The following is a 72,089-nucleotide window of genomic DNA, read 5'->3' as shown; positions in this document are numbered from 1 at the left end:
TTTTCTCAATCCCAAGGTTTGAATATATGCCTCAACCTGGTTCGTGACATCTAGTTCCTTCAGGTACCTTCTATGATATCGTGTCACCACACCGTCCCATGTTATAACATATGGAAATCAAAAATTACATAACTGGTATTTATAATAATATATGTGGCTGTATAAAATATATATTATAACATCTTCATAAAAAAATATGAACCATAAAGTGTGACAAAGTTGTGAAAAATTTCTACGGTGCGTGAATATAACAGGGGCATCGTGTAGATATTTTTTTTAGATATTTTGATTTAGTTGAAAGATCAGAAGCTTGAATAATATGTGAAATCTATGTTTTTGAAAAATATTATGAAACTTAAATTGTAGTAATAAAGAAATACATATATGAGACTCAATAATTATATAAAAGAGTCGGAACGAAAAATCTGATCATAAATATTTCGAAATATATCAACTTACTATGCTCTTTTTATTTATGAATACACAAAATCAGTGCATAAAAATACAAACGAAGGAAACAGAGTTGTAATAAAACAAGAAGTACTGTCTAATGCAAAACAAGAAAAGAATCGACCAGTTTTTTTTAAGATAATGAATAATCTCAATTAATATGTGAAACCAACAGCTATTATAAGATTTCTTTTATCTTATATTTGATTGTTTAGAGCACAGGGTTTTTAAAAGGGAAAAATTAAATATTATCTATTATCTATTTGAGAAGGGGAAGGGCAGTGGTTTCCCACGATAAAAAATAAAGGTGAATATGATTCGATAAATTTATATTTTCATGATTGCAATTTTTTTTAAATAAAATAGCACAATTAATAAATATAATACAAAATATACATAAAAACTGATCAAACTAAAAGAAATGTTGGATTTTTCTGAGCGTATAAAATATACCGTTTATAAAGGATGTAAATTATGACAAGAACCTTCAAAAAATTTTAATCTGAAGAAAAGATATTCTATGATAATATTAAAAAATATACAGAAATGTTCGTAGTGCATTTAAGAAATGCCCCATATAAAAAACCCTAAAAATAAATTTTTATAAAGCGATCATGAAGAAGACAATATAAATTCAAGCCATCAATTATATTAGTTTCATAAAACCTATATATATGGTTATTTCAGACAAAAGAATTTAATATTCTAAAATTAATAAGTAAAAAAAGATGCAGAAATGTGTTATTGACCGAAGAAATCACAAGCTGAATATAATATGTAATGCATAAGGTTATTATATATAATATGACAGTAAAAAGAAGTTCTTAGATATATAATTTTATCAAATAATACCAGCTAATTTTTAATTTTAATATACCTGGTTTTCTTTTAGAACATGTGCATCAAACTGCTTATCTGACTATAATCATTTCATAAAATTATTCGTTGCTTATAAAAAATTTCTTTGGAGATGATTTTGGAATACTAAAAATCAATTGTATCAAGCTAAGACTATTTTTTTGATAGGAAAAGTAATTTTTATAAGACTTTAACATTAATATCGTATATTCTTTTATAGTATTATAACATTTCATATATTTCACGGTTCATCGTAATTATATTTGATTTTCTAAGTATTTTTAATATATAAATATTGTTTTTTTGAGTAAGATACAAATCATATAAGCTTTTTATATTGCGTTTTATTTTTTTAATTCATTTATCATATTTTACATGTATCTAATCTTTATTTTTTATATGTAAATTGCCGATTTTTTTGTCTAATTATTTTTCGTTTTCTGGTATTTATCTGCGTGTTGTGATTAGCATATTACCTTTTTGGATTTAACCGTGAAAATAGTGTATAAATTTTTACGACACATGATAATATACTTGGAAATATTTAATAATTTCTTATATACCTCTCTGCTATTTTCAAGTCCTTGATCCTGATTTCTAGCAACTATTTTTAAAACATGGCTCGATTATTTAGCATTTAGAATTATCTCAAATAAGATATGATATTGTTCCCTTTTATAGCCCTATATTGCAGTTTACAAATTATTTTAGATCAAAATTAGGTTTACATTAAACATAGGTCTAAGAGTATAATTAAAATATGGCGGTAGCCATTTCTGGCTCCTTTTTCAAATATAAATTATAAAATTATTTATTTAACGCTTTTAATTAATTTTAAAAAAATATATTCAAGAATAAAGCTTCTAATTTACTAAAAATTTTTTAATTTAATAAAATATCTGATTGTAATTTCTAAAAACATATAGCCGAACTGACAAAGTTGGATACTCTTCTTCGTTCTATTGCGAACAGCTATTTCCCGTTTCACATCACTCGAGTTTCCTGCAATATATTGATATAATTGTTATCTAAAGGATTTTTGTAGCCCTTTTAGCATTTGCTGTATAGTCTAAAAAAAATTCCTCGACATCCACATATGTTTTACATAAATTCATGATATCCTTAAATTCCGTCGATATTATGATTAAACTATCATTATGCGTTATTTTAAATAATTTTCAAATGATATAAGCAATATCTTTCCAATAATACGTTATCGATGTAAATTACAACCCGAACTTTTTAAATCATGTATTATTGAAAGTATTTTCTCTTTTCAAATTAAGAATATGAATTAATATTTTTCCCCAAACATTTTAATAAACAATTTTAACAATCGACAACTACTAAACTAATTTTAGTCAAAATCTTTCGTATTTTTTTTACTTAAACTGCTACATGCAATTTTTCTTTGTTTTTAAAATCCTGAAATCATAGTCTTTACATTCGCAGAATTTGTAAAGTCGATAAGTTTGTCTGTATAAATGAAATAATTAAAATACCTTTAACTTTAATTCATAAATCACAAGTATATTTCTGGGTGTATTATATGTTCTTTTAATCTTACAATTTAAGGCCCAAGCTGTACTGCTCTTGCTATTATTTTTTATTTTTACTTGTAATATTTGTTTTACCTCGTTCCATTTTTTGAATTTGTCTTTTAAAAAGCTAAAAATAATAATAAAAATCATGACTAAAAGGTATCAAGAACTTAAAATAATGCAAAATGTGTTGATAATTTATACATTTCATCAAGTTACTCTCAGTACAATCTAGTATATGCGGTTCTTCTTTTCTATTATTATAAAAGACAATAAACCTTCCACTAGACAGATGTAGGGCGCATTTATTAGCTTACATATATGGATATAAATACTTATGGTAATATATTAATGTGCTATATCTGCAGATTTTCTTTGATTTTTTGGTATTTATATTTTCTTCTACATGTAAAAAACGCACTTTATTCATAATTTTGTGGATTTTTTTTAATGTGAATTCAATATTTATGCGTATTCTCATCTCTTAATTTGACTTTTATGTGTGATGCATACAGTTTAAGGCTTTATTTATCAAAAAAAAAAATTGAGAAAAGTAACATTATAGCCTATTTTGCTTTGTTTAGAATATTGTAGTCACTTTTGAAGCACCGATATTCATTGTATTATTTTTGAAGATGTCATAATTCAGCTTCTTATAAATAATTTAGCATTTATAAATATCTACCAATACGAAGTATTGGTTTTTAGTGTGATCCTAAGTGCTAATCATGGTTCATTTTCTACGATAGAAGCGCCTTTTAACACAGTAAAATTCATTATTATAAAATTAAGAAGTTAATATGCAGTTTCTGTTATTGTAATCAATTCCAGATGTTTTATACTTTAATATTACCATTTTTTAGGTACTTTCTTTTAGATTTGTCAGTGATTTTATGAGCGACAATGGTTTTAATCTGATTCAATATTAAAATTTGGCGGTACAAAATAGTTATTTTTTGATGATACCTTAATTATTTTCTAGAGTTTTCAGTTTCATGCTAATACAAGCATTATAATCTATCGGAAACGAACGATTTATATAAACAAATGATTAAATCTTTTACAAATCTATACAACAGCTAAGTGATAATGGTGCAAAATTTGTGTAACTTCGCCACTTATGTTCTAATTTTTTCTACTTTTTTCGATTTAAATCTTATTGTTGGAGATAGCATTTCCATATATTATATTCGCTATGATAGTCAAGTATTTTATATATTTCTTCAATCAATTTCATTTAAAACTTGATTATAAATCATTAATTTAATGAAGAATTTCACTGCATCTTGCGCTATATATAAAGGCTTCCAAATAACTTATCAAAATATTATAGATCGAGGATATAAGAAAATGATTGATCTGAAAATAATGTACACTATTTGATGATTAATTCGTAAAATATCTTTTAATGTTCGATAGAAGATTCGAAAACATCATAAAAGAAATGGGAATAAACTGTTCGCTATCGTGATATCCCTTTTAAAATTTACCTATATATTATTCATTCTATCTTGTAGATAAATCTCGGTATTTATAGATTTAGTGAATAAATTTGTTTAAAATTTAATCTAAATTAATATATGTCGATGGATGTTTTTAATATTATATTTGAATTTTCATAAGTTATAATTTCTTTTTTTGGCGATTTATTAACTAGATCTCACAAACAAAATTGGTCATTATTCAAACTATATGAATGAATAAACCCTCGACTAATAGCTCTTGAAAAAATGAGAAGATTTAAAGAGGATAGAGCCAAGTGTACGATATTATGTGTTCACAGGAAATTGATCAAATAAAACTTGAGGAAGAAATTTTAAACTGCATATCAAAATTAACCCATAAATGAATGCCGTTTTTTAAATTATATGTGTCCGTTTGTAATTCATATAAATGTATAAACAAGCTTAAATTTCGGATTTATACCCCCACTCATCTCGATTCAACCCTCAGACTTCTTATAATTAGCATAATGGCATACGAAAATAATTTATATATAAATTTAAGGCATAAATTTATGTTTAATTCACGTCAAAAATGATAAAACTTCCGACTGTAATTACATAAGCATCAGGAGACAAATTTTTAATTACAGGAATTTTTATGTTAGATATATTTAGTATGAAAAACATTATAGTGTTGATTTATGTTTTTCGGTGAGAGGATAAAATGCCCACATTGTAATGAAGCAATGAAAAAAATTAATCACCTTGCAACAAGATGCAAAAAAATGTTAGGGTATGATTACACGGGAAGACACAATGAAATCGTAAGAGGTCTTCATTATCTCCTATCAAGACGATAAAACTTCAAGAAAACCATAAAGATCAGAACTCACCCAGTATAAGAGATCTGCGAAAACGAAAATGTAGAAATAAAAGTTGATACCCGAATAAAAACAGATTTTTTAATCAAACAAAATAGACCCGATATTTTTCTATACATAAAAAAGAAAATATGATTACGCTGACATAATTGGGATGACTAGCCTTGATAACTTAACTGAAGTTTAGAATGAATAATATAGGAAATATGACATCAAAGAACGAACTTGGTTTAATTTACAAATGTAAAACAAGAATAATACCATATGTGTTGACTTGGGATGTGGACGTCCCAAAATATCATAAAAATACGTTAAGGTGTTAAAAATGCCAGACGAAGTAGAAGCATACATGCAAGCTCTCACACTCCGTAAGACACTTATTATCATCTCATTTAAGAGAAGAAGAGCAGTTGATGAAGATATATCAGAGGAAGGTGTCAAAAGATGCATCAAGGAGTTGTGCAATATTCCTAACACGCTGAACACGTCTAAATAGATAAAATCGATAAAAAGAAAATTAACACATAAATATCTAATTATAGTGTTGATTTATCTGAATGGGGTAGAAATGATATATTTTATGCTGGAAAAATAGTATCTTCAATTAAGCATTTATTCTTCCTAATTATAACAAATTTATAACCTCATTTATTAAACAGAGCAGCGATTGGGTAGTTATTAGTTCAAAAATATTTTTTTTTATTAATGAGTTAAATTTAAAGTTATAATTTTAGTTTTTGTTCTCAAGCACAACTTGCTTGATCTATCGTGCGCACAGCGTATTTATACTTTCGGATATCTTCTCGTCTCCGAAGTCATCTTCAATGCTTCACATTCTTCCTTGACCTATTATTTGATGGGTATTTCTCACATCCAAGGTTTGTATGTATGCCTCGAAGTGGTTCGTGACTTCGAATTTCTTCTGGTAGCTTTTATGATACAGTGTCACCATTCTGTCTTAATGTTTACCATACTTTGTAAATCATATTTATTTTAGGGCTAAATTATACGTTATAATTTTAGTTCTTGTTCTGTAGCAGAACCTGCTTAGCTTCTCGTACGCACAGCGTATTATAATTTCTGCTATTTTCTCCTCTCCGAGTCTTTTTCAACACCTATCTTATGTTCAAGACTTATTAATTCAATGGTTTTTCTCATTAGCAAGGCTTGTATATATGCCTCAATCTTGGTAGTTAATTCGCCTTCTTTCAGATAAATTTTATGATATTGTGTTACCACACCGTCCCAAGTGATAACATATGGAATAATAATAGTTCATAAATAATTTTATCAACAATTTATAATTAATAGATCTTGAAAAGAGGAGAGATTCAAAGAATATGTAAGAGAAGAGAATTTAGCCAAGATTATAGGTATGATGTATCCACGGAAAATAAATTGTGCTAGGCTTTAAAGGAAAATCTATAATTACTATACCCAAACAAAATATAAATAAAAGACATCAACAATTTATTTTCTATTTTGTTTTTATAATTTTTATTTATTATTCTTATATATCGAATATTATATAAAAAATTGAAATCAAAAATTGTATTTTATATATATAAATTTTAATAAATTAATTAAATTTTTTTATTCGGTAATCCGAGATTTGGTTCATCAATTGTGCCAATTGCGTAAACCCGTTTTGCATCTATCTTTGTTCCAATGATTCTCACACGCAATTTATTCTCCTTTTCGATTTTATTATTTGTTTGAAGCCCTGTTGGAACGTGGAAATTGGAAATGAAGATTGTGAGTGGGCCTGCCTCGCAGAACATACCAAGGCTGTTTTTATCAGCCACGATCGCGTTTACGACTTCGCCTTTGATTGGTTTGAGGAGGAGAGCCTTGTACGAGACGTTAAATATTGCGTGACCGCTGTGTGATATTTTACCGCCTTCTATTCTAGTTATTTCGATGACGAGAATTATGAACCCCGTATCTTGGTTACAGGTTCCTTCAACAGCACGGTATAGACGTTGTTCCATAGTATGTAAAGCATCGGACGTTTGCTCAACAGGCGGTAGGAAGATTGTATGGGTGAGATCGCTTAGGAAGAACATCAGGGTTCTAAAAAAATATGACTTAAAACCAGATCAATATATATTGAATAAAATCAATTGATTAAATGTGTTCACGTAAATTTCATTTTCGTTTTCTTCAATTTTTTTTGGAGGCGAAGTATATTATTTGAATGAAAAATTAATCTTAAAAAATGAAAAAGAGTAACCTAATAGAAACTTGCGATCGTTTAAATTTTAGTTGCTATTGCAGAATGAATTTTATATTGTATTCAAAAAAGAGACACGTATAATTTTTAGACGCCACTTAAGCTTGATGCTTACCAGATCAATCTTTATTTCAAATTGTCTTATTTCTTTATGCTCTAAGCCATATAAAATGTACGAAAACGCAAAACTAGATTAAAAGAAAGAAATAATACGATAAAATCAATTTAAAAGATATAATTAGTCTACAGATAATAAAATAAATTCATTTGGATGCTGCATTAGTGATTTAAATTTTTATGAACACTTTTATTAAATAAAAATGTAAAGAAATAAAGAAACGCTGCTTTTTATATCATCAATATATACTTATCATAGCCTAAGAATTCATTATTTTTTTGAAATATGTACATGTTGGATGATATAATATCCTTCAGATAAAGATATAATCACGTAAAGCTTTTCCAGCAAACAAATTTATTCCCAAAAATAACAAAATAGGCGAGTTATTCTTCTAATTAAACTATTACAAAAATTTCTAAAGTTATTTTAAAGTCATATTTATTTTATTAGGAAATAATAGTGTCAATAATAGGTAAGAATCCACGGACATAATCAGTCAAAGAGGTAAAGACATATATAATTATAAATTAATAAGAGAATAAATAGTTGATTTTCTAAATATCGCGGTTTCTTACTTTCCTTTGCAGATTTTCTAGTTATTAAAAAAAATACATTAATTTTAGTAGTTGTACATGATACAGAGCGAATAAGAAATATTCACTTAAAAACACGAATTAAACCCATGAAACCAATATAAACAATAAATAATCATGCAAAACTTAATATTAATTTAAGTTCGCTTCCAAAATATATATCCGGTACAAAAAAAATCTGGGATTTTACTACAAGACATGAAGATAAGGCATTGAGTAATGAAGCCATAGAGAAAATAAAATACCAGATTAATGAAGAATACTCAACCTGAGTTTAAATACGTTACGCAAAACATTTTTTTTTATTTCGTGAAACACAGATTCACAAAAGTTATTAGAAAAATACGCGTTAAATTAAAACATGGGTTCACATATTCAATAAATAAAGTACCTTTTAGGATATTAAAAGTAATAAATATAAAGAATTTACTCTATTTTTTTTGTTAGTAACGTTAAAAACCACATAAAGTAGACTATATTTTCTTTTCATGATATTTAAATATATTTATGTTATTCTTTGACTCGATTGAAAGCGAAAAATGAAAATATAAATCTTTATGACTCCGCAAAATAATAAATTAAATGTTTGATGTTTAAAATATTTGTATAAGTAAGTTCCACATAAAAATGCATGTTATGATCCGAGTCGGGTCAGATTCACTGCTAATCATACATCCTTTTGTGAATGTAATTATTTCTCTAAGTACATAACATTATTATAGATGAAATAAACAGTTTGCTAATCGCAGATTTTTGAATTGGTTAATAGATGATTGTATAAAATTTTATATAAATATTTTTTTCAAACCAAATAATCATAAATTTTGCACAATATTCTCGATCGACCAAAGGTTTTTTTAAATTTTATTATGGGTTAATTTTTATTTGATTTTATATTTGCTCAAACAGATTGTGTGGCAAAATCCTAAAACCAAACTTTATAAATATCTTTTACTATCTCTTCCTCTGCTATATCCATATCGATACCCCTTCTTCGCTCAAGACTTATCAGTTCAAGGGTCTTTCTCAATCCTTTGGTTTAGACAAAAAGTAAAAGACTATTATAAATAATGATCTTAGTAAAATATTTGATCAAATCATTAAAATATTGAAAATTTTCGCTGAAAATTTATGGTCAAAATGTATGTTTAAATTACTATTAGAACCATTTACTTTTATCATTAGATAGAATTCTCAAACTATTGACGAAAGAAATTAGATACCATTAATTAAAATAACAACTATAAAATTTTAATTAATGCTTTTCGTTTAAATATACCAGAACAAAAACTGGATATATATAGATAGATTTAATAAAAAAAAGGTATATGATGCATTGACCATTTAGCATATGAAAGAAATTTGAAAGACTAAAGTTAACAGAATACACAAATATAAAATTAGATTTTTCGAAACAATATAACTGAAAATTTTAGAGGTTATATCACTGAATACTAGTTAACTCTACAAGAAAAATATAATTCAATAGTTTACAACTAATATAATTAAATATTCAAAGCAATTAAAACCTGGTAATTTGGATTTAAAATATAAAAATCAAAGAAAAATAGAGATTCGAAAATTAATTAAACAGTATGGAATAGCAAAACGAAAAAAGAAAATTTTTTACCTTAGCGTTAGAAAGTAGAAATATAGCTCATAATAAAATAAATAATTTATGTCAAATCGCTGGTCATTTATGGACATGCCAAAAATACTTTAGAAAGTATAATTTTGTATAGACCATCTCAAATATTTTAATCTATTTATGTTTAATTTGTTTTTAGGTTATTTTAAATGTTCAAGTTTAAATTTTGGATTGCTCTATACCACAGACTTTTTCATAGTTCCTAAAAATCCTCATTTATACAGTCGCCCTATACACATCGTATTCCATAAATAATCGTGAATTAAAGTTTTATATGCACTATTTTTTTGTGTATATGTTTATGCTTCAGTAATCTTCCATATTTTCTCAATATATTGCTATTGGAATTTTGTGATTATAAATTTCATGGTTATGTATATAAATTCAATTATTTAATACAAATATGCCGTGAAGCAGTGGTCTAGGCACGCTTAATAAAGTTTCCAGATTATAGGCTACAATGCACCGCGAATTCAAATAAATTTACACATACCGATAAATATCTGTAAGGGGGAGTATGTCGAAAGTGGAAATAAAACGATAAAAAGGCTAAAAAGCCGAGGATAAATTGTGTGTTTGCAGTGAAAGACACCGAAAACGTTTACGAATTGAATGAAGCCAGCTATGTTTAGCAAGGATATATGTAAGTGTAGAGTGGTGGTTGGATAAAAAAACAGCGAAGGAAAATAGATTGAAATATATCCTTCATGAAATTGTCTAAAGCATGTAAAAAAAGAATAATCACCAGTGATTTAAGTAGTTTTAGTAAATGTAAAAAAGCACACTCGGAGGTTGGGGGTGAATCAGATAAGCAAAAGTTTCTAACAGTCATAAGCATACTTTCTAAAAAGAAGATTCTTCAATTAAATCAATAAAAAATATGTAAAATTCATCTCGAATTTAAGGCTGTATAAGTCTATGGATTTCAAATTATATTTCAAGATATTTCGCTTTTATTTTTGAATAAAATGGAATATAATAATAATTGCTATATGATTTTTTATGAATCTATAAACTTTTAGATATTATGTTTCTAAAGCACAAAATCAATAAATTTGACTTTATTTTTAATTACTGAAAACCATAGAGAATAAATATCTATAAAATGAAAGAATTGGGTAAGATAAATTAAGAACTAGCCAAAAAAATGCGGGTGTGATGGTAGAAGCAAATGTGAACTGCAAATATTTTCAGTGATAAATAATTGTGAATATCAAAAAAAGAAATATGATAAAGCAAATACAAGTTTTCTCGTGTATTTATATCTACCTTGAATGATAGAAATTTTTCAAGGTTCAAAGTGTTTATCTTATATGAAAAGTTTAAAAAATCTAATGTAAGAGTTTTTTGTGACTCTGTATTTGTATATTTCTTGAAGATAAAAAATAAAAAAATATATTCTTCAAGGTTCAAAGCGGGGAACTTATATGAAAAGCTTAAAAAATATCATATAAGAGTATTTTATTAGATATAGTAGTTTTATGTTTATTTAAATGTAATATAACATTTCTTCGAACCCGAAATTTCCGAAAATAGCAAGAGTTCGGATGAAAATATATTTAAAATCACAAAAAAATATTATTGAAATCCTTGAGATCAAAACAAAACATAATATATCAAAATAATATAAATGAAACGAAACTTTTCATGCCCTAAATCCACACCGTGAGTTAAATTTTTACGATAAAATAATTTAATTTCCAATATCAATGATTGTTCAAAATGTTAGAAGATATTGGGTTGATGAATTGAAGATAAAAGTAGTTTTAGTTTCAGGTTAATTTTGAGCCCCCAAAAAAGTTATTGCCGACCCGATTTCCAAAGCATCGAATATGCAGGATGTTGTTTTTACAAAATTAAATTAAATTAAACTATAAATTTTGAGGTAAGGGATGTGAATGGTATAAATTTTCAAAGACTTTATATATTTTTTTGCACTATAAATTAATCATACGGAAGGCATTCATAGATAATTTTTATATATGATAAAATATGTATATTGTCATAGATGTAGAAAACAAGACGTTAAGAAATATGATCTAACTTGCAAATGATTTGCCTTTTTTTTAAATGTAAATCAAAAATAATTACAAATGTATAAACATGATATGAGAGTTTAAGAATTTCACAAAAAAATATTTGAAAGAGTTTGAGATATTCAAATATTTTTGAGGGATATCTCCAAGTTCTAGGACTGAATCGAATCTTGAAATGATAATTCTTGTGAGAAGAAGGGGAATTGAGGAGAATATAGAAGAGAAATAAAAAGAGACAAGCACTGATAAAGATGCAATAGCGATTTCGGCACACAATTATCTATCAAAATATTATTTTACCACACCGAAATTGACCCATAAATAAAAATCTTTTTGTCATCAAAGATGTCTTTAGGGTTGAAATCACTAAATAAAAGAGTAAAAAGCATATTTTATGATTAAAAAAGATGGCACACCATTACTTTATTTGTTTAAAATATATAATTATATAATCAAAGATTTTTTGTTTTTTCAAACGCAAAAAATCTCTTCTATTTATGATTTAAGTATATTTTATAGGTATAAATTATTTTTTAGGTCGATTTTGCACTTAACTATTGAGCATCTTTCATTTAAAGGATTATCGGATCATTAGTTCTATCTATTTCTTTAAGTAAAACGAATATGATTGTATTTTTATCACAAGATTTAAACGATTTGATATTTTTGCTGTTGATTTTTGTTATTTAATTTTAATAATTTTATATCTGTATTGATTTTAGCTGCATTATCTATAAATGAAAATAAAAAGGATTAAATTTATTATATATAATTGTTAAATCATTTTGCTGTAATAATAAATTTATAGTATTGGAGTTTAATACTTTTTTATCATCCACAGATATTTCTGTTTGTATTTAATTATAAGTAGATTGATCAATTATCTTAAGGACGCTTTTTTTATCAATATTTAAATAAACCCTTCACCAAATAAATTTGTATAGCGATGATGGCTGAAATATTGATATTATTTTATGTTATAATTCGATTTGTTTACTACAACCATATTTTAATAAATTAAGTTGTAAATTTTTATATTTTAAAGATATTTTGGTTTTGTAATTTTATACTATTTGTAACAGATTGCGGGATAAAACTACTTGGTGCGAATATAAATAATAATTTCTACTATCCCTTTCTCTACTTGATCCTCTTCACAACACTATTTACATAATTAACGATCAGTATAAGGAAAATTCAAAAATCCAGGCTAGATATTTATTATTTTTTAAATTATCGTTTTATTCATGTATTCAACTGGTATTGTAATTTTATATTATCTTTTAAAGTATAACTTGATTGACTTCTCCGCGGTAATATCGTATATATTATTTAATGTATTCTTTTCTATACTTCTCCTAATTTCAAGACCTATTTGCTTAAATTTTTTCATTCAGATCCATTTTACACTACTATAATATATTTTTTATTTAACAAACAATATTGTAAGTGAAAACTCTTATGTTAAGTGGTTGCGAAAAAAAAGGTACATCTATTTAAATTTAAAAAAAACAAATCCTAACAAGCAAACCAAAGCTTTTCAGGATAAATTTAAAACGTTAATGACTAAATCAACTCATAAATGAAATTTTAAAATTAATATATGTAGATCATGTAGATAAACCTATACTTTTAACTAAAAGACTTCTATTAATAGCACAGAAAAATATTTGATCTTTATAAAACATATTCGCGATAGATATTTCAATATATATAATATTAAAACTATTTTATTAGATAATAATGCATTATGTTTAAAATTAATATGAAAACCAAACACATTAAAAATGTAAATATATATTTTAAGATATAAATCAAGAAAGCTTCTAATCTTGTTACCATATTATTTGCTTTATTTTTATAAAAAATTGGCGTTTTTGTTATTTATACGGGCTTTAAAACCAATAAACAGTCGAAATAATCATTTTTTTAAGAATTACATTCTTGATATTCAATTTTGATGATTTCCAAAAATAATTTGAATGGACATGACTAAGTGGTTCAAATAACCGCCATCAAATTCAATAAAATGATAGAAGAATGAATTAACCTATAAAGATGCATTCTTGAATATTTAAACCGACAACAAAGCCCCTATATTATCAAGAAAACAACGAAATGAATGATTTATTCGGGATAGAAGTAAGAAAACAGATAAAATAAGGTTAATTGTCACGCATAGCAATTTAAATCGATTTTCGAAAGCAAGGGAAAATAATCACACAATTTGCGCAATTTTGTTGATGTATCCCGAAGTTGTGACTTGATAAACATGGTAAAACTAGAATCCTATATTTTTTTTTTAGAATACAAGGAAAATATTTATTGACCTTAAGAATTTCTAGTATTGATAATCTGACTAGCTTCGAAAATTTAAGGCATATAATTTAATATAAATTGATAGAAAATTACCCACACTAATTTATAAATGCACAACACAAATTTTTCCGTAGCTGTAAATTTCGATAGTGCAATTTCCTAATACTATCAGGAATATATTAAGGATATTATGTCATGAATTGGTACTTAAGCGTTACCGAAAACAATCGGAACGAGAAAAAAAAATTAACAAATCATGAAAGCAGAAAATTCATTATGAAGGGTCTCAAAGAAAATGAGACGTTTTGCATGTGCTGTTTAATAGATTAATCCAAATACTAGCTTGAATAGATTATAAGTGCTAAAAATCAAATAAACCCATAAATAAATATTGTCTAAGATCATATTTGCATTTAATAAAATTTAAAATACAAATTAGTGCCGATATTTTATATTAAATATCTTTAATTATTAATATATTGGGTCTTTATTTTATTTTATGTACGTAAAACTAATTCTCAATTTTTTACACGAATTAAAAATCCTTACTAACACCAAAAATAATGTTTTAATATTATTTTTAATCAATTTACCCATTCAAGGGTAAAAAATAGAAAAGAATATATATTTTATAATATAGAGAACCGTATAAATAACCCTTGGAACCAAAAAAATCTAAATTTTAGAATGTCGAAAATTGTATTATTTATGATTTAGTTTCGGATAATATCTTAAAAACTAACGTGATTTATTTTTGGTGGGTACATAATATCTATACTCTTAGCTTTATTCTCCTCTCCTAAGATACCACTACTATTTTCAAAATCTATTAACACAGTTTTTTTTCTAAAACCTTATAATATAGATTAATGCCTCATTTCGGTTGGGAATTCGAGTTATTTTTTGTGCATCTTTCAATATTGGTTTAAAAGTTTATCATATACTAAGAATTATGTTATATATTTGTCAGACACTTGCAGATCAATGACAATATATATACTAGTAAATCACATGTCTTTAATTTTTCTATTTAAACTATGCTTATATTTTCTATACTGGTTCTACCGACTTTATCAAAGAAATATTGTATTAGTTTTTGTCGTATACGAATTTATCATGTGTTCAAATATATTTTTATATACCCGTATTAATACTTATATACACCTTTATCTTGCATTCTCATTTTTCATTATATTTTAACTAAATGTTTGCAAAATTTCTATATTTTTTTAATATATTATTAGGGTAGCATGAGTAAAGGCAATCTACGGGTTTATTGTATATCTTGTTTACTCATGGCCTATAATTTTTTTGCATCTGGTTATCATGTGTTCAAACTTTTTAAAATATTCATTTCAGACTGTGCATATAGATTCCACCCTAAAAATATGTTCCATTCTCGAATATAACAGAGTAAGGTTGATTCCAATGCTCTTTTATTTCTGTATGTAACCGAAATGAAGAACATTCAATATCTAGCGTTTAGTTAGCGTATGCGTTCAAAAGTTTTCAGTGCAGTGTTTCTATTTTGTATTGCACAATAAACCTTCTTTTTAAACCAATACTTGATTGTCAACTTTTTTTGGCTCCATTTTGACTTAAAGAATTCATTGATCAAGACTATGTGAGCTGCGTTTTCATTTTTCATTTTTTATATTGCAGCTTTTACTGATCGATCACAAACATATATCTAATTTAAAAAAAAAATCGATATATATTGGCAATCGCATTTATTTTATAATGATTATATGTTCCAAAAAAATAATTATAAATACATCAATTTTGATGTGATGTAGTGTGTGGCTTTTAATATTACATTTATAGTATGATTCAAAATATACTAATATTATAAGAATGTTATAAAATAAACATATTCTTTTTATGTTAAATTATGGGTAAATATTTCGTTTCGATCCCCGAATTAAAAGTTCCGAGAAAAGATTACCAAGAATATAAATGAAGGTAAAAGTGAATTTTTACATAAGCACCAGGAAAGGTTGTGTTCCCCATATAGTAGATACAAAGTGTTTCCATGCTAAAATTCCATTAGTAGTCTATGTTGACGACATCTATCACAAGAATAGCTATTATTGCACAGATGGAAAATCCAAGCTAAAAGATTTTATAGCTGTGGATCGAAAAATATGCCTAATGTTTAGAAAGGGAAGTTACTTGGATACTTTTAGAGGAAAACTGAAAATATCTAGAGAAGAATACGATAAACTAGTGAGTGTCACAAAACCAGATTTATTTCAAGTATATGATGAGATACATTTGGACGATAAGACGACGATACATAAGCCCAACTCTATTGAACAATTGTTCGATCAATTAAGAAAGCTTGAGGGCCCAAATGCACAATATAATTTTTGTTCTGAATTTATGAATATTGCAACAGAGCAAAGTCTTTTCATGAAATATGAGAATGGTTCTATTGCCTTAACAAAAGATTATTCATGTAATTTTGAGTGCTGCATAAATCATTCACCTGGATATTTAAAACATCTTTGGGATATAAAGGATATTTGTGCACTTACAATTACAAATATCCATAATTATTATCAATTATTGAGAATAGTAGAGGATGTAAATAATGATAATTCCATAATTGAAAATATGTGGATAAAATAGGTCTCTTTTTTACGATATATTAAAAAAAGCTTTTTTGTTCTGAAATAAGAAACAATCTTTAAAAATATTTTATTTGAAATTATCATTATTCTATGGTTTTCTAACACAATAAATGCATCATATAAATTCTTTCCTTTTTTTGACGTCTAAATTATTAATTCAAAATTATAGTTATATTTTACATTATAAATGGGGGATAAAGAAAAAAACAGGAGAGGAGAACTACAAAGATGAACATTCAAAAACCGATCCTGTAACGATAATCTCAACCGACAACTTGCCTGAAACTCACACGACCACACGTATTCATACCACGGCTCTTCTTACTCTCATAGCCATCTGCAAGAATACACCCGCCGAGAAAGAGAACTGGATTCAAGAGGCTTATACCTCGATCCTAAAACGATTCGGAAGAATGCCGAGATCTGGCTGGCAAGAGTTCCTAAAGAGTCACAATGATATTTTCAACAGTGATATGAGCATGACTGAAATTAAAGCTAAATCATCAAACGTTCTAAAAGATAATGATGGGAAAAGAAGACAAGTCCGGAAGTTCAAAGGAATAGAAACGAAAAGAAGAAAACAAAGCGATCAAGAGGAAGACTATAAAACGCTTAACCATTGCATTAACCACGACAGATGCAAAAAAACATTTCTCAGAGTACTGACGGACTTAGAAAGTATGGACATCACAAAAATCCCTAGAACAAGAAAAATACCATGTACTAAAGTTAAAAGCGATATAATTGAAGGTCTAAATTTAGCGGTTCATGCGCATATCACTAACCACCGCCCTCAAAACATGTGCGATATAGCAAAGATCTTGCAAGCTGTCCAAAAGAGTTACGAAGAGCTAACATCAAAATCTGTCCAGGAAGGATTAAACTACGTACAAATAAAGGAGGAGAAAATAAAAAGATATGATCAAATTAACACAATCCTCAAATCCTACGAAAGAAACACAGTAAAACTCCCAGAAAGTGAGACAAAATTTCCAAGAAAAATCATGAGACAACATAACAGGATACTCGACAAAAAAAATGATGTCCTTAAAGTAATTACTAACAATAACGATAAAATAAGGATAATAAATAAACAGATAGAGCAATATGAAAAAAAAAAGAATTTACAAAAACAAACACCCAGTTCGAAGTCAACAGAAGACAATTTTATAGAACATTGACAGATACGGTAAAATCAGAAATTAAGGCAGATAAAGAAAATATTGTGAATTTCTGGTCAAATATGTGGACTAAAAATACGGAAATTTTATACTTCGATACTTACCTGCGCAAAAACGCGCTGGAAAACACACCACAAATGGTTTTTATCTCTGAAACAGAATTTTTCGAAATCATCAACTACCTGCCTAACTGGAAAGCTGCTGGATGCGATGGTATATACAACTTCTTCATCAAAAAAATCACGTAATTAATTCCAATATTATATGAAACAGTAAAATCAATATGCCTTGAGAACAAAGAGGTAAAAATCTGGTTCTACTCTGGGATCACATACCTCATACCCAAACAAGAAGTTTTAAATGGATCGGAATTTAGACCTATAACATGCATGTCAAACTTATATAAATTGACAACTAAAGCTGTCACAATGATACTACAGAAAGACGTCGAATCCCGAAATCTACTATCAGAAAACCAACTTGGTACAGTCAGAAGAGTACAGGGAGCTAAAGAACAAGCCATGATAAACGTTGCAATATGCAGTGAATATAATAATGAATTACACGTAACATGGTTCGACATAAAAAAAGCATTCGACTCAATCGACCACGAGTATCTTCTGTCCTGCTTAAAAAATCTTAACATACAAGAATAGATGATTGACTTTATATCTGTGTTAACAAAAAACTGGATGTTATCTCTAAGATTAAACAATGAAGAAATCTTAAAGCTTAAAATTGAAAAGGGGATTATACAGGGAGATAGTCTATCTCCATTACTGTTTGTTCTTTGTATGGATCCGCTAAGCCGCCGATTAAATGAAAAGTTTCCATCAATATCCATTAACCTCGATAAGAAGGCATTTACAACCAATCACTTCCTTTTCATTGATGATTTAAAGATTTTGTCGAAAGAAGAAAGTAACTTACAGCTAATGTCCAATGAAGCAACAAAATTCTTCGGATGTATCGGAATGGAAATTAACATTACCAAATCAGCCACTAACAATATAAATTGCAAAGATATTGCCACAGTAATAGAAGGAAAAGAGGGATATAAATATCTCGGCATACTGGAAGATTCGAAATCAAGAACTAAACCCGAAACGATGGAAAAAATTAGAAAAGAAATGCTAGGAAGAGTTCAAAGCATATGCAAAACAAAACTAAATGGTAAAAACATAATAAAGGCGATAAATGAATATGCGATTTCACTGATAAACTACTATGTGGGTTTATTAAAGCTAGAACCGGAAGATTTTAGAAAGCTAGATAATGAAATTCGGCGAATACTAATAGAAAATGGGATACACTTACAACCATCCAATAAAGAAAGATTATATCGAAAAATAAATGAACTAGGACGTGGATTGGAAAATATTGAGTTTAAATCCGAAAGAATACTTTACCAACTTTATAAAACCCTAAACCAAGAAAAACGATAATCACCCAGAAAAGCCGCAATATTAAAATTTGAAAATGAAAATGCAACTCACTTATCCGTAATAAATGAATTCCTCAGAAAAAAGTATAGCCTCGTTGACATAGACCTTCCTGCCCTTGAATTAAAACAAAAAGAGAGTTTATTGTGTAAAATAAAACAAAAAACACTACATCAAAAACTCTTCGATGTTCATCAAAATTCAACGCTTGAAATATTAGGATCCTCGAAGTGGCTACAATATGGAAATATCAGACCGGTAGAAGAGGCGAGATTTTGCTTTATTCAGGATAGGAACGTATTCTTTGGATGAGATCAAGGTGCCCGCATTGTAACGACTCAATTAAAACTGTCGACCACTTAGCAAGCAGATGTAAAAAAATGCTTGGTCATGACTATACAAGAAGACACAACGAGATTGTAAGATGTCTTCACTTTATGTTGGCAAGAAAATACAATTTCAAAAAAACCAAGAAAATCCGCAGACTCTCTGTACAGGAAATAATGGAAAACGAATTTGCAGAGATCAAAGTAGATACAAGAATTAAAACAGATATCAAGCGATCGAATGACAGACCTGATATTTTTGTATATGACAAAAAGAAGAACTGCATCACTCTGATAGAAATTGGCGTGACAAGTATTGACAACATAAACATAGTTGAAAACGAAAAATTGAGAAAATATGACCTGCTAGCATCTTAACTTTCATTAATATACAAATGCAAGACAAAAATTATTCCATATGTTATAACATGGGACGGCGTGGTGACACGATATCATAGAAGATACCTGAAGGAACTAGATGTCACCAACTAGGTTGAGGCATATATTCAAACATTGGGATTGAGAAAAACCCTTGAATTAATAGGTCTCGAAAGAAGGAGGGGTATTGAAGAAGACTTTGGAGAGGAGAAGATAGCCGAAAGTATAAATACGCCGTGTGTACAGAGAATCAAGCAAGCTGTGCCTGAGAACAAAAACTAAAATTACGACTATAAATATAGCCCTTAAATAAAAATCAATAAGTTGATTTAAAAAAAAATATTTTACATTAATTAGCAGTAAAATTATAGTTTAAAATTTTCAATCACTCTTAGGTTTTACCCCATTTAAATAGAATCTAATTAAAATATTCAGCGGTTTTGTAGTATTTTTGTCATCCCAAAATAATATATGCAATTTACCAAATATAGAGTGAAATCTTAGTATTTATTTGTATCGTGAAAAAGTTAAAAAATATAAAAATTTCATCGATAAAAAAGAAAAAAGATTTCACATCATTACTTTTAGAGATGAAGCACAGCGTTCATGTTTTAAATCTACAAAATTAAGGTGGTTTAAAGAGGTAAAGCGTAATAAATTCAACTAATAGATAAAAAATTGCTATGATTTATGTGATTATCCATGAAAAACAATAAAAAAATCATTAAATAAATCAATTAAAACATTTCAACTCATTGTAATCTTTAATAAATCAGTTGTAAATATAAAATATTTAACTCCGTGGGTTATGCATGGCTTATAAAATATGTAAATATAATTTATAATCACAAAATCTTCAAAAAAAATCGTGTTAGGAATCTAAAAATAACTATATAAGAAAAAACATACAAATCAGCATATAATTATGAACTGTTGATAAATTTAATAAAGTGTTTACGAAACAAAGCAAATATCAATTTCAAAACTTCGATTATGTTATAAACAAAATTTATGTCTCTGATAGCTTTATGAACTTAAACAAACATTTAAAAATACATATTTTCGAATTTTATCTTAAATAAAATAAAATATATACAAGTTTATATTTTTTTTATTTTTATCGATGTCTTGGAGAAAGAATCTTCTACAAAAACAAACAAATTTTATTGATATTTCCCAACTTTTTAATGCGCTTCCAATTTTATATGCCTGAATATTTCAAATATAAATTTAAGTATTATATATATTCGTTATGCCGGCTAAATATGACAAATTTTTTTAGATAATACTAAGAACCTATGAGTAAGCACTAATTACTCGTTAAGTAACTTCAATTGATGTCTATTGTACCATGTGAATTTATTTAAACATCCAATAAAAAATATTTCAAAAACATGTATAAATTACATTGTTTGAAGTCTAAAAAATCAATATAAATCGCAAATACATAAAAACCGAGCAGAACATCAAGAAACCATATAAAATTTTGAGTTCTCTTATCAAAACAAAAAATTAAAAATTTAAATTTACCACATAAATTATTTTTAGGCATTAAAAAATATATATTTGTAAGAAAATAGAATATATCTAAAAAAATATGACATATAGCAGCTGTATTTTACAAAATATACACAATAATTAAAGATAAACACAATGGACTATAATTTCTTCATTAAAAGTGAGTATTAAAGCATAGAAAATATATTAATGGGAAATAATACGATTTCTTTATATTAAATTCCGTAAATAAAATCATGCTGCTTCATATTCAGACATATTGTACACAACATCTAATTATTTTTTTTCTGCCAAAAAATCAAAAAACACAAGTTTATCTAATTGTAAATTATTACCTCGACAATGAACCTCGAAATACACAATATAATATAGAAACACAAGTTGCAAAAAAATATTTCTTGTGCACTGCAAATATGTTCAGAGATTGTATAATTTTATAAATCAAATGTGTTTTTCTTGTTAAATTCAGAAAAGTAGATCACTAAGAATTATGTATAAGAATGAGAATTGAATAAAGGGAATTTATAGAAACAAAAAGATTTTAGATAAGTAAAATATAAAAAACACAGATTTAATTTTTATTTGTAGGTATGGTATAATTTTTAGAAGAATATTTTTTTTAACTTTTGTTTTTACAATATTTTTTAATTTTAAGAACATATAATAGATATCATGAATGTTTTTATCATTCTTAGATAATAAAAATTAAATTTGCGCGATAAAATTATTTTAGCATAAATTTATCATAAAAACACACATTTTGTGCAACATAACTCGAGTATTTGGCCAGGAAAACTATATTCTAATACAGTATAAAAAATATATGTAAAAAACAAGGATTCTAAAATATATTAAAAGCATATTAAACATAATAAGTTAAATATAAACTTACCAGTACAATGTTTATAAAAATTACCAATACGGCAGATTTTTTTTAAACGCATATGTATTTTTCATTTACCATTATACGATTTATAATTTAAACATACGCTATCTTATTTTTTTATGTTAATAAGGTTTATAGTTTAAATAAATGAGGGTTTTAAACATGTTAATTAAAATATCATACAAAATAAGCTTTGTATATTGCATTAAATGATAAAAATAAACATCATGTTCACGTATAAAAGCTATCCTTTTTTTAAAGTCATATGTTTCCACGTATATAAATTAAAACACAATAGTCATACTGCGCAGATATGCAAACTAATCGTCATACTTGTGCCGATGAAATTGTCTTTGCTGCCCCATAACAGGTATTTAGACATACAATTTGTTTTTCCGGCATATAAACCGTTTTAAAACATAAAAATATTTAAAACAAGATACCTCTAAAATTTGTTTACTAGTATCTGTCTGTTTGTATCTGAATTGTCATCTATGCATAAATCGTTTGAAAATCCCTTAATATATTCATAAAAATGTACATAATCGCCTATTATATAAGTAAGAAATATAATAACAAATCTTGATAGATAATGCTTTTTTGGAATAAGATTATATATAAAAATAAAAAGGATTTTAGAGGTTTATACTATGCTCTAAAATTATTTTATTATTACAAAAAAGCGTATAAACGAAGCTTGTTGTAGTTATTTTTTTCTGCTTGATCTATCAATTCTAATTTTAAATTTATGGAAAATTATATTAATAGAAGGTTAATTATACACCTAGCAGCAATAATAAATTTTGATTTTCGATGTGATTTCTCTTATTATGTTAAATTGAGTAAAAATTTACAAAATGAACTAGATTAATAATTCAGTTATAACTAATTTATTTCTTAAAATCTTTACCAACTGCAATAAAAATGTTTAATATTTTTGATACGAAAAATAATCAATCTGCTAGTGTCCATTTTTATGCTTTAATAAAATCTTAAAATTTACAAAATAGTAAATTTTAAGATTTATTCAAACAGATTTAAAAATAACGATAAATTTCTTTTTATGTTATTTAGTAAAAGAATTTCTATATTCGTAACATAAATAGCTTTTATTTTGATTCGTTTTTAAACATATATTATGTTATACTAGCCATCAGTCGTCGCTCCAAGGAGTTAAAAATACCAAAAAAAAATTACGAAATAAAATATTAATAAAAGACCTGAATTATAATATTCCTAAAAATAATGTTGATAGAAAAAGTTTGTAAAGATAATGAGGGTAAAGGGTGAATTATGCAAACATTTTCTAAGAAACAATTGGATGAGTCGCTTGTTTACTTATAAATATATAAAAGGTTATTAAAATTATTATTAAATTTCTTGTAGATAGATTTGATAAGATAATAAATTTTATTGCCCGAATAGATCTTAAAAATGAAAATATAAGTTATTACTACGTTATACAGTATAACTGGAACACAAATCATCTCTATTCTAAAAGTAAATAAGAAAAATTACAACGTATGTAATTTGACAGTCAAAAAATAAGCCTTATGAATAAATAAAACAATAGAGAGCAATCTTAAAATACAGGCCAAATTATAATCATAGATTTTAATATTCTACAATATCCGCGTAAATTAGTAAAATTTATAGATTGGCTTGGTAAAAGAGTCCCCTCAAATTTTTTTATTATGAAATTATGAAGTGCGATAAGGGAATTTCACTAATTTTTCCATGATAGTTATATTCATCAACTACTGCTATAACCTAACGCAAACAAGAGGCCCATAGAAGAATATTTTAGTTCGATTGTTTTTTGATAACATAAAAAACATTTAAAGACAACATTAATAAAATGATCCAACAAAAAAGAACTTTGTTATATATCCTATCTGTTAACTTCGTATTTTTCATTTCTAATTCATTTACGATCTTAAAAATCAAGCCTTTTTATTTCTTCAATATAGATATTTTACATGATTATAAAAAAAAATTTATTAAATTGAAAAAATGATCTTTTTGCATTGCAAGTTTGATTTTAAGTTCTTTATATTTGTTTAAGTGAAACTTTAGATTTCTCTATAGAGCAGATTTGCTGATACTTCTTTCCACGCCATCATCTTTAAAATGTTTTTGAATGCATATTCTTCTCGAATGCTTATAGATTCATGTGTATTCCTAATCATTTTTGTTTGTACGTGTGATTCCGATTCAATTGGTACTCTAATTTACATAAAATTAAGATTTATTATAAATCAACTTTTAAAAAAATATTTAATCATATAAAAAGCAGATTATAAAAGCTAGATACAATAAGATATCCGATATATTATGATTGCACAATAAAAATATTGGTATTTTGTTTTTTTTTTAAATGCCATTTAAATTTGCCTTTGGTTGGGTCTTTACATTTAGTTTACAATCTTAGGCAATAATTACTACCGATGTTTCGCAGAAAAAGAATCGTAAACATAGCAATTTTGATAGAAAAAAAATATTGGTATTATCTCTTTTAATATCAAATTATATTTAATAAAAATTTTAATCAAAAATTACACATAATTATACAAAATTGTGTTTTTGCTTCTTTTTGTCTAAAGATTAATGCTAATTTACATTGTTTAACATCCCGACTAAGTTTATCCGAGTCAGTTCCACACACGCATGTGGCTACTTTACATTTGTTTTACTTATCTAAATATAGGATTGCATATAGTTTGCGGATCAGTTTTATGAAACCTGCTCATTTTGGACGATTTGTGTTTCAAAAAAATTGCTACCTTATTTCAGATTACTTAATATGATATGATGGTTTTCTGATGTGTCGTTTCGAATTTTTTTCTAAAAAAGGATAAGTGTACTAATTAGCATTTATTTTTATTGAGATAACGATAAATACAAAAAAAAGACAAGAGTAGATTTTTATATGATTCTTGTCTAATTATAATATATTTGAAAGGTTTTTAGCTTAGATTATAGTTTAATTGTTGAAATCTTTAAAGAATCCTAAAATAATATTTTTGTTTTAAGTTTTCATATAAAGATTTTAAATGATAATATAATTTATTTCGATCTGTTTTTAAGTTGTTTTTTATCAATTTATTAAACAAAAAGGTCTTCATAGTCTCCGAAATTGTTTCTGTCTACCAAGATCATCTGTATATTGATCAATAAAATAAAAATCATATGTATTGCAAAGATGAGGATAGAAACCACAAAATTTTTTGGTTTAGCTATAATATAAATCCAAGAAATAATAGAAAATAATAATACTAAAATGTTGAAACCTAAAGAAAAGAATAAGTTAACAAAATCGTTGGATTCTATGCTGCTTAGATGAATCAATTGTTTTATCTCGCAAATTATTGTAATAAAGGCCGCTGCCAGGGATGTAAACACACAAAACATATTACATTTCTCAAATTTTCCTTTTTTTTGAATAACCATTTGCATTTGCTTGGTGTAAAACATCAGGGGGTCCAGAATCGCTGTTTATTTATCTATGCATGTAAATTTAAATTAGTAAATTAAAAATATAATATTACTTTTCAAGAATTAAATTTCCAAAAAAGTTTTTTTTTACATAAAGACTATAATACACGAAAAATGTACAAAACAGCGAAGTTTTGGTCTGATAAATTGGATATATCATATAAGTGAGAAGTGATATGAGGATTTATATATATTTTACTTATGTTTTTGATTAAAACGGTATTTATATTTATACATACGCATACATAATATTTTAGAATAGGTGTCTTTTTTTACCTTTATTACACACAATACAAATCATATATTATTTTTCACCATAAACGTTTTTTTTAGCTGAAATATTAGTTTATAGAGGTTACAGATCTTGTAAATAGATTCAGTGTAATTAAAGTAGCTTTACTTTCTTTTAATTTGTATGTTATTTTATCCATAATGCGAATTACATAATCAAATTATTATTTCTTTGTCTTAAATTCTGTTTTATAATTTACTATTTTTTTAGATTTGACCTAATAGATATAATCAAAATTGATCCATAGATCAAATTCAGACGCCTAAATATTTGAGGATTGATTTAGTTTTTTTCGCTAAAAAATAAATGACTTTGGACATGATGCGTATGACTTTATATGAATCTAATATTAAATTCTACAATTTTATTTAATAAAAGCATATAATTCATGTTTAAATAGTCGTAAAGCTTTGATTGTTTATGTATCACATGTGACTGCTTTTCTAAATTTTCAAATGACGTGTTACAATAAAATTAAGAGAAATTTTTGATTAAAAAGATTATTTGAATATTCAAGAAAAGTTCTGGGTAAGAATTCTAGATTTATTAATAAAAAATGCAAAATATATTAAATACATGTAAAATTACTTTATATCAGCCCTTAAATGTAAATTATCGGACATGATCAACAGGATTTAGTAGACTATTATACCATTGATTAATTAACTAAATTTAGCTTTACAAGATTATTAGAAGTGTCAAAAGATACATATATAGGATACAGGCATTTATATATTAATATCAAAAAACACAAGATATAACATTATTTTAGGTGTAACTAATACTTTCATAGATCAATTAACATAGAAACACAAAAATCAGTATTAAACGAGCATTGAAATGGGATTCTGTCACATTTACAGAAATAAAAGCATAATATGGTCATTTATAAAAATATATTTTAGACGAGAAACGATGGCGAGAAAAGATATTTACTTTGACCTAAAACAAATTTATATTGATATTAATGCTAATATAAGTAATATTAAAACACAAATATACAACAAAATTACTAATATGGTCTTATACAAGTCAAAAGCATGGCATATATACCGTAAAAGCTTTTTTGCATTATTTTTTATTTCATTTTGAAAACTTAATATTTAAGATCGACGAAACGCGCTTGTTTAAATTTAATTCATCTTTTCTATGTCATGAATTATAAATATTATTTTTTTAGAACTATAAGCTTATCTTATAACCTACCAACAGCTACATTGTTTCCGCTACACATGTTTTATTATTTTCTAGTTTTGATATACAATTATATTCACCATCTACTGTTTTTTATAAAAACATCAGCAAAATTTTTTTCATAAATGATAAAGACATGCAATTTTTTTTGTATTTAAAAACAAATGTATTTTCTTGGATAAAAATAATTAAAAAGAACATTGGAAATAATAACTTTATATAAGCAAACAATGAATTTTATATAAAGGAAAAGTACTATAATATTCAATAAATAGCATATTAAAATACAAAATCATTTTTTATCTGATTTTACTGACTTTTATCGACTAAACTAATGACAGTATACAAAGACTGGCACAGAAAACTTGTATTTACACAAACTATCCAGCTTGTAGTAACTTTTAATACCGAAAAAGATTTTTAAGATACAAGAAAAGAATATTTGAATGGAATGTTATAATACATTAGCACAAAAAACCATGAAATTTTATAACGAAAAAAATTTTGTAAGATAAGAAGAAAATTTTCAAATTGAAATAAAATTAGCGAAGATTTTGCATATAAGTTAGAAAATAATTATGACGGAAAAAAAATACTTTCTGATAGATACGTAAATTCATAAAAAAACACAAGAAGATCCGTGCAATGTTGCAACGACAATTACCAGTAAGAACTATCAAATATATATGAATGTTGCAAATATATATAAGTATATAGTTTTCAGATATGTAATTCCAAAAAAACACATATACATAAAAATTTACAATAAGTTGAATCTGAAAAATACAAAAAACCGTTTAAGATGAAGAAGGCTATAGATACTTTTTAGAATCTTAAATTCCAGTGTACATTGATAGTTTTAGTTATCACAAGCTACAATGGTTTCACAATATAATCCTAGCTGGAAAACGCATGTTAAAAGGCTATAATTGTAAAAATCTGCAAACAAACAAATAAAAAGCAAAAAAAAAAGATATTATATACGTGTAATGACACGTTTGAAAATCAAAGCTGCAGATAATCATTCTTTAAACTATTGATTAAAAAGGATAAAAAACAAAAAGAGCATAAGAAAAGCCAAATTGTAAATCTGTGTTTAAAATACAGTATAAGCGTAATTATCTATTTGATTCTTTGCTAAATCATTCACATATATAATAAAAAAAGAACAGTGATGTTTTTTTGCTTGCGTTAGAAGTTATTACAATCTTTAAATATTCGAACTACTTGAAAGAGAACCTGCTAGGCTGCATATGTTACGTCTTCGTAGATAAATCATGATGTTTATATAAATTTTTTTATGATTAATATACCAGTAGTTACTTAAGAAAAAATATTAACATGCTTGATTTTACGAGGTACTAGATAGTCTGCAAGTAATTTGACCATTTACATGAAAATATATTTAGACTAATACTTCATATATAAAATTACGAAATCGAATTCTTTTCATTTAAGACAGTATTTCTGCAATGACATTAGAAAACACAAACTTTTGATCTTATTCACCTTTTTTCAATGCGCGGGTAAAATGTTCATAGAGCAAATTCTATAACCATAAAAAAAAATTACTAAATAGGAAAAAATGAATATGATTCAAAGAGATAGTGAAATTTTACAAATTCATAAAGAAATAAACTTCTACGGCAGTTTATGCCTAGTGTAAATATTAAACGTAGATATATAAGTATATATGGGCATATAATAGATTAGGAAAAGCAGGAACTTTATATAAACAAATACAATTTATTTTTTTATGAATTTATGTATATGGTTTATTTTAATAAATACTATCCATTGAGGCGTGCTCAACCCATAGGTAATATTGCATAACACTTTGATAGATCTTTTGACACCTTCCTTGATCTATCTTCATCGACTGCTGATTTATAAAACAAACAATGCCATATTTACATTAAAAGTAGATATCAAAGGAATAGTTTATCGCCACTTATTTTTTTTTGCGATATAACCCAATAGCATATTGATCAAAGATAAATTCTGCCCAGTAATGGTATATAACTACAAAGATCATAATATATAGAAAGTCATTCCTAACTATCGATTCCACATTTTTGCTTCTTAAGAAATAGAAAAACATATAAATATGATAGAAGAAACGTACCATCTTTAATTATATATAACTAGCAATAAAAACCTTAATCAGAAAAAATAACTTCGAGTGCAGTAAAAAAAAGAACTAATTGATAAAAAATAGTATATATTTTTGCATTTTTAATAATATTTTCTACACTTATTCTGAATAATTAGTCAAGATTTGTGATATAATAATTACTAGAATTTGTATTCGGTCCAAAACTCATAACTTCAAATTCATTTTATAATATTGTGGGATCTCATTATTTAGCTTTGAATTTTTATTTTGGTGCTTCAAAACTTAATCTGACTTACTTAACCAATAGATGATAGTATAATTATTGTTTTAATTTATAAATTTATTCAATAGCTTTCGTAAAATTATAAAAATTTCTTAAAGAAGACAATTGCGATAAAAATTGTCTAATATTTTAATTTTTTACCAAACTAAACTTTTTATATGTATAAGATAGCGAAGACAGAGACAGAAATCCCGAAAAGAAAATCTGAAATATCGAAATTAAAAAAAAGAACGATACATCTATTATAAAAAAATGATAAACTATATATAGGTTATATCATCGACTGCACATCTAATCAATTTAGCAGAAATAAAAAGACTTTAATTTATTAAAAAAAATATTATACATTACATCATAAACTCTTTACCATTGATACAATCAAATGATATATAATGCCGGATAAACCATCAAAAAATATTGAAAAATACTATTAAGTCAGAGATAGATATGGGTATTTTCTTTATGCGTAGTGGCAATATTTTTTTTTTGGTGAAATCTAAGTTCGAAAGCTATGGAGAGGGTTCAAAAAGATGATCACTTAGTAAGTATATGTAAATAAATTTCAAGGGAAGCTATAAGACGAGAAAAGGGGTTTGTAGGATCTTTAAACTATATACTCGCAAAAAAAAATACTCTAAGATCATAAAAAAATATATATGATAAATTGTTAACCAAAAAGAGTTAGAAAACTAAAAAGGATGTAGACTAAATATCATGAATCAATCAGATGAAAAATGTAAGCATATATACAAGAAAATATACATTTAAAATATAACGAAATACAATATCACACACCAATAACCGGTTTAAATAGCACTAAAAATGAGACTTATATTGAAAATGAAAAGCAATACAGCATTACTTCGAAATAACACCACATAAATTTATGATAAAAAACATTAATAATTTCATACGACAAATCATAGAGCGAGGATTGAAAGCCTAAGCCGAGTTGTGATCCAATCCATGGGGTTAGTAAAAAAATAGTCTTTTATGAAAATCATGATAAAAAGAAGATTGTAATAATTTAAAGACTCTGTATACTATTAAAAATATCGTAGATATATAAGAATCATTAGATTGACTTGAATTTTTTGTATTAGAGTAATAAATATACTAGCACAGAAAAATAAATATAATATTTTTGTAAGATGAAAGGGCGGGCTAACGCAGTTGGTTTATATGATTTTATAAAAGTTGCTAGTTTTCAAGCACAGAACACATACCGGATTTTTTATAAATTTATATTAAACGAGAAAACGAGGAAGGGTCAGTCTGTTTCCACTAAGCATAAAATCACAGCAAGACTGACAAACCGAGAATAAAAAGTTTATATTTTAGACCCGTTTAGTCACTGAGAACTATTTAATCTTGCGCGATAAAAAGGATATGGGCAAGTATATAGTGTTGGTTCTAGCATAATATACAGCGACAGCAAGTAGAAAATTTTAATCCATATTTTCGACAACCACATATATAATGAAGCATCATGAACGTCATTGAAAATGGTTACAAGAAATGTATATGGACACACATGTAAGGGCATCATATGAGAAATACATCTAATAGCTATTATCGAACTTCCTATAAGAAGATAAATACGTGAAAGTTCCTAAAAAATAAGTAAATAATCATTAAATATACATGAGGGATAAAAAAATGATCATGATTATTATTATATATTTATATATGAAAGAATGGTTAAAAATATTTACATGCTGTATCATATATTTTCAAGAAGATTTTCTTTCTAGAATTTTCTTTTGTAATTTTGTTATAGTAGAAAAAGGATCGTCTTTTTCATTTAGTAATGAGACATCGGGACCGACACAATATAATATTTTAGAGGTTGATATAGTATTAACTGGGCTAGATTGCATGAAATTACAGTAATAAAATGTACTATGCAATCAGGAGATTGATATATATTATTTCCTCGTATGTATATGAAGCACTTTTATATTTCTTACTTTTTCTTATGTATTTTAGCATTAGAGTCTGGACATTTTTTCGTTCTCTAGTCTCCTGTTAGATTGCAATATATTCACATGTCTTGTTTTAGATTTTCGATCTAAGCTTTTTAAATTCCGCACAGCATCGTCTTAGATGGTTCTTTCTTAGGAAAAACCTCTAAAATTACGTCGATTTCATTATGAAAACATTCTTAAGGAATATTTTAGCTGTGCCAAAAAACCAAATTTAACAAATATAAACAAAACATACGAAGATCAAAATTTAAAAATAATTATTGCATGAATTTCAAAACATTATATTTTTTTAATATTGAGAAATAATGAATCTAAATTTTATATGCCAATACATACCACAAAATGCAAATTTTGATGCAAAAAAAACACACGTTTGATGTAGTACTTATAAATTATATTTGGCAAATCAAAATTTTATGACAAAAAGTAATATAACTGTTAAAAAAAGCGTGTTTATTTTGATTTATAAATATACAACAGAAGGGAAAACTAAGCCAGATATTTTAAGTATTTTTTTACTTGATTATTCCATTGATTGCAAAAATCAGATGAAAAATCATTTTCTGATGATCATTTAGGATTAAAACTTCTAAATTTATAATTCTTCGAATCAGATTTATGATTTCAAGTTTAATATATATTCGACCAATTTTATTCTTATCAAATAGATAAAGCTATATGAATTGTGATATGTCTTTGTATTATTTATTATAACTAAATACAAAACAATTTATATTATTAAATCCATGTATCTATTTAAATTATCTTTCTAAAGCTCATTAACTTTTTATTCGTTGCCTTATTAGTATTTTATCTACTATATACACGATTATTAGTATTTTCACTAGCGTTTACTTTTTTTTAAGATAAAAAGCAAGCTTGAGAATAGATAACGTTTAGACTAATTTAGACTGCATTAAATCATATTAATATGGTTTCCATGCTAAAAATAGAAATGTAATAATTAGTGAATGTTAAAATTAAAATATGTTTTTTGTAGATTTACGATTTGTATGTCAATAGTTCTGTTTCGCTGCTTTTTTTAAATGTATTTACACTTTGATCCCATAATCCTACGCATGATGAATTTTTTTTTTGAACCGAATGTCAACGAATTTCTTTTATTTTGATTATATGCATCTTAAAATGATGAAGTATTTGAATATTACATCTATTATTTGAATAGTGTCGATGATTTTTATCTCGGAAGATATAAGCCAAATGTTTAATTGACTATAAACTAACGTATTTTAATAGAAAAAATAAATGGAAACATCTACATTTTACTTTGGATACGAAATTCATTATTAAAAATTTATTTAAGCCAATATCTGCATTTTTATTAAAATACAGTATGATTTACATTTTTTTTATCATAAATCCACAGAGTTTCTAGTTTTTTTTGCCTATTGAACATATAAATATGTGTATCCGCTTGTAAAATTGGATTTTTTAAATGACATCATATAGTATATTGCATAATTTTAATAGATCTATATCAATTTTATGCATCAAAAATTTTGAAACTCTATATTTGGATCTTTCATATTTATTTGTAATTTGGCTCAAATGTATATTATTAATAAAATTAAAAAATGGATGAAACAGAAAAATCAGAAGCAGAGCCCTACAAATATAAATCATGCGAAACTGCGGCTGTAACCGAGAAAAAGATGTGTTGGCGTCGGAACATGCGCAAACCTCGTTAAAAACATCAACAAGACATCTGACACTAGAATCGATCATCAATTCAACAGAATCTTCTCCGGATGAATGGATTCAAGAAGCCTATGCGGCAATCCTAATACGCTTCCATCTTATGCCACGCTTCGGATGGGAGAAACTACAAAAATATTACAACGGAAAATTCCAATGTTATTTATCCCAATAGGAACTCGAAAGAAGAGCGATGAGAAAATTAATAGACCAAAATGGAAAGAAGTCGGTTGTCAAACGATTTGATGCCGAAAACGTCAAAAACGCAAAAAGATCAAAATTATGTGATTCATCACATTTTGGAATTGAAGAGTATAGAAGAGTCGACTTATGTAGAAAGGAATTCAATGAAATATACGAAAGCTCTAAAAAGTAAATATCGTTGAATTTGAAAGGACAAGGAAAATCCCATACTACAAAGTTAACACTAGTACTCTCCAAACTATTAATATGATAATAGGGGCAATTAAATCCACCCAGAATCCCAAGAATATGTCCGATGTTGCAGTATTGCTACAAACCGCATAGCAGACTTACAAACGCCTCACAACACAACCGAAAACAGACAACAAATATATTTCAGAATAAATCGAAAACGAAGAGCATTTAGAAAGAATAAGAGATGGACTAGAATTATATAAAAATAAACGCAGTGAAGTAAAAGAAGAGGAAGTAAAAAAATTAAGAAAAATAATGCGGTCAAGAAACATAATCCTAGACATAGATGATCATCTTAAAACAGTGTTAAATATTTATACAGAAAATATTAGAATAGTGCAGAAAAAAATAGAGCATTACAAAAAAAGATGTGACTTCACCAGAGAAAATAACTGCTTTGAGCTTAATAGAAGACTTTTTTACAGAGGATTGACTCAAAACAAAAATTATACAATCGAAGCTTCAGATGAACAAATCAAAAAATTTTGGATGAAAATGTGGGAAAAAGGTACGGAAAACAGAACAAAAATAATTATTACGATTACTTATGCTCATTTCTACCTGTCTAAAAACAGGAAAAAATTTGCTTCATAACAGAAATTGAATTTGATAATATAATAAAATCTGCCAAACTGGAAAGCTGCTGGACTATATGGAATCTTTAATTTCTTCATTATAAAAATGACGAGTCTTCATAGATATATATATCAGATGAATGTTTGGAAAATAAAAACCAGGAAGAATGGTTTTATTCAGGCACTACATACCTTATACCAAAAGAAATGTCAAGATAGGAAATGAATTTAGACCAATAACATGTATGTCTGATTTATATAAATTAACGACAAAAGCGGTCTCAAAAATCATCCAGTATTTAGTGGAGAAAAGAGAATTAAATGCAGAAAATCAGTATGGAACAATAAGACGCGTTCAAGGAGCAAAATAACAAGCTCTTATTAATATTTCGATAAATAAAGAGTATGAAAACTATTTATATACAACGTGGATTGATGTAAAAAAGGCATTTGACGCAATAGAACATAACGATCTACATGCATGTATTACAAACTTTGAATCTACCAGCATGAATAGCATCTTTTATAAGAAATATTACAAGTAAATGGAGTATATCTTTAAGATTAAATTGAGAAGTGATCATGAATAAAGGAATAAATAAAAGAATACTACAGGGAGATAGTCTGTTCCCTTTTTTATTCGTTCTATGTATTGACCCCTTAAGCAGAAAATTAAATGAACGCTTTGCAGGGGTGAGTGTACTGAACGATGGAACCTCATATACAACAAATCACCTTCTCTTCATAGATGACCTCAAATAAATATCAAAAACACCTGAAACACTTAAACTCATGACGGACGAAACACTAACCTTCTTTAATGCAGTAGGCCTTGAAATAAACAAAAACAAGTCTGCCACTAACCATGAAATATGTGCGGATGTAGAAACATTTATAGAAGGCCCGGCAGCCTACAAATATCTTGGGGTAATTGAGAATAGCAAATCAGAGCTAAAGCAAGAAACTATAGATATAATTGCAGAACAAATATTAAATCGAATAAGAAATTATTGTAAGACTAAACTTAATGCCGGGAATTTATTTAAAGCCATTAATGAACATGCAACTTCACATATAAATTACCTTTTAGGCGTATTAAAATTAGAACCAGAAGAATACATCAAACTTGATGATAAGATAAGAGATATTTTAAACGAATTTTCCATTCACCTCCAGCCTAGTAATAAAAAAAGATTATATATAAAGAGAAATTAACTAGGACGTTTGCTATGTAATAATGAATTTAAAGCCGAGAAGATGATCTACCAGCTACGGAAACTGCTTTGAACATTAAAAATAGCTCACCGAGGAGGGCCGCAATTTTAAAAGTAGAAAAAGATAACAAGACACATCTCTCATTAATGTAAGAATATCTTAAAAATAAATATCATACTAATATCACCGACTCCGAAACACTGGCGAAAAAGCTGCAAGAAAGTCTTTTGTGTGAAATAAAAGAAAAATCTATACAAAAAAAACTTTTTGAAACTAAGAATAATGATATGGTTGATATTGTTGAATCATCAAGATGGATAAAAGATGGCAAGATTAAATCAAGTGAAGAAGGGAATTTCTGTTGGATTCAAGACAGAAATGTGTTTTTCGGTGAGAGAATAAAATGCCTACATTGTAACGAAGCTATGAAAACAATTGATCACCTTGCAAAAAGATGCAAGAAAATGTTAGGACATTATTACACGCGAAGACATAATGAAATCGTAAGATGTCTTCATTTCCTCCTATCAAGACGATACAACTTCAAGAAAACCAAAAAGATCAGAACTCACTCAGTACAAGAGATCAGCGCTAACTAAAATGCTGAAATAAAAGTTGAGCTCGAGTAAAAACGATTATTTATAACAAACAAAATAGACCTGATATTTTTCTATACGATAAAAAAGAAAATATGATTACGCTGATCGAAAATGGTATAACTAGCCATGATAACTTAACTGAAGTTGAGAATGAATAATATAGAAATATGACATCTTGGCAAATGAACTTGGTTTAATTTTCAAATACAAAACAAGAATAATACCATATGTGATGACTTGGGATGGGGTGGTCACAAAATTTTATAAAAAACATGTTAAGGAGTTAAAAATACCGGACGAAGTAGAAGCATACATGCAAGCTCTCACACTCCGCAAGACACTTGAACTCATCTCATTTGAGAGAAGAAGAGCGGTTGATGAAGATAGATCAGAGGAAGAAGTCAAAAGATGCATCAAGGAGTTTTGAAATATTCCCAACACGCTGAACACGTCTAAATAATTATAAAGATAAAAAAAATCTACCCATAAATAAATAAAATTATAATGTAGACATCTTTTCATACATAAATTGTTTATTATGTCAGAGGTTAGAAAAATAAATGTTTAAAAAAGGTATAATAACAATTGTATAAACAATAATCAGAAAATTATACGGTGAAAGAATGATAAAATATGGCGAAAAGGTATGCGATACTTTTAAAAGGAGTATTATCTTCATTAATAAAAATATCTCAACAAAATGTTTTTTTGATTTCCAGGATATATTGAAAAGTAAGAATGGGTCAATTGAAAAATAATGAAGGTTATGAATAGATAACATAGCATCGATATAAAAAATATGTTCTAATTTGTCTCATTTACATATGATAATGCTATTAAAACTATAAACTGGGATTTATATAATACATTGATGACCTTCCCTCCTTATTTCTTATGTAATAAATATATATTCTAGAAAAGACAGAAGAATATAGAAGGCATAAAATAGAATATTATTCGTTTTATATATACAGATTATGTTCGAAAGGAGATAGCGCTATTGCGTAAAGTTTTATAGGATTAAGAGTGTGAAAAAAATTACAGAATAACAGATTTATATTTAAGCATTGTGGGCAGTTTTCTGTTCGTAAAATGACTGTGAAATTTAAATTTGCATGATCGCCCTTAAATGATTAAAGATACAGTCGAAAATGCAATGATCAAATTTATCAAGAGTATTATAAAAAACAAATAAGAACTGTGATGCGCATATAATTTTTTCAAATTAAACAAATTCATGGTTGAAAAAACTATTTTTTGGTAGTGATGTAATAGCTTGAGCACATATGGAAAACATGTTGCCGTTTTTGATCTAAAGGAGGCATTTTTGGAATTGATTTTAATATATAAAAAACTTCATATCAGTATGAGGGAAGTTTATATAAGAGGTGTCTAAAGTTATATTTTGATTGATCAAATAATTTATGGCATGGGGAAAATGATTTCTTGCCGCACTCAGTTGTATGTTGACAATATATCTAATTTAATAACTTGATAAATTATAATTAGAACATAAAAAACAATAGACGACTTGTATTTTCAGTATTAATAAGATATTATGTAAATATTAAAATGTGAAAATAATATATAAAAATACAATCGAGAAGAAACAAATAAATCATTTCGTAGTACTCATAAATATAAAAAAAAACCACGAAAATTATCAAAATATTACACGCGAGTATTATCTAAAATTATATTACATGATTAAGAAGTTTCATAGCGTTTTGTTTTCTAATTCTGAAATTATACAACTCTTTTCGCCATTTTCCAACTAACTTTAAATCAATTTTTAGATCAGTAAATGTATTTTGCGTGAAATCTGCCTCTGGATCGTTTTTTGAATAATAAATATGTTTTAAGAAATTCACATGATAACAAATCACACAAAATGATATGAATTGTATATTGAAACTTTTACGAAAAATACATAAATAACAGCCGCATTAATTCTCTCAAATGAATTAAATCCTACTGCATTTGTAATATTGTCGAAAAATCGATAATTTGCGAATATAAATTTTTTTTTTAAGAAGAATTTTTACAAAATATTATTATCGGTAGAAATATCATCTTAAAGGTTAAGTTTTCTTTAAATCAACTTATTCAAAATCAAATATTCAAAAAAAATGCAGATCATAATTTTTCAATAAAGCTAAAATTTCTACTTGAACATTAAAAATTGATTCTAAAATTATTTATAAAAGGAAAGAAACCTATCTACAGAAATTACACTTTCTAGATTACATGAAGATGATAAAAAGGAAGAACTTAAACTTTAAAAATGTAGTTTTATAAAATAAAAATAATTAAAATTTGAATTAAAACAGGTATATATATCTTATGATGCATAAATTCATGAAAATTTTATTTATGTGATATTTAAGGGTATATGGAACTAAAAGGTATTCTTGTCATTTGAATAGCATATATTTATAGGACTAGGGTAGAAAAACTGAAGCTTCATTTTATTCTAAAGATGCCTAAAAAATTGATTTGCTTAAAAAAGCAAAAAAATTGGCAAAAGAAAATTATTTGATTTACAATATAAAAACCTAGAAAAAAACTATAAGAATAATATTTGTTGCGCCTCATGTCGACTAAAAAATGGCTTTTTTTTAAATTACATCGATTCTTAAATAACGTTAGCTATAATAGATCATTTTATGTTTTTATAAACTTATTCAAATGAATGTAGGTATTTGGCAAACGCAATTATAAATACTTTGCAAAAAGAATTAGATGATTAGACCACATTAGAAGTATCTGAAAACGGTTGCAAATTTATTTTTAATAGATTTAACTGATATCGTTCATAAAGATATATGAAACCTTGTAAAATAAAACATAAAGCACTGAAAAATAGTTAAATTAATGTGAATATTAGTCATCATGTTACATAAATTGTGGACCGGGAGAATAATGCGACCTAAATCAAGTTCTGATCTTAATAAAAACAGCAGCACGATCTTTTTAAAAAGTATTATAGCGATGAAAATAGCCGAAGACCTACTCTTTAAAATCGTAAAATAAAATAACCTTGGAATAAATATTGTGAATACAAAAATATCTAGATAAAGTATATGATATATAATTTTGTGTCATATATATTTCCAAGGTATATATAATAAATAAAATATTGTTTAAAAAAACACGGCTTGAATGATTTGACAATTGAAAAGACGCAGCCTTGAGATTTATAGCTTTGAATTCTCACATTTGAATTTTTTTTTATTTAAAGATATATTTTATCTATTTTATGCAGCTTTAAGGACAGAGTCAATTGTTATTATACTTGATATCTTGTAAGTTATTAGGCATTTAAGCTTGTCTTCTTATTATGTCAAAAAAACAGCGTTTTTAATAAGAATTTAAAGCTTTAAATTTGGCTTTTATAGTTCATACATGAGAAAACAGACTCTAATTCCGATAATTTCATGATTTCTTTTTTTGGAAAGTGATACGAATCGTCACAAGCAATTTGGGGAATTTGTAAATTGATTATAAATATACTTATTTCTCATTTATAAATAAATTTTATTAATTTGGTTTTTTTTTATTAAATAATGTTTTTAAACTACAGCTAGCAGTTTTCTAGCCATGAAGAAATTGTACATACAATAAGAAGAATGAAATATGTGTATTTATCTGTGTATACATTTTTTTACTGTAGATGGTTTGTTTACCATATCAAAAAAAACTGTGATTTAATATAGTGATTAAATTTTTGTATGCTATAGCTTGCGCATAGATAAAAGCTCACTTTACAAAACTTTTCTAATCTAACCATACTTCTAATGTTTCTATTTTTGATCACAACCTAAAAATAAACACAAGAAACATCGCTTATTTATAAAAACCTTTTAAATTTGCATCCAAATTCTGTAATATTTTATTTACGTAATATATTTCGTTACTCATATCATCTAGCATATATCATTTTTTCAGCATTAAATCTTACAAATACTATATAGATTTTTAGATTCTCAAAATTACTTGATCATTAAAGCTTTATCGCGGTTTTTTTAAGTTTTGAATTATAAGAAAAAAATATAAAGCTTGATGATATTTTTTTCTTATAAGAATATACTATAGCACAGCAATTTTTTTGCGTTCTCAGATCTTTAGCGATTTTTTTTTCTTAAAATTGTATGCACCCTCGGAAATTTTTTTCTATTAATATATTAAAAAAACTACAAAAACAGAATCTGAAACTTTGTTTTAAAAGCCGCCAAAGGGAAAATTGTATCTTTAGAGAATACAGTAATGCTTTTTGCGATACTAAATAGAGGATAAAATGCAAATTTATAGTGTTGTACTGAAACTTTTAGCGCCATTTAAACGCAAAAATATAAATTATAATAGTATGATCCGCAATACGTGTTTATTTATAAGATAACTATAAGTTTTTTTAATACTTTTCCTTTCGAAGCAAAATTTAGTTTTTTATGCTTTAAATCATTATTTTTTTATTCAAACTGTATACAAGCCTTTATGTAATATTATGATCATTGAAAAAACTAACCGTAATAGAGTCACACTTCGCCTTCTTTTTTTTTTCTAGTGACTCTATCACGGATATCAATTTTCTTTTAAAATCATTTAAAAATATAGATCTTCGATGCTCAGAATTTATTTTATTTATGCAAATTTTTTCAAAATATTGCGTTGAATCCTCATAACGTTTATTTTTGTATGATTGATCAAGGAGAACAATTCTTTCTGAGTTAATATTCGGTTTGTATATAAATTTTATATAGAATAATATATCGTTGGTAAACATATTTGTGAAGTCGCTTTTAAGTTCTTCAAACATAGCAATTTTTGAATTCATCTTATCATTATGTTTTTCAATTTGTGTTCCTTTAGGTGGCGAAATCTTTGAATTAAATTTCTTTAGAGTCAGATCACAAATATCATTTTCTTTTATATCGACATCAATGAGTTTGCTGTACCTGTGAACTAATTCACGGATTTCATTGTTCATATGAGAAAAATCACAAATGCTAAAATTTATATCTAGATTTGTATGTGGATCTTTACAAGACTGATTTAATATATCTATAAATGTAGACTTATCAACAAAATTATTCTGCCCAATATTAAAAGTGGCAGGTTCATCTATCATATAATTTGTAATTTTATCAATCATAAATTCAGGAACCCCAATTCCCCACTTATCTAAAAATTCTTCAAATTTCTCCATAAACCCGCAATTTATTTTAAATGACCACATGTTTAGGATTTTTTTCATCGAGTCGTCATTACTTTTGTAATAATTAAACATATTAATTATTTCTGTCTCACTAATAAACAATTGACTAAAATCTAAAATAACAGGATTTGATAAATATTGACCACTGTCACTGTATCCGTCTCTTATTTTTTCTAAAATTTGTTTTACAAAACTCAAATCTTCATCTAATTCTTTGATTTTCGTAAGAATATTCTTTAACATTGGATTTTCTGTTGTATCATGTAACTTCTTAATTGTCCCCTTATTTGTTATATATGCAAACAAAGTGTTACCTTCAAGTATATGCGTACTATGATTTTTAATGTGTTTACTAAGTTCACCCGGCATTGAATCGACTACTTTAGTCAAAAGATCTTTAAACTCTACTTCTTCTGCTATAAATTTCGTTTTTATACGTTGAGGCTCTTCATTTACCCCGGTCGAACATGGAGCAGATCGTTTCGTTTCATTTGGTTTTTGGTATTCTAGATTTTCAACAGAATATGATTCATTACTCTGGCCATAAAATTTTACATTCGATAACTCTGATTCTGCTTTTTTTGTTATTTCTTGAATTTTTAGATCGATTTTATTCGAACAGTCATTCATTTCTTGGTCAAAAACTATGTCAAAATTGATTTTACACTCGGATTGAAATTTCCACGAAATTAAAATTTTTTTTATCAAGTTATTTAGGTTCTCTCCCGTTGAAACATCTAACGATTCATCAAAAGGAAGAATAAAATTATCGATGGATTGATTAAGACGAGTCGATAGAACACTTTTTATGATTTCTAATCTTCTCTTTTCAAGATCACTACTTAAAAATTGTATATAGCTATGATAACCCGTAATGGCATTTACTTTAGGACATACTATTGTATTGGAAAACCCTTTACTAGCAAAAGGCGGATTCTTTGTATTTGCATTGTATGAACCGCAACAGGTTCCTGGTCCAAAACCTTCGAAGTTGTTGATTCTACTCATCCACGTCGGTCTAACTCTACGTTTTCGATTTCGCTTAACATCGCTAGGTTTAAAGCCCCCGCTGCTACCTTGGGCTTGTTTTAAGTTTGGTTGTGTCGTGGTGCCACTTATTAATGTGGCATTATTAGCGGAATTTAAACTGTAACCGGTTGATTGATATTGCCCTGCAGAGTATGCCGCTGGGTTTTCTAAACTTGGTATAGATTGTATCGCGTTTGTCGAAGCTACGCTAGTTGATGAACATGCAGCAGCTGTTCCAGGTCGATTTAAACCACCATTTAGATCATTTCTTATTGAGATACTGTGATCATTCTCAATCGAACACATTCTGTTTATAGAAGAATTTCTTCGCATTTGGATATCGGACTCTTCTTCTAAATCTGTTATGCTGCGTCTTCCTTCGTCTTGATCAATTTCTCCCAATAGAAATGATTTAGAAAGAAATAAAAATATTGACATTAAATTCATGGATCTACAAAAATTAACGCCATTTATATCTAAAACTCATACCACAATTATAAATGAACTTAAATTCCATATTTGGTTAGAATATACTAGAATTATAAATGTTTCAACAATTTACTGAAAATCATGTTTCGATTTAACAAATATATACTATATTTTTATAAACTTGCAATGATGTGTATAGAGACATTTTATAAAGTCTTAACAGTAAATCTTGTTGTTACATTCATGGATTGGTTTAACTAATAAATATTCCAATTCAACGAATAGAAAACCATGGCACGAAAGACAAAAATTTCGACCGAAACTATTCACAAACACCCAATGTCACTTCTGTACGACTAACTATGGTTTTATTCTATATAATATTGTATGTAATTAAAAATTCTATGGATGTTTGATTATATTGATCAATCAACATACACAACGACAACATCTCTTGTTCTGATTGGTTCAGACTTTCAAATTCCAGAACAGAATATAAAAAGATAAGATCTATCGAAAATCATCAATACCGAGGTAAAAACCTTTTCGATAATCGCTTGCAAAAAATTTATCAAAAATCTTTCATTTCTTTACATAAAAATTTTTCAGCCAGAATATATAAACCACAACACAAATAAAATAAATGATTGTAATTTTTAATACATATACCATTGATAAAATTATAATCTAAATGCCAGAAACATTCCATACCTACTTATTTTTTCCTTATAAATAGTTGTAAATTTATAAGTATCTTGCGTAGATCAAAAAATATCGAATTTCAAAGGATAAATGTATTCTGAACATAGATTACATAAAAAAACAGAGATACTATGAAAACAAATAAAAAGAACATATTAGAGATGTAATTTACAAATAATTTACACTTTAAAATATCAAAATGGCTAAAACTATAACATTGACAGCTTGATGTGAAAGTAAAAAGTGATCATAATTTTAAACAAAGGAATCAAATTATGGTTTAATTACGGGAGAGTTTTTGAATATAAAGGAATAGAGCCAGTACGTGATCATTAATAAATATAAATGTACGATTGTTGCCTTATATTTTTATTAGGAAACCAAACCATACTATAATGTGTTAATTTTGGTAATATAATTTATATTTTCTCTCAAGCATAACTCGTATTTAAAATTACGTTTTTTCGATGATAGTTAATTAATAAATATAGATTTTGTATAGATATAAAGTTAATATTTATATTTCTCTTGAGTAGAATAAGTCTTTATATATTTTATTTTGAGAGAAATCAATAATGGTTGTTTTATGTGATCATCATATCTAGTTATATATTTTACCACCAAAAAATCTTTAAAATGACATATATATATTATTTACCGAATACAAAACAAAAGTGAAATCTATACTGTGGGCAAATTTTATATATGCTTTCGTCTATGTTTTCTTCTCTTGCATAGACCCGTATCACCCCATTTTTAAGAGAAATTCTAATAAAAATGTTTTTCTCGAGTTTTTAAATTCACTATTATTAGTTTGTGCAATTATTTCTTACAAAGATAAATAATTATAATGTGTTCCGAGAATATACTATGCTATAATCTACGTTATTTATTGTAGATAAAAAAGATTCCATTCTTTTATATCATATTATGTTGGTTTCTCGTTTTCTTAAGTTTTATATTGATTACAACGATTTCTATCAAGGTGATACCTTTTTTATTTTAGTCATGTATGAATATATGGTTCTGTCACAAAGAAAATAATTTCTGTTCGATTTTTCACGTGTTAATCTATCTCAGAATATTCATAATCATTATTACTTGTCTTGTAGCACTGTATTTTTTCACTATTATTACCAACCTTTTTTTCTTTCTACCATGAAGTTTATATGAAAATCCAAACCACCATGCCTATTTGTGTAATCGATGGTATGCTCTTTTTTCATACGGTTACCTGCTGATAAACCGCTTATAAATATCATTACAGTATATGCATAATGATTTTTACGCCAAAAATAAGTTCTATCTAAAATAAAGTAGAGTTTTACATATTATAGTTTTGTTTTGTTTCCAATCTGCAATCTCTAGAGAGAAAATCTTCCATCCTGTATTGTTCTCGCAAGCGTTGAATAGTTATTGATGTTGTATTTTTAATTTATATTACTTAATAAACGCACCTTGTTTTTCAGTAGCTTTGAATGTATGTATTATTAGGCTGAAATGCTATAAATATTTTTAAAAAACCAAATGTGACCTTTTGACAATTTTCATTGCTAATAAAGAAGCTATTCTATGCAATATTATTTATTTGACATATTTTTTTTTCAACTACAGCAGTATTCTAATGGGTTTAAACCCTGTTTTTCTAATCTACGTTCAATCCCATATCATACTTACAATTCATCTTTATGCATGGTTTTATATTTTTGCTGTTTATTTATAAAGAATTTGTGTGGTATTATTTAATTTAAAAATCATTTGTCCCGCTCCTATTCGATAATCAAAATTCAAGTAAATTAGCTACACTTCATATCTCACATTGACTTAATTGTGTTGTGAAGGTTGGTTGTAGTTTAACAATAACATAATATCATCCCTAGTTATTCCTCTATACTATTTCAAACTTTTCCTTGTTCCGAGTTTGAGTTATTATCCTCTAATATTCCAAAGATATTATACATGTCTTTTTTTTTAGTAATACGACTTTTTCTAAGCTCTATCAAATATTTATCGTTAATTTTCTGTTTTTATCACCTTGCCTGTAAATTTTAAAAATTATTTCTGCTGCTGGATCACAACGTAATTTATTGTGCATTCTTTTCCTTGCTCTGTAAGTCATCGATAGTAATAAAGTTGGATTTTCCGAATGAATATTATATTCACAAAATCTATAATTTATATACCTTGCAATGCCACGAGTTAAAAAAATACAATGTATTATGTATATATGAAACGATGATTTTTAAATCTTTTTCTGGCAGAGCTTTCTAATCATAAAATTTGAAGAATTTATTAATTTTATAAAAAAAGCCAGACTAAAAACTCCTAGAAAAATACATCTGGAATTTTTAAAACCTATACTTCTCCAATATTATCATAGACACACTTTGATATCTTTTTATACCCATTATTATAGATATTCATATTTTAATATTAGAATTTTTAAATTGCCGTTCTATATTATCACGCATTATGATTTGCATTCGCGTTTCTTATTTTTACAAATTTAGGTTTACTGTAAAGATCTCTTCAATTGTTTTGAAAAGATTACCATTGTTCATATAGAGCTTGCGTCAATTTCTATTTTTTTTTGATAATTTTATTTGTAATGCACATAGCTGTATTACAAGTTCAAATTTATTTTATAGTTTTGATTAGTAATATCCTAGAGTTCGCATACTACTTCTCTCTTCTGTGACTCCTATTGTATTTTATCTTACCAATTAAATTTATATTAAATTCTAAAATTACTCCTTAATAATCAATTTTATAATTTCTTGCGCATTTAATTTATATGATATTCTTTATATGAACAATAAACTATTTTCTGGTGATTTTTTGCAAAACACTAACGCTTCAAACGATAATAATCTCGGTTGTCAATTATAGAATGAGATAAAAAAATTATTATTCTTTTTTAATTTAGATTCAGCACCAGTAAAAAAATTATATCATATGCTTTGGCTATCTAAAGATTCTTACATTATTAAAACAATTTTTTTATGATATTATCTCGTTTATAGAAGCCATTTTAAGTATTTTTTCGAGTAATTTATACGTTTTAGTAGCCAAATAGTCTAATATATGTTTTTTTGGCAAATTTAAACCACATAATATAAATATATCTATCTTGGGTTAAAAATGCAAAAAATAAATCATGAAATATGAGAAGGTAGGAAGCTTCAAATATGATTATCAGCAAGATATAAGCACAATATAAGGGTATAATTCAAAATTATTTTTTTAGCCAAGATTTTCAGACCTTAAATATTATAAAATCGTTCCGATTAGAGCGGAAAATGCTGTGAAAATCAAACATTAAATTATAAGTTTATTGTATGTTTGTAGTTCAAATAGCATCAAAGGTACTTTCTATACACGAATCATAGAATTATCTTTTGTATTCTTCCCTATAGATCTTTACAAATATAGTTTTAGTTTTACATCAGCTTTTGATATTTTTTTAAAAATATAATATATAAATGCTATTCTTAGAGCATCTGAAGTATTTGTGATAATTTGCACGCGTTTATGCTAATGCATCGAATCTTTAGTTGTCTATTTATCTTTATATTCGGTATTTGCTGAAACTTTAAATGTAACCTGCTTTTTGCGCACTGTCTCTTTATATGTTAAGATTAAATATTCACCAAAAAAATTTATATATTCACGGTTGTTTTACGAACTTATTGGTGCGAAATTTATAGAAAAAAGTGAGAGAAAATATATTATGCGATGAACTATAACACATGCATAACTCTATTTTCGGTAATGAAAAAAAATCCACAAATAGAACAATTTATTTTCTTCTTTAATTTCTGTTTATACAGTCTTGATTATACGCGTCTTTGAGTAAAGATTGTTTCTTACTACAATGATCGGATATAGATCCGTTACTTCTAAGAAGCTCTACAGCATAGTGAGAAAATAAAGGGACATTGAATAAAATTTGTGCAATTTGAACAACTTTAATGATATTATATATAATTTATATAGTAGATATACGTCTAAAGGTCATCTTTTTGCGTTCATTTCACCAATTTTTGCTATACTTTTATTTGCGCATTTTCTTTTTTGTGCTTTCTCTATGCATGTAGCGAAATTTTATTTGAGTATAATTTTATGATATCCTATAATTTTTTTAGATAATCCACACACTAAAATGCACCATAAATATTTTTTTATTTGGTTTTTTTACATAACTTGCTGTTTTCATACACCTTCTTCTTTTAATCATTTGCACATATGATCCAGCTTCTTCATCTATAGTTCGTACTTTATACATTATTCTTTCTTCTATGATATAATACAATTTACATTAGTAATTCATGTATTCTTACATATTTGGTATAGCTGCTAGAACGATTTGCTGTAATTTTGCTATATCTTTATGATGACGAGGTTTTTTATATTAAAAAAACATTTATATTGTTTTAAGACATTTATAAACTTAGCCATCATAGTATAAGACATTCTTCTATTTTTTATTATCTCTTTTCTTTTTATAATATCTACATGATTTTTAACATGAATTTTCTTTACATCTTAGTATGTTTTTATTTATATATATTATTATATGTTTCTCTTTATTTATAAATACATAAATTATTACTCATTTTCACGTTTGGATTCGTCACCTATAAAACTTTTGATGACATAATGTAAGCATAAGAAACGCTCGTATCATAGTATTATGTTTTTTTGATAACTCTTGCCCCGAAATTTCGATATTCACTTTAAAGTATAAGACTGAAGGATAAATGTCAATTTTCTATTAGTATTTTTACAAAGTAGTAATTTATTAAATTTTTACCTGTTGAGAGAGCTTGGTGTGATTTTGTGTAGTGCACATCTATTGCACAGGTTTTTTGGGTCAGTCTAACGCTGAGAGATTCATTTTTATATGTATTTTACATTACTTGTTTAAACTTTATACATGATTTATATATTAGTAGATATTATAAATATTAATACAAAACAACATATAAGATAAAGCAAACTAAAGAAAAAACCATCCCTATAAAGATATAATACATTATTTGAATTCATGATATATTCAATTTATTTTCTGTATCCAATTTAAAGTGGGTAAACCTACTATAAGTTGGATCATGTGTTTCATATTTGTGAAATTCATTTTTTAAGGATAGATAAAATGTAAAACTACTAAATAAGAATTAGAAATTTCCAAAGTAAGCGCAATAAATTTAAATTTGTTCTTTTAACCTTTATAAAAAAGAAATTTTTCTTGTTTAATGCATGTAGTTTTAAAAAACATAGTTGTTGACGTTAATATTTTATCATATTACTAGCATCAGATTGTGTCGAATAATAAAATATTTAATTTTATATTTGCTGCTGAATCTATCCGATAATGTCTATCTTATCTTATATTGGAGAATAAAATATTTATATTGTAGATTTTTATCAAACAATTTTTACTTAAAAAAACGTATTATTTTTCATAATCATGTAAAGTATGTCTTATAAATGTTTTGAAACATAATTTTATATAGAATAATCGATCTAGATTTATTTTTGGCAAGAAAAATACAAACAGTCTTTTTAAAATTCGTTTATTGAAATGTGCTTAAATTTAAAATAAAAATTTAAGACTGTATTTTTTTTCTGTTTCGTATGTACTAAAAAAATAGCAAAAAAATTCATCTGTTGAAAATAATTTATGAGATTATCTTTTTTCAGCGTAAAACATACATATATGATATGTATTTTTCTCTTGTTTTTCATTCTAGTGAGTAATTACAGTAAGACTTAATATTATTTTACATAATAAGTTTTAAATTATAGATACAACTCGCTATAGCATAAAAATTGCAGAACATTTTTTAAAACTTATTGGTAGAAGTTACCTGCACATCTATTTTCGAGATCGGATATAGTATTTGTATTTCAAGCGAATCCTTCAATTTATAGAAACTATTGCATTCTAACCTGTATTTATAGACATACCATTATAATCTATGAATAAATATGGTTCCTATGATGTTGATACCAGTCTTTAGATCGAAATAAAATATAAATATTTTCTTAAACTACAGAAATTAGTAAATTCTTCTAGATATTCCTCTTGATTCTATAAAACAAAGTTCATCATTAAATTATTCTAATCCTCCGAAAACTATTACATATTATAGCGGTATTTCCTGTATGTGATAAAATATATAGTATTTGTATCTTTTAGTTGCATTATAAATATTTATGGGTATTATACATTTTAATGTTTAAAGGCTTATATTTTGTGGTGTTCTATAAAAATACAAAGATTTATTGAATAAAATTGATGCCTTTTATTAGAATATTTGTTTAGATTTTAATATTTTAAAAAGATCCAGAAATGTTTGTTTTCATAGAAACCTATATTCATATCAATTTATTCACAAAAAAAACTTCTTGTAAAACTGATTACATTGGGAGACTTTATATGCACATTATTGATTGCTAAGTGCAGAGGATTTTATAGCATTTAGCTGCAGATTTAAAAAATTTACGTATTTCAATGTACTTCTATAGCCTATATTTATAAAAAATATATTTATTAAATGTATGAAGTACTAAATTGATTTTTCATTATGCAGAAAATTGTATTTTATTGTTTTCCATTAATAAGGCTTTTCATACTTTTCACTTATAAAAGGTGCTTGCATCTACATGCTAAAGCTCTTTCTATTTAAAATACATGTAAATTTTTTTAGTTTTATAATTATTTTATAATTAGGTTTAAAAAAACAAAACTGGATGTGTGTAAAAAATAAAATAAATGCACAGAAAGTCATAAATATAACAAAATCACATTCAAATGTTTTTCAATCAGTTTAAGTTTCTTATAAAAAACTCACTGGTCCAGAACGTTAGACAAAAACCTGTTAAAATAAATTTAATTATTGATTTTTATGATTAAAGTACAATTGTTTTTATAGCTTATATTTACTAGTAATAAGAAATAAAAAAAGGACTAAATAAAATTTAAACTAAACAGCAGCTCAAATTTATACGGTATCTATTAACTGTTTATAAAAAATTACTAATATTAATTTTTATAATTGAAGTAATGAAAAAATTCGAGCCCTTTAATATGAAATTCTATTCCATTTTTTATACACAAATTATGAAAATAATATATATTAGCCTATGTCTGAAAAGACTCGCCCAAAAAAAAGAAGTTACATTAAAATTATAACTAAATATATTTTTATACTATACCCAATGATGTAATTGATGTTGAACTATTAGAAAAACATCTTCTATGCATCAAATTGTGTTTAGATGATATTTTTAATCTATCAAAATAAAATTTAGAGGCAGGTTAAGTATAGTATATATGACAAAAATGTCCGTACAAGTAAATAAATGTAATCGCGAGATAATTATACACGTTACGCTCCACAAACTTGCAAGAAATAATAAAAAATATCCCGCATATTACTATCTGAGATTTTTATAAAACATATTATGTGTTTTAAATATTCTTTAAGATTCGTTGTAACATATTAAATGACAATAAACACATTTTTGATAAAAAGTTTAATTCTCTTCGGATAAAACATAAATATTCTAAGGTATTTTACTATTGAAATAATCACACACAACAAACTACTATTTTAATAAAATCTAAGGCAAAGAAACAAAAGAAAAAGTCTGTTTTATGATTAGCTATTAATTATAGATTTTTGGGTAATTTTACCTAAGAATAGAAATTACAACTAAATTTAGAAATAAGCGTGCAATTATTCAATGTTTTGCCGTGTAGATAGCTGACACAAAAGTCTTCACTATAGTCCCTATCAAATGTTTGTAGGTTAGGTACGATAGAGTAATTCACGCAATTAAGCACGATATGTATTGTAGCTTAGATGACAGAAATTATAATATTGGCACGGAATGCAACAACAAAAAAATGAAAATGATCTGCCAATCATGTATAATACAAGCTAATAATTTCTTGCAAAATGAGTAAAAGCTTGGATACAAATAGAATGGGTATGTCTTTAGATTATATGATATATACCTTTAGATGTATGTATTACATACAATAATGAACCAATACCATTTACATTTATTCAAATATTTTCTAATCTCAATATCATCCATTTGCAAAAAAAAATATTTTTTTGGGCTGATGGTTAAGATCGAATTATTTACCTGCTTTGATTTATTTTATATAAATGTCTTTTTGTGTTCAAGTGTAATGTGTCTCACATAATATATAAAATATAACTTTATACTGCGAAAAACCTCGAAAATTTTCAATTTATCATTTTGAAATCATTTTTCTTAAAGACAATCAATTTAAAACTTATTAATAAAATATTTTTTACCAGAGTCCCTATTTTGTATTGCATACTATAGCTTTATGAGGATTGAACCCTAATTTATTCTTGCAAAATCCGTAGAAGAGGCAAAAAGTTTAATTATATATAATAAAATTTATGAACAATTTAATTTCTAGATGTTAGATTTATACATAAATGCATAAAACAAATATTACAGACTGCGTTTTTTTTTCTCCGGATATTAAGATATATCTTGCTCAATGTAGTGGGAAGAATAGGCTCATAAAATGTAAATTTATTATGTATTTCTTAACATTACGTATGAAATATATATTTAAAATTATTAATAATAATATTCGCAAATCAACCAATCTAAATTGATAAAATGACGTATATTGGGGAAAACAAAAAATACATAAATTACGCTTAATCGTACACACGTACTTTTATTTTTATATTATTATAGAGTAAAATATGTTAAAATAAATTTTTTGAGCTTTGAAAACATAATATCATATTTTTGCATATATACATTTTCATATAATTTTCATTATTTATGCTTTAATATTAGAATAATGAAATTGTATGTTTTGTTCTAATCTTGTTCTTTTATTGTGAATATTTAAAGATTTTGTGATTCTGCCGGAAATTTTTTCTTATTTTTCGAAATATTCGTTGTTATACTTATAGTACGTAGCTGATTTAATAGAGCAAATATAATGATGAAAGGATCAGCTGATCAATTTTATATTTTAAAATACTGTCTTTTAAGATCATCAAGAATGATGATAGTTATAATTTACGTTTTTTATATAAGAAGTTCAAATTATATTGTGGTTTACATTAATGATTGATAGAAAAATATAATCTTTAAGGCAATTCTTCGTATTCTTATTGGCTTTTTTTTCATATTTTCAGATGACTAACTACTAAGTTTTTGCCAATGTTGCATCTAATTATTCATGCTAAGTTGAACGTATATAAACATAATATCCCTTTAGGTGTTTTAACAAAAACATCCCATAGCAGTTAAAGAATGTCTTAAATTTTGCATTAAAATATTGGAATATAACGCTCTTATATAGGAGTGCTTAATTGCTAGGTTTTATATGGTTATTAAATAATAGAAACTTAAACGACAGTTTCTCATAACTCTTACTGAACTCTTAATAATAATATGTTATCTATACCATATTCTATTTTTTTGGCAATCCACAATACTTTACATGATACAACATCACAAGATGTAGAATATAATGACTTGATATGATATTCTTGTTGATTGTCAAAGGCAGCGTAATCCAGGAAGTTTTTTCGCTATTTTAAGAACATTTTACTGGTTTTTTAGATACTATTGTGGAAATATAATATCAATAAAAATCTGTATTGTATTTGAAGCTAGACAGAGTTACATTAAAGAAAAACTATATAGCAGTTTTCATATTTCAGATTTAATTCATCATTATGCAGAAAAATTGGAATTTCACATATTTTATATTCTTTCATGTTAAATTTTTATAATGCATTGATTAAATCGGTAATGAATTATTATATATGAATTACAACAATAGCATTTTTAGAATAAATTATTTGTGAATGCATCTAATGATTCTCGAATTCGTTTTCTAAATACTCTAAATATACAAACAAAGATGTAGAATTGTAATTTATATTTTTTTCTGTGACAATAAATATCCTTTATAATTACTTCTACCCTAAAAAATACAGTATATCTTTTTTTATATTATAATAACCTCATTTATATGTATTTTATATGTTTTTTTTTCTATTCAAAATAAATCAAATTAGACACAAGTTTTTAGCATATTCGTATATCACGGATTTAAGTTTTTTGTGATTTATCAACATTGACGAAGTATCATGGTGTAGCATTTTAATAACCCACCAGTGCCAGTTATCTGTGCAGTACCCAAGATATATCTCTTTAGCAAAAATGTATGATAGATAGATATTTTAACTGTTTATATACAAATAAGAACATCTTATTTTTTTTCTTGCTTAATTTCATGTATAAAGTATAAATATATTGTTCTAAGTTTTTAATGCTGATGCGACATAGAGTTACAATATTTCTGAACTTTTACAATAAAATCAACTCAATAATTTTCGTCAGACTTTTTACTTTAAGAAAAGGCTTTTCAAACTAAAATAAGCATCACTCATTTTGCGTTTCGCTTATGGCATTAGTATCACGACTTTATATTTTACAGTTTAATATGATGATATTTGCGAAGTTTCACTTTATTTTATTTAGAAATAGAATATATTGTATTTTTATCTAAATATAAACTCCAAGATGGGTCAGTTGTTAAAATGATTTCTAATGGTTTTTTAAAGTATTTCTTATAAAATATTCTGCATATTATATCGAAATTTCTAATTTTCAGCAGCAAGTTCAGTGTATTTTGCACTAAAAACACAATTTAAGATATTAGAAGAATTTTATAAATGAATGCATAATTCTACTCTTAGCTATTCAAAAAATCTTTACTGTGACAAATAGATATATAATTATATTGAATACATATTTAGGTTCAATTTCTAACATAGTAATAATATAGTCGTCATAAAATTTCTTTAGGATTATCTAAAATGGTGTTTTTTAAATTAATCAAGAAGACACGGCTGAATATAAATCTGTGTTTTATAGGTACTACAAAAAAGAGAGCAGTTTGAAGCATTAGAAATGTATACTCGAAGTATTTCAGATTTGATAGCCTTTATTTTGTTTTTCTCTAATTCATGCATGTTAGATTTATTAGACAGGTTTTTATAATTAAAAAAAAACATGTTTTTGTATTTTTTATATGCTGAAAAACTGATATATATAAGCTTAGAATATAATTTATACGCTCGTTTTATATATATATATTATAGATCAAAATATTCTTTATAAAAATATTTGAATATTTAGTAAAATTCTGTAACTATATATATTTAATATGGTGATTTGAATAAATAGTACGAGAATACTTGATTTTTTGTCATGTTTAAACTTTTTCTTGTTTTTATAATATTTTTTTGCATACTTATAGTTACTTCTTTTTCTTTTAATACCTATTATTCATTTATTTTTCTAAGGTCTAATAATATATTTTTTTGTTCTAGTTATGCTTAAAAATCGACTCATTCAACGTACCTTGCCTTATATTTTTTTCTTAATTCTATCATATAACGAAAATTATAAAACAAAAAATTGGGCATTATAAATAAAATACTTTGAAAATAGGTTTTGTTCTTAAAAAGCTGCTTTATATTTAGTTTAATTTTTAGTATTTAAAGCGCTTTGATTAAAAAAATTCACAATAAACAATCTATATATAAATTTTTAAATTGTTATTTTTACTTTAATATACTGATATGATATATTTCAATTGCAATTTATTTTATTTTTTTGAATTTCGTGGAATGACATAGAATATTTAAAAAATTTTAAGCCATCACAAATTTCATGAAACAATGTAAGATAATATATATGAAAAAATAAGGTAAAATCAACAATTATGTAACCATAAATGCATTGAATGTAAAAGAAAACATTCCTAAAATATAAATCGATAAACATGCAAGCATAAAATATCATGATTTTAACTTATAATATATTTTCCTGCGGATATAGACTTATGTAACATGCAATATTTATTTGGAATTTTAAAAACTGGTTTCTAATGCCAAAAGTAAAGATCTTTCTATATTTTTTCTGCTTATGTAACAAAACCCTTTTTAATTTATTTTTACCATAAAAATCTGCAATATGAGTAGAATTATTTTGTTTTTTATTTCCAAAAAATGTAGTTTCATTAGATTTTAACATTAAGCAAAATAAAATAAATTAGATTCTGGTTTTTAACATACTATGGCTAGTGTATCTATAGCAATAGTTATAAAATGATGTTTTATTTTGTTATATATATACAAAATTGTACTTCTGGTTGCAAGCCTCTATTAAACTAACTTTTGTCATATTAAAAATCTATTTAAGTATTATCTCTGGAAGCATTTATCTTATAAAGACTCTTTATCAAAATAAAATAAATTGAAACGGTGCATATGAATGCTAGTAATATAAAAAAATACTATATATAAAAGTAGAAAAAATACAGGATTTAAAAACTTTCTTGTTAAACAAGAAATTTTTAGATTATTTAATTTATTGTTTGTTTATTTTTATAGCACTAAAAAATATTTTTATGCAATCTAGATAAAATGATTTTATTCAAAAATAATTTATAATGCTTTCTCTATCTTTAAAGTAATCGTTTTTTATTTTTCATTCATCTGTTTAAATATCTAAAAATAATTTAATAAATTTATAATAACAAATAAAAACAGCAATAATTTGAGTAATGTTGTATAAATAAAATTATACTATAGTGTCGGTGTATGAAATCATTTAAATATGGTAATAGAACTTATATGAGTGCACAACCAATAACCACGTCTAAACAGTTTAAAACAAGAACAAGAATTATGATTTGGTTATTTCAGAGGTTTAAATAAGCAACGTTATTGCTGAAATATAACTTATAAATGAAATTTCATGTTATATATCTGATATAGATAAGAATAATATATATTTTTTTCTTTTTCATATTGCTACATGCATCAGTAATTTTATAATACTATTTATTAAGAAACCCTGAAAAGGATTTAGCGTTTTATCAAACGATTCTTTTCTTCACTACATCTATTTATATATTGTGTTTTTTTTTTGATAATTTTCTATAAAATCACACTTATAACTCAATAGTTCCTCATCATCATATAATATCGGATGTGTAATTTTAGTCGTAAAATTTTTAGACCCCATTTTATATTTGTGAAAAATCCAATAATCAAAAATTTGAGATGTATTCTTTGGTCTGGACATTGCTTTGAAATAGAAGATAAATTCTTCACAAAAATTACTTAAGAATTTTTCCTTTAATTTTTTAAATAAATCAATTTTGCAATTTACTTCGTTATTTTTTCTTACCGAAGTAAGATCATTAATATTTTTTTTCTTTTGAGCGGTATCATTTTTAAAGATGTCCCTAAGAGCACATTTACGCTCTCCAAACTCCATATAAGTAAAATCACACGTGCTAAGATCCATCTGTAGACCCGTATGTGGGTCTTTAAAAGACTGATAAAAAATATCTATAAATGTATATATATTAACAAATTTATCGTATTTGACATCAAAAATAGCTGGTTCATCTATCATATAATTTGTAATTGCATCTTGAAAAATCTCTGGCACCCCAATTTCCCACTTATCTAAAAAGATTTCAAACTGTTGCATAAATCCCCAATCGATTCTAAAAATCCACATGTAAAGAATTTCACACCCCTTTTCTAGACCATGTTCATTATAATGTTCGAAAATATTTATTATATCCTTACCACTAATCGAAACATTACTAAAATCCAAAATCACTGGATTTGAAAGATATTCGTCACTATATACATCTTTAGTCTTGGCTAAAAGGTTTTTGAATGAGCTCAAGTCTAATGAAGATTCCTCTATCTTCATTAGGATTTTCTTTAAAATTTTATATTTATGGTTATTTCGTAATTCCGCGATAGTCCCCTTATTTGTTAAATATGCAAGAATATTCTTGCCTTCAACCGTATACGGATACTGATCTTCAATGTGTTTTTTAAGTACATCCGGCATTGAATCAACTACTTTGGCTAGAAGGTATTTTAAATCAACTTCTTCTGTCGTATCTTTGGATTTTTTACTCCTATGCTCTTCATTATCCGCAGATGACAAACATGATGCAGACCGTTTAGTTTCATTTACTTTTTGACAAGTCGGATTTTCGTTCATATTTAATTTCACATTATGGTCAGAAAATTTTGAATTATTTAATTCTGATTCTGCTTCTTGTGTTATTTCTTGTATCTTTGTTTTTATTTTCTTTTTAATTACATCCATTTCTTCGTCGAATATTATGTCAAAAACAAATTCATGTACTTTTTGTGATTTCTTTTCCTGTAACAACAATCCTGCCAAGCGATCTAATTCTACTTCAGTCGAATGATCTGAGTGGTAATCTTCAGAAGAAGATGGAATATGCTTGGATCGATCCAGTCGCTTCTTTAGAAACTCTTCTATTTGTTCTAATCTCTTCTTTTCTTTATATTCATCATCGTATCTTCTGTTAAAACCAATTTCGTACCTGGGTGTTGACGCTCCGTAATTTTTCCTATAGGCTGAAAAGCCGCGTGTATTTGAATCAACTAAGCTACAACTGAAGCCAAGAGACGAGAAAAAGAACATCTACGCTTTGCGTAGCTTTACTTAATGTCAATTGAGTGGTTTCATTTGCAGTGCTTGGATTCGTTGTAGAAGATGAAGATTGTGTTTCCTTTGACTGTTTATACAATAATTCAGGATCGAATAGTCTTGGTCTTGCATCAATATTTGAGTTAAATGTTGAATTTTGTTGCCGTTTTGGATAGGTTACTATTTTTGGCGCTTGTATCGACTCTAATCCAGCTGAAAAACTTTGATATTTACTTTGTGAAATATCACTTTCCGATACTTCTCGCTCATCATACTTGAATTCTCTAGTTATATCACTTGATAAGGGTCTTTTGCGTTCTTTTGGTGAGGGTGGTTTTTTCTCGACTATTTCTGATATAATTTTTTTTTGACTGGCTGAATCATTTACTTTTTTATTCATAGTACTATCCATCCCACGTCCTGATATGGGTTTAGTATTCATTTCACTTTTTTTTGTGGTTTCAATATCATTAGATGCATTAAATGGGGTAAAAAAATTTGAAGCTACATTTTTTAATGGATTTGCATCCGTATCAAGTCGATTTGAACCATGTTTCTCTGAATTTGTTCTCACCGGAGCCGAAAACAAGATCATAAGCGAATGTAAATTATTTGAATCATTTTTTCGCTTCTTGATTCCAAAATTGCCAGTTTCTTCTTTTTGTTCAATTGTACTAGATATTATAGATTTAAATAGAAAGAAAAATTTAGCCCATAATGTCATTTGAATATAAAAAAATGAAATGCTATTTATACATAAAATATACTTATCAGTGATAAGTATATTTAAATCATCATTGATTTCCATATTTAAAACTTTATGTTGCTCTTAAAATATAAAAAACAGATAAAGAAGGAATAGATAACATCCCCCATCGAGACAGCGCCAATTTGTTCTTATTATTATCTTCAAGTCAGTGCTGTTTTTATATTTTCAAATGTTCTTCTTTAGATAAATAAGTAATATGGTCCGTAATTTTTTTCATCACCCCTTTTTCCTATAAATAGAATATATTCATTTTTATTGGTCACTCAAAATTTCTTCTATTTACAAAATGTAATTAACACTTCTTTGACAAAATTATTTATGCATTAAACTAATTAAATTGTTTATTTGATCCCATTTTTACTTTTTTAAACAGCAGCTATAAACGAAATATCTTGGAAAGCTTTCGTTGGCTGTATTAAATACCCAAGAGTAACAAAAGTCATAGAAAAACATAATCACCAGAATTTTCTTTTCTATTTTTTTACTGTCTTTTAGAATGGCTTCTTTAGCTGGACTATTAACCTCTCGATTTTCATTTACTCTTAATGTATTTCGTTAAAATTTGTATCTTTTGTTTTCATTTCCTCCCTTTGTATTATTTAATTAATATTCCGAGAAATTATGATCATTATCTTGTGCTTGTAGTAAAGAATAAACTACGGAGTTAAAATTTATATATATTTGTTTGTGAATGTAATCGTTTATCATCTTGGTTATTTTGGGAAAATTACTCTCATAAAATACACAACATCTCTAAAGTTATATGTATAAAATGTTTATAAATTATAAATCAAAAACACTTTCTCTGATCTTCTATAGGTTGATAAAATTCGTAAACTCCCGATTTCTTATAATTATTTTTGCTGCAAACTTCAAATTCGGATATTACATCAGTCGATACGTTTTCTAATGAATTTTCATAGTAAAAATTCATAATTATGTGATAAACGGCCATATTTCTTCAGTAAAATTATTATTGTATAATGTTAACTTATCTCCTGGACTCCTCTGGTATTTTTGATCATCAACTTTACAAAAATATGCATTTTTTTAATCATCAATTTAAATATTATATATATTGTTTTTAATCATTGAAATTCATAATATACTAATTCATTTTCCTTCTATGCATTTTTCCTTGCTACTATAGTTTTCTGTTTAATTCTTATTTTTCTAACGTCTTCATTTAGTATAGAAAGCGCATCTGCTGTAACCAAGATTCCACCTTACTTACATTCAAATATAAACGCGTAATCCTGCTTTTATTCTATAAGACTATTGATACTATTAATATTAACACCGTATTGCTCATGATTTTTTCTAAACATTAACAAACAGTCTATGATAAGATTCAATTTATGACTTCTTGGCATAAATAAGCTTTATATGACCAAAATTTATTGCTTGCATCTTTTACTCTAATATCGAAATAAATTTTTTGTTCTTGTTGCTTTCTCGAAGCTCCATTTCATCGGAGCTAACTTCCCCTTTCCATTTATCTGCTTCAACACAGCACATGTTACCGTATTGCTCACTTCGATTTTTATAACTGATTTCTTCTCTATTCAGAAAATTAAAAAAATATTCCTTTAATATCTCGTTTTCTATCGTTATTTAACTATCTTGATGTGTATTTTCATCAGATAAACTCCTTAGTCGACTTATAAATGTTGTAAAAAGTTCGTTGTTGATGTCATAAAATGTTTAACAAATAGACTGAATCTGTCAAACATCATTTTATACATTCTAATCGGATATATTTTTCGTACTTCACTCATAATAAAGCGCGTTTTTTAAACACATCATGGAATCTTATTATGTCAATCCACAGTAACCTCAAAGATCTTCACAATCTCTTGAATATATTTAGCTCTATTATCATTAGATTTCATATCATGTGCTTATAATATTCATATTACCTAACAAACAAATATCATTTTTTCATAGATATCTTTCTGAATTATTAAATTATCAATATAAAACTCCAGATCATTCCCAATTAGGTCTACGTATATTTTATTCGACACATTGCGTTATTTTTATCATTAAATTCTTTAACCTCTGCATAATTACTGTATATTCTTATACTGACATGCTGTCTTATATTTGTCTTTTTTACTATCTTAAAGCTGAAATATATTTTCTCTAGGTCAAAATTGTAATATGTGAAGAAGACTGTCTAAATTCAATAATTGGTATCATATCAATCAAATATTTGCCTCATAAATTTTCAAATCGTTTAAAGACATAATATTGAATGCAAATTTATATAATTTATCGGACGTTTATGTATAATGATTCGACATTTCAATTGAATAATTAATTATATACTATTATATTACTTCTTATCCATTCAAACATCCCTGTAACCGCTTCTTTTAAAGCCCCTTTAACTTATGTTTCATCTTTATATGCAATCTCATATGATTAGAGATGTTTCAGGCGTTCTCACCGATAAAATACTTAAACTTATTTATATAAACGTATTGTTAAATTCTGAAAATTCTGGTTGCATTATTTTTAATGTGGGTTTTTGGCCCTTTAGATATTCTTTCTTGTATAAACCATATAAAATATTGTTGAAAAAAAAGAGTAATAATATTTATTTACTTTACTATAATCTTGTTTTATAATAATCATATCTCATTCTCATACAAAGTTTTTATTTCCATCACTTTATGAAGTTTGTTGTGCATATTACACCCTTCATCATTTAATTGTATGCTTCATTATTCACTAATAACAAATACTAAAAACCAATATATCCCATAGATGATCCATTTTTAAATTTATAAGAATTTCGCATCTATAAATAATTATAACCGTTTCCAGATAAATTTATTATATCTTATCTCGTATCTCTTTTACTAATTCTTGCTTAAATTTCACATTCAAACCATTGTCTTCAATCATAAATTATTTTCTCGTAGTTTCTTTGACACATTAATTAATGATAATCTTTTAGGACTCTAAACGGCATTTTGCTTCGGGGCTTAAATATGAATTACCATCGAAATCCATATTCATGTGGCTGCTGTTTAAAAACAAATTTTTCTGCTCTTATTTCACTATTTTAGCAATTTTAACACATACTTCTAAATTTCAAATGTATATTCTTCTTTTGTTTCGAACCCTTGGCAGTTAATAACTCTTACCACCTGTTCATAACTGTTGTATCACCTTCTTCAAACATACTCTTCTCTCCAGTATATAGAGATTGGTTGATGTTTACTTTAATATTATCATCATTATTTATCGATATGATCTTATTGGTAATCACCATTACATTGTTCTTTAATTAAGCAATAGGTTCGATTGTTAGAAAATATTCCAATTCAAAAGAAATTAATTCCGATGAAATGCCAAAATATGCAAATCCAGACTTAAATATGATAAATTAATATAAACCATTTACTTGATGTCGTAAAACACGCAGAAATCTAAACGCCAGATTATTTGAAATTAACCCATGAGCAACAAAAATGGTGGTTAGAATAACCTTAAAGTTCTTCCAATTCAAAATATAATATACCAAGTTAAAAAAACAGTAAAACTGGTAAAGTTGGTATTTTAGTATTGAGAATACCAATATTACGTATGTATTTCATATAGTCAACATATTTACTTTAAAGGTATTTATGCAAAAATACATAGTTATTTATAATTTTACACCAATAAATACACGCTACAATCGCATCTCCCATTCAGTTTAAGTAAAACGAATGTAAAAGAAAGGAAAATAAAAAGGTATATATTCATATAAATAATTTAAAAATATATGCAAAAATACATCTTTAAATATGTGGAACAGATTATCCTTGTCAAAAGTTATGCCTGGAAATATGGAAAAATTGCAATATAGTAGAACAGATCAGAACCACAACACACATAAAAACCAAATATACTAAAATTCAAAAAGAAAAACTTTAATTCTTTAAGAAGAAATTTGTGATTGAAATATAATAAATTGTTTTTTTTTGCAATATTAGGTGTTTAATATTCAAAAATATTCAAGCGAATAAAAATAATCATAAATCGTTCGAGTCCTATATCCGCTGAATTATTTATAAAAAAAATATAAAAAGATACAATATTTTTATATGCAAATGCCTAAAAAGTTCTTAGATTTGCATTTAGTAATTATATAATAAAATTCTTAAGAAATTCTCGCCAACAATTATATTAATAATATTTATTTGAACGAATTACAATATACAAGTGCAAGACAAAAATTATCCTATGTGTTTTAACATGGGACGGTGTGATGACACGATAATATAAAAGGTTACTGAAGATTCTAGATGCCACGAACCAGGTTGAGGCATATATTCAAAATCTGGGATTGCGAAACCCCTTGAATTAATAGGTCTCGAAAGAACAAGGGGTATTGAAGAAGACTTTGGAGAGGAGAAGATAGCCAAAAATATAAATGCGCAGAGCGTACAGAGAATCAAGCAAACTGTGCCGGAAGACAAAAACTAAAATTATGTGTATATTTTTAGCCCATAAACAAAAAATACATTTTGAACATAATTACAATAAATGTGTAAATCTAAGGATAGAGTTTCAGAATTTTATTGCTTAGAAATTGATATCAATCTACGAAAATAGAGCAATATATTAAATGGTGTCATTTAAAAAAACAAAAAAATGAATACTATATTAGCAAAGCATTTTTTAATTTTAAAATGAAAAAAATAAATATGTAATTTTTAACAATATAATAATATAAGTTTTTTAGAAAAAAACGTGAGAAAAATTCCAAAGTACAAGTTAATACATATATTGATATGTTCAATAGGCAAAAAAAAAACATGAAAGTCTATGAATTTATGTTAAAAAAAAAGAATATCATACTATTTTTTTAGTAAAATGCTGATCTTGGTTTTTATAAATTTTTTTATCTTCAATTTCTGCGTCCACAGTAAAATGTAGATTTTTGCATTTATATATGTTAAAAATACAGTTTTATAGATGATTAAATACAAAAAGAATATATAGTATGAGTACAAAAACGCAGATATTCAAATATATGGCTTATTTCGTTTGAGGGATAAATCATCGACATAGTTTAAAATAACAGGGGGTAATATTCAAATACTCATCACCTTAAGAAGTATATAATAAAAAATAAAGAAATCCAATAACATTCGACATAAAATCATAAAAAGATACAGCATGCATATATTTATGGATATAAGTGTAATTTATTGTCAAATAAGATCAGCGGAACAGTAACATTGCATAAAAATCAGGAAATTAAACTTATTTTAGTTGGAGCAACCACTATTTGCAAATGTAGACTTTATGCATGGGAACCAAATAAATTTGATAAATACAGTCTAAATTACTCTAATTTTTATTAAATCTTAAGTTCGCATTTAATATTCAAATAAAGTGATCGCGGTTTAAAATAGATATAATCGTGTATATAGCAGATAAAATACCAATAATCGTGTATTTAAATAGATAGTAAGCTTTAGAAAGATAATTTAAATATATACATGAATTCAATAATGAACATTATTTTGTATTTTATTATAAGAATGATAATAAAGACATATCACAGTTCTTATATATTTACCTATTTGATAAGAATAAAATAAAGTGAATATATACACAACTAAAAAATATAAATCAGATCTAAAGAATTTTCAAGTTTTTAATTTTAATCTTAAATGATCATCAGAAAATGATTTTACATTCGATTTTGTGCAATTAATGGAATAATAAACTGCAAAAAAAACACTTTATATTATATTATCTAACTTAGTATGACTTCTGTTTTTATATTTTATATTACAAAATAAAAACGCTGTTATTAACAGTTATATAGTTTTTTGTTGTAAATTATTAATTTAACAAAAATAACTTGTAAGACTAACATCGAACGTGTGTTTTTTTCACATGAAATTTGTATCTAGTGATATATATTTTTAAATTAAATTTGGATTTAATATTATCTAAATATGAAATTATATAATGTTTTAAAATCCATGATATATTTATTTTTAATATATTAATATTCGTTTATTGTGTTTTTTTTGTTAGATTTGATTTTTCGGCACAGATAATAAATTGTTTTAGTGTGTTATCTCAATGAGATGGGCGCAAGTTCAAAGTGCTTTAATAAGAAAAAACTTTTAGGGCCGAAACCTGTACGGAATTTTTAAAGCTTATATCGAAAATATAAAACAAGCCGAGTGAATTTATTTCGATCAAACCGGAGACTAGAGAACGAAAAATGTCGCTTTCTTTATGCTAAAATACCTAAAAAAAAAGGTAAAAAATCTAAGCTTCGCAACTTTTTGATCGATATCATAATGTATATCAATTCCATATTTCAACGTGTATTTTATTACATCAATTTCATGCAATCTAGCCCAGATAATATCATAGCCACCTCTAAGATGATATATTGTTTCGAACCCGATGTTTCATTCCTCAATGAAAAAGACGATCCATTTTCGAATACAAGAAAATTACAATAAATATTATAGAAAAAAAATCTTCATAAAAAAAAATGATACGGCATGTCAATATTTTAAACCATGATTTCATATATTTATTTAGGTTGATAGTTTTGTCCACTTTTTATTCCCTCATGTATATTATATGATTATTTACATATTTTTACGAACTTATACGTATTTATCTTCTAATAGAGTGTTCGCTCATGAATATTGGATGTATTTCTCATCTGATGCCATTACTCGTGAATTCCTTTAATTACCCTCCATTCATTTTAAACTCGTGCATGATGCCTATTTATATAAGTGGTTTTCGAAAATATGGAATAAAATGATCTACCTTCGGTCGCTGGTATATTATTCTAGAACCAACACATTATGCTTGTAATTTCGCAAGATAAAATATTGTTCAGTGACTTTAACTGTTCTTAAATATAAACCTTTCTAGTCTCGGTTTTTCAGTCTTGCTGTGGTTTTATGCTTAGGGACAACAGACGGACCCTTCTCGATGTTTTGCGTTTAATTTAAATTTATATTTATTTGGTGTGTGTTCTGTGATTATAAACTAGCAACTTTTATGAAATTTTATTAACCAACTGCGTTATCCCGATTTTTCATCTTACAAAAATTATATATTTATTTTCTTTGCTAGTAAATTTATATATTCCTAATGCAAACAATTCAAGTTAATTTAATAATTCGTAATATAACTAAGATATTTTTAATGGTATATTCAGTCTTGATATCATTACGATCTTCTTATTTACATCATTTCATAAAAGTCTGTTTAGTACTAACCCCGTGTATTGGATCACAACTCGGCCTTAGCTTTTATTCTTCGCTCTTTAATTTGTCGTATGATATCATTAATGTTAAAATTTATAATTTATGAGTAGTTATTTACGAAGTAGTGCTATTTGGCTTTTCATTTTCAATACATGTCTCGTTTTTAGTGCTATTTAAACCGGTTCTTGGTATGTGATTTTGTATTTCGTTGTATTAAAAATAAATAGATTCGTGCATATATGCTGACATTTTTCTTTTGATTGATTCATGATTTTTAGTTTACATCGTTTTTAGTTCACTGACTTTTTTTGGTTAACCATTTATCATATATTTTTTTTATGATGTTAAAAGTATTTTTTTCTTGTGATTATATGGTGTATACACCTTATAACCCCATTTCTCGTCTTATAGGTTCACTTTAAATTCCTTTACATATACTTGCTAAGTGATCTTTTTTTAAACCCTCTCCATAGCTTTCATACTTCGATTTCAGCAAAAAACATAAATACTTTGCATAAAGAAAATACTTATATATATCCTACTGCAAAGCCTAATTCAAATAGTTTTTGTGATTCATTCGCACACTATATCATTTGTTCAGTTAATGGTAAAGAGTTTAGGTGTAATGGATAATATTTTTTTGCTAAATTAATGCGATGTGGAGTAAAAAGTATACCTGATTTATTGCAATCATTTCTTTTAATATAGATGATTCTTCCTTTTTTTTCAGTATTACAGATTTTATTTTTGAGATTTTTGTGTCTGTCTACGCTATCTTATACATTTAAAAGGTTAGTTTAAATAGAAAAATTTATAATTAGGAAATCTTATCAATATTGTCTTCTATAATACGTTTTCATGATTTTATGGAAGCTATTGGATAAATTTATGCATTATAACTATTATTATACGATCATCTATTGGTGTGGTAAGTTAGATTGAGTTTTGAAGCACCAAAATAATGATTCAAAGCTAAATAATGAGATCCAACAATACTATATAATGAATTTTGGCGTTATGATTCTTCTTAGAAAACGAATTCTCACTATATTTTCATCACAAATCTTGACAAATTTTTTGAATAAGTGTATAAAAAAACATTAAGAAGGCAAAAGAGACTCATACTTTTTTTTATTTATTATAAAATTATTTTTTACTCACTCGAAGTCATTTTTCTGATTAAATTTTTTATTAATAGTTATAGATAAACAAAGAAAGAATTGTATATTCTACATTATCATTTGATTTTCTATTTCTTAAGAAGCAAAAATTGGCATCAATATTTAATAAATGTATTGCTATATATTATGATCTTTGTAGTTTTACTATTACTGGGCAGTGATAGTCTTTAAAAAATTATTTATGGATTAATTCACAAAAACATTAAGTGGAAGGAAACTATGTCCATGCTATCTAATTATAAAAATAATAAAGCATTTTTAGTTTTATACATTAGCAGTCGACAAAGATAGATCAGGGAAGTAGTCAAAAGAAATATGAAAGAGTTATGCAATATTACCCATGGGTTGGCACGTCTCAAAGGATAGAGTCTAATAAAATAAAAACTATATGCATACAATAAATTCAAATTGCTTTGTTTTTAAAATGTTCCTGGTTTTTAAATCTATTATATGCCCATATATGCTTATATGTCTGTGCTTAAAAATTACGCTAGGCAAACACTGCCATAGAAGTTTATTTCCTTGTAGATTTGTAACATATCACTACCTCTTTAAATCATATTCATTTTTATCTATCAAGTAATTTTTGTTATGTTTATAGAATTTGCTCTTTATTAATGTTCAGCCCCGCATTGAAACAAGGTGAATAAGATGTAAAGCTTGTGTTTTCTATTGTCATTGCAGTGATACTGTCTTGAATGAAAAGAATCCGATTTTGTAATTTTATATAGGAACTAGTGGTCTGTATATATTTTCATGTAAAAGGTCAAATTATATGCAGACTATCTAGTACCTCATAAAAACAATCATGTTCAGTATTTTTTTTGTTAAGTAACTATTGGTATATGAATCACTAAAAAAGTAATGTAAACATGATGATTTATCTACGAAGACGTTTTATAAGCAATCTGGCAGGGCATCTTTGAAGTAGTTCGAATATTTAATAATTGAAATAACATCTAACGGAAGCAAAAAAAACATCACAGCTTTTCTTTTATAATTTATGTGAATGGTTTAGTAAAAAAACAAATGAAGTTTCATGCTTATACTGTATTGAAAACACAGATTAACAATTTGGCTAACCTTCAGCTCTTTTTGTTATTTTACCTTCTTAATTGATAGTTTAAAGAGTGATAATTCTTAGCTTACATTTTCAAACGTGTCATTACACCCATAAAATATCGCATATGTGTATGCTTTTTATGTGTTTTTTTTTGTGCAGATTTTTACAATTATAGCCTTTAAACATGGCGTTTTCGAGCTAGGATTATTTTTTGCAACCATAGTAGCTTGCGCGAATTAAAACTGTCGGTGTACACTATGATTTTAGATCCTAAAAAAGATCGATAGTCTTCTCATCGTAAACGGTGTTAGGTAATTTTCAGATTTAACTTCTTGCAAAGTTTTGTGTAGACTCGCATTAAATGAATAATATATTTTAAAACTATATAAATAGGTATAAATGAGGCATTTAAAAATATATTTTTGAGTTCAAACTTGTATTTATCTTTACAATATTGAACTGATCTTTTTGCATTTTTTTATTAAAATATACGTATCTTAAAATTGGTATTTTTATTCTGTCATAATAATTTTATAACATATGTGCAAACGCTACGCTACTTTTATTTTTATATGGTAAATTTTTTCTCTACTTCCATTTTCCCTTTTAAAATTTCATGGTTTTACGTGCTCGTATATTTATATGTTCCTTTCAAATATCCCTCTTTTGGATCCAAAAAAATATTTTATAATATATAAACATATTTGTGACTATTTTTATTGTGTAGATACAAGCTTCTTTATGTATGTCCGCGTATACTATCGTCAGTTTAGTCGTTAAATGTTGGTTAAATAAGATAAACTTATCAATTTTGTAATTTAAATTCTAGTTTCTAGTAATTTTAGTACTTTTATGCAATATAAATTTATTAATTGCTTATATTATAGTTATAATTCCGATATTTTTACAGTAATTTTTATCCAAAGAAAATTAATTTTTTTTTAATATAGGAAAAATCTACATATCTTTTTTATTATAACAAAAGTTTGCAGATATTTCAGCAAAAAACAGTAGAAGTGAATTTAATGGCATTATAAAAACTATAAAATAATAATATATGTGTAGCGGAAATAACGTATAGGTATTGGTGAATTTCAACATAACATAATAGTTATAAAAAAAATTTTATATATATAATGACATAGAAAAGAAGTGTTAAATGCGTACAGAATTGTGAAATCAACTTATAAATGTAAATTTTCTAAATAAAACATGAAAAAATACCAAAAGAGCGCTATAGATAATTATGACACGCCTCTGACTTGTAGTCGATTTTCTTTTCGTATTTTATAATTATTATTTGTCGTTGATTTGTGTTTCTAATTATTCTATATGAGCATTGATAACAATAAGAATTTTTTTAGGTCAAAGTAAGTGGCTTTTCTCGCCATCATATATCGTCTAAAATATAGTTTTATAAATGACGTTAAAAAGTTTATTTTCTGTTTAATGCAACAGAATCTTATGTCAATGCTCCTCTAAAAAAATTTTTTGTGTTTCTATGTTTACTTGATCCATAAAAATATGTTTACATATATAAACCTTTTTTTTATATTGATCTATTTATGATCGTATCCTATCTATGATACCTTTTAAAGCTTCTAATAATGATATATGGCTTATTTTTGTTAATTAATCAATTTAAAAAGAGTCCACAATGCTTTGTTGGATTATTTCCGGTAATTTTTAGTTAAGTTCTGATGAATTGTTATTTTTCATGTGGCATATATTCTTTTTGTATTTCTTAGCACATAAATCTAGAATTATCACCCAGAAATTTCTCATATATTCAAATAATCATTTTAATTAATTATATCATTGTATTTTATTTGGAAAAAGACATTTCTTGCTGTCTTTTTTGTATAGGTTAAGTTTCTCTATATCAATTTTACCTATTTATATGTAGTCAGTTCATTAAGAATATTGCACAACTCCTTGATCCATCTTTTGACACCTTCCCCCGATCTTTTCCCATGAACTGCCCTTGATATCTAAAATTTGATTTGTTTAAGTGTCTTGCGAAGTGTGAACGCTTGCACCCATGCTTGTACTTCTTATGGGATTATTAACTTTTTAACACATTTTTTATACAAATTTCGTAACCACTCCATCCTAAATCATTGCATATAGTATTATTCTTGTTTTACAAGTTTAAATTAAAATAATTTCATTGATGAGATGTCATACTTTCTATATTTTTCTTGCTCAACTTAAGTTAAGCTGTCAAGGCTAATTATTTCTTGTTTAATCAACGTAATATAGTTTTTATCATGCATGAAAATATCAGGTCCGTTTTTTAAATTATAATTACCGTTTGTATTCTGTTTCTATTATTATTTCTGCATTTTTATTTTCACAGATCTCTTGTACTGAATGAGTTCTTAGTTTTGGTTTTCTTAAATTTGTGTCGTTTTGACAGGTTAAAATGAAGACCTCATACGATTTAAATGTGTATTTGTATGCAATCTTGCCTTAACATTTTCTTTCACCTCGTTTCATGCATAAATTGTTTTCATGGTTTCGTTACAATGTGGGCATTTATTCCTCTTCACTGAAAAAATCATTTCTATCTTATATAAAAGAGAATTTTTCTTTCATTGGTTCTTTTTTGCCTTATTTTATCCATCTAAGCGATCCAATAATTATAACCAAAACATTATTCTTGGCTTCAAAAGGTATTTGTTTTAATGGTTTTTAGTTTACTTTACACAATAGACTTTTTTCCTGCTTTTTATCAGGTTTCTTCGAATCGGTGATATTGGCATGACCTTGATTTTAGAGATATTCTTAAAGTCGTGAAGGATTTTTCTTGTTATCTTTACCTAGTTTTATTGTTGCATCTCCTCGGTGATCAAATTTTACTTGTTTTAAGCAATTTTTTGGCTGGTAGATTTTCTTCGGCTTTATATTCAATATAAAAAAGTCCAATCCTAGTTCATTTCTCTTTATATAATCTCTGTTTATTACTAGGCTGGAGGTGAATAAAAAATTCTTTTTCTAATATCTCTTTCTAATCATCAAGTTTTATGATTTCTTCTGACTCTCATTTAAATACGTTCATATGGTAATTTATGTGTGATGTTGCATTTCATCGATGGCTTCAAATAAATTCCCAGCATTCAGTTTAGTCCTACATAAATTTCTTATTCGATAAAGTATTTGTTCTAAAATTATATCTTAAGAATCTATCTTTATATTCGATCTGCTATTTTTGATTCTTATTAGATATTTATAGGCTGCCGCTCCTTCGAAAATGTTGCTATATCTATATATATTTAATAGTTAGTGGCAGACTTATTTTTGTTAATTTCAAGACCCACTGCATATAAGAAGGTTAATAAATATCCGGCATGAGTTTAAGTGTTTCTGGTGTTTTTGATATGCATTTGAGGTCATCTTTAAAAAGTAGGTGATTTGTTGTATAAGAGTTTTTATCGTTCATTACACTTACCCCTAGAA

This window comes from Rhyacophila brunnea, unplaced genomic scaffold (assembly GCF_057557595.1).
Source record: "Rhyacophila brunnea isolate RB1 unplaced genomic scaffold, BYU_Rbru_1.0 scaffold_135, whole genome shotgun sequence".
NCBI lineage: Eukaryota > Metazoa > Arthropoda > Insecta > Trichoptera > Rhyacophilidae > Rhyacophila > Rhyacophila brunnea.
This window is presented reverse-complemented; position numbering follows the sequence as displayed.